Source organism: Spea bombifrons, chromosome 1 (genome assembly GCF_027358695.1).
Source record: "Spea bombifrons isolate aSpeBom1 chromosome 1, aSpeBom1.2.pri, whole genome shotgun sequence".
Lineage (NCBI taxonomy): Eukaryota > Metazoa > Chordata > Amphibia > Anura > Pelobatidae > Spea > Spea bombifrons.
The window spans coordinates 79,069,575-79,129,359 of record NC_071087.1 but is presented as its reverse complement, the minus strand read 5'-3'; the positions used below and the strand labels follow the sequence as shown (position 1 = coordinate 79,129,359).

At 40.2% G+C, this 59,785-nt stretch overlaps 4 protein-coding genes across 5 annotated transcripts in view; 1 reads left to right on the top strand and 3 right to left on the bottom strand.

Annotated features, from left to right (window-relative positions):
- Positions 1-3,592: 3,592 nt before the first annotated feature.
- Positions 3,593-9,496, top strand: GAMT (guanidinoacetate N-methyltransferase). Its single transcript, XM_053464915.1, has 6 exons — positions 3,593-3,843; positions 5,129-5,274; positions 7,935-7,998; positions 8,086-8,153; positions 8,503-8,613; positions 9,070-9,496. Exons 1-6 carry the CDS (start codon positions 3,672-3,674, stop codon positions 9,208-9,210), a joined length of 702 nt encoding a protein of 233 aa, XP_053320890.1. The 5' UTR covers positions 3,593-3,671; the 3' UTR covers positions 9,211-9,496.
- Positions 9,497-11,749: 2,253 nt separating this feature from the next.
- On the bottom strand, positions 11,750-15,281 carry NDUFS7 (NADH:ubiquinone oxidoreductase core subunit S7). The gene is made up of 8 exons (XM_053464926.1): positions 15,211-15,281; positions 14,915-14,951; positions 14,766-14,834; positions 14,351-14,468; positions 13,318-13,497; positions 12,712-12,758; positions 12,490-12,578; positions 11,750-12,133 (listed from the first exon to the last, which is right to left on the bottom strand). Exons 1-8 carry the CDS (start codon positions 15,224-15,226, stop codon positions 12,036-12,038), a joined length of 654 nt encoding a protein of 217 aa, XP_053320901.1. The 5' UTR covers positions 15,227-15,281; the 3' UTR covers positions 11,750-12,035.
- A 3,997-nt stretch (positions 15,282-19,278) lies between these two features.
- On the bottom strand, positions 19,279-49,733 carry PWWP3A (PWWP domain containing 3A, DNA repair factor). Of its 2 annotated transcripts, XM_053464792.1 has the most exons (14): positions 49,595-49,733; positions 47,588-47,702; positions 41,408-41,478; positions 39,735-39,805; positions 37,031-37,795; positions 36,011-36,130; positions 27,807-27,877; positions 27,637-27,722; positions 25,609-25,669; positions 24,425-24,500; positions 24,128-24,178; positions 23,494-23,934; positions 19,659-19,743; positions 19,279-19,567 (listed from the first exon to the last, which is right to left on the bottom strand). In XM_053464792.1, the coding sequence occupies exons 2-14, from the start codon at positions 47,642-47,644 to the stop codon at positions 19,489-19,491; spliced, it is 2,034 nt and encodes a 677-aa protein (XP_053320767.1). In that variant the 5' UTR covers positions 47,645-47,702; positions 49,595-49,733; the 3' UTR covers positions 19,279-19,488. The 2 variants fall into 2 exon arrangements, with proteins under 2 accessions (XP_053320767.1, XP_053320775.1); XM_053464800.1 differs by lacking the exon at positions 49,595-49,733 and having other exon boundaries at positions 47,557-47,650.
- A 7,383-nt stretch (positions 49,734-57,116) lies between these two features.
- Positions 57,117-59,785, bottom strand: part of LOC128492362 (calcium/calmodulin-dependent protein kinase type IV-like) — a 10,980-nt gene continuing 8,311 nt past the window's right edge. The window contains exons 9-12 of the mRNA XM_053464892.1: positions 58,595-58,670; positions 57,953-58,079; positions 57,685-57,837; positions 57,117-57,526 (exon numbers count right to left, since the gene is read on the bottom strand). Of these exons, the coding sequence (XP_053320867.1) occupies positions 57,311-57,526; positions 57,685-57,837; positions 57,953-58,079; positions 58,595-58,670 (572 nt within the window). The 3' untranslated portion in view covers positions 57,117-57,310. The remainder of the gene's footprint in view (positions 57,527-57,684; positions 57,838-57,952; positions 58,080-58,594; positions 58,671-59,785) is intronic.

Here is a 59,785-nt window from a genome sequence, read left to right as displayed (position 1 = left end):
CCTCAGATCAGCCCATGTCATAAACTGCAGAAGGACAACCTAGCAGCCTTCTACCCACCGCATCTCAAGTGTTCAAGCAAGTTTGTAGACTAGATGCGCTAAATTGCTCTTATTCAATGTCAAATTTCCATGTCAAATTCTAACCAATGGATTATTTATTTGAAGGTGATACCTTCATTGAAAAATGTATACATTTTTAGGGCTTCGGAGGTCTCTCCACCAGATACATATCTATATGTTTCAAACATGGGACGAAAGTGGATGAAGGTGTAATCACACAAAAGTTTAGGACACACAAGGACAGATAAAACTTTGCTTGAGCAAGCAACAGTCTGTAAGCCGTTGGGCACATATTTTCAGAGTGAGGCAAGAGTGGATAAACAGACACTCCACTGTCTCATACAGCATCACCAACAAATAATGGTGCATGCAGCAGATCTAAGCATTGAAGCTGGGAAGGATTTTCAAGGACGACCATATTTAAAGTGACCACTTTAAGGTTTGTTTTTTTTTGCTGATCAAACCAGGACCACAAACTAAACAATGATTTATAGTTAGTTACCAACAATTCAGCACCATGGGATTATCAGAAGCACCACAAAAATAAACACTACTTTTAAGAACCCATTCAAGGAATGTTGACCTAAGTTTGACAAACATGTACACTGGAATGCAGGTTGGTCCTGCTGGGATTGGCCATAGGTCCATCATATGCGCTAAACTTTTCATGCCATTATATGCTCCTTATCGCAAATGCTCCGTTTGCAAATACGCGGAGAGATTCTGCAGAATCCTCCCCATATGCATTTGCCTCTTTCCCCACCCCCCCAACTAGTTGCCACGCAGGAGACATGTTTATCCAAACACACCTCTCTGTATGTCATATACTCACCTCCAGTCAGCTTTAATGCTAATTTGGACAACACTGCAGACCCTTATGCTACCTGGGTAGCTGGAGCTAGAAACTTAATAGTTATGGCAGGAGGTGGCCACTTGCCTATGATCTGTTGGATGCTGGCCCTAAAGGGCCAAGGCCTATTTTACATCTCAGTCTGGTACTGTGTGTAGTACCCAATAGGTGCTATGCTTCTATCTCCAGTCTCTAATACCTTGAGTGCCTGTCAGTACATTAGACTTCTAAAATGAATCACACTTATAGTTTTACTCCTTGACCATTACATGCACAGGCAGGGCTGGTGCAAGGATTTTTGCCACCCTAGGCAAAACATAATTTTGCCGCCCCTGGCTCCACCCCCACAAGCCCCTCCCCATTTTCTGCATGCCACGGCGCTCCCATAAGGTCCTCCTAACTGGCTGACTCGCTCCCACTCCTCCCCATAGTGACCTGCACTGCCTGCGGTTCGCGGTTGCCAGCGCCCCCTCCAAGTAGGCGCCCTAAGCGGGCGCCTACTTTGCCTATAGGTGTGCACAGGCAAGGCAGAAGGGAAAACACTTGCAATTGAAAACTTGGATCTAAATCATTCCAATGTCATATAGCTAGATACATTTGTATATACGATGATTAATAAATTAGCTCTCTCACTCACGCCTTTTCTCTCATGCTTTTCTTAGAATATTATTCCAGTAGAAAGTACCACATATAGTAGGACTTTTTATGACTATATGAGGGCAATCATAGAAACATAGAAAGCGACGGCAGATAAGAACCATTCAGCCCATCCAGCCTGCCTAACAACAATCCTGTGTGGATAACAATTATACTATGAATGCATAATCTAACCTCATTAACATTGTGTTAGAGCTGACAGGGTTAATAATGGAACGTGGTAGTATGCACTGTGGTTATCTGCAGGGAACTCAAAGTCTGCCCCATTGACAAGTGTCCCTGAGCAAAGTACAGGGTAGGTACACAGAGAGGTCAGCGAAGTGGAAATGTAAAGAGAAAGTTTGCAGGTTGCAGCTTTTCAATATACTATAACACCATATGCAGCCAAGTTAAACAATTAGCCTTAAGCATTGTTTTATTAATATGCTGTTTTTATTAAAAAAAAATGTTTAATAAAGCTGTGGTAAAATCTATTAGTTTAGTCTACTTCCCAGTATGCCTGTAATGCTTACATGAAACACCAGGCCTACATTAATCACAATCTTGAAAATGTAACATTGCTGGAGAAAAAAAAGGCTTTTTCGGCTTGAGAACTGAGATGCAGATAGGGCTGTACATCCAGCTGATAAATAATAAAAGTTGACCCATGAGTTAATAATGCACCTGGGGTCATGAGAGCAAAAGGTCAACTCCTGGCATGTAAGGTGGATTCCACCAAAAAAAATAAGCCAAAGAAGCCATTTTCCCCAGGACTTTTTGCACGCTGCTGATAACCATGCCTGGGAACACTCCAGGTTTTGCCCGGGCCCTGGAGACGTTGGCTGAAGCAGGAGCAATGTGAGGCACGCCTCACCTCCTCACGCCTACTTCCCCTCCTACAACGTTCAGTCTTTCTGCGTTGGGGGCCCTGCATGCAACGTCAGCATGCCTTTCATTGACATCAGTGGACCTCCCACTGACATCAGCATGACTGTCCACCAACATCAGTGGGACCTTTCACTGAAGTCAATAGACCCACCCACATCCTGAATAGGGCACCAAGTAGCTGGAGCCAGGATGTTCCCAGGTATTCTGATCACCACTCATGGGTTTGGCAAGGTGGCCATACTTCATAGGTCATTGGTGTCTGTCATCCCGCCAGTGCCTGGCGTTGAACTTTCCACCACTGGAGGAGCAGGGCCGGTTGGGGAGACCATTGATCTCCTTCTAAGAGATCCAAAATGAAGGAAGCGTGAGGTCTGTTCCTACAGAGCTTCACTTCAATGCTCCCTCAAGGTGTGCGATGGCTATTGATGCTGCGAACCTAGATATTATATCCTTGTTCTCAGCATTAAAGCAGCATTCACCATGAAGGAAAGCTGAAGTAAAGGGAACAGACCTCGCACTCCCAGCACAGGACCACCAGTGATTCAAGCAAATGGTAAGGAAGGAAAAGAAGAGGGATAGAAAGTTTGTGCCTAGTGTACTTCAATGAGTCCAATGAATAATCCAACAAGAACCATGCCTATCGCTCTCACCACCTATAACGTGCTTACCTTTATTATGGGGATATAGGAACTACGCGTACACGTCTCACATACCGCAGGGTCCTGCTACCTTTATTTTTCAGCACTCATGTTATTTTGACATATTGTTGACCAGCACAGGTAGTGATGCCCTGCAGTATGTGGGAGGTATAACTGAGTTATACTCAGTTATACCTCCCTGCTCTCTACCTGTGCTGATCAGCAGTATGTGAAGAGTATATCCTGGAAAACAGCATGGTGGCGCTATAGTTGGTTTTCAGCAACATGTAAAAAAAATATACATGTCCTGGGAAAGAATGCCCACCGTGGTAACCCTAGCGTCTACTCACTTTTTTTTTTTTTTTTTTTTTACAAGTGTTAAACTATTACAAGTAATGCTCATTTAGCTGACCCCGCCCACCATCGTATCTTCTATGCGTTTACCTAAGTGACCAAGCCCACCCAGTCGTTCATATGACTCGTGTGGCCCCGCCCCCTGCTCAGGGCTCTATATCCCAGCTCCAGGGGTTAGTGGCCCCTTTTCTGGCTCCGGCTCCGCTCTCTACTTTTCTTCCCGCTGCTCCACTTGTCTTCCTGCAATGTCCTCCGACAAAATCTTCATAGAGGGAGAGAGCTGCAAGTCCGCCTGGCACGATGCTACCGCAGGCTACGATGAGACTGACACCCATTTAGAGATTATGGGCAAACCGGTGATGGAGAGATGGGAGACTCCGTACATGCACAGCTTGGCAGGAGTGGCAGCCAGTAAAGGTACAGATCTACATGCGTGTATATGCACACATGTTTTGTGTATGGGGCTTTATGCATGATAGCACAACATGAACATCTGGGGAAGTAGCTTGTGAAGCATTGCATGTAATTGTATGGTATTGCGAACTTGTGAGTGTGTGGAGGGGTTAGTTTTGGCTTCTGGAGAAGATCCACTCCATGCATGACCTGGAGAAGGTGAGGGTCGGGTTCCTAGGAATGTAAGTGTCTCAGAATAGCCATGAGTTCTGTATAACATTTGGTGACAGCTGTAGCAAAGGGGGAGGGGAGTGAACATAGGCTCCTTTTTAGGTCTATGTAGAGTGTATAAAGTGATATCATTATATCTGCCACTGAATGCAATGAAACCTTTGGTTCACACACAGGTTAATGATTCATTTGTGCTCTTCAAACTTTTTCTTCAGGTGTGACTGGGATTGTAGGTCACCAGCTTTGTTGCTTGCAATGTCATTTTGCTGACTTCTGGTGGGATAGTACTTCTTAAAAAAACTTCTTATAAGTCAAATAACATTGCTTAGAACGCATGGGTTTTATTTTAATTGTCATTAAGAGCATCTATCACATTAAAGAGCCACACATTCCCATTTCCCATTGCTCAGCTCAATGTGTGGACTCCTAGACTGCATTAAGGGGATATGTGACGCATTGGAGAGGACAACACACTCTCCAAGGCATCACAGGCAGTTCTTCAGGCTCTACTAGCTGAATAACTTTACCCATCAGTCTTAACCATGTAAAACATTTAGTATACCCGATTATCTGCACATCCTCCCTCCTGTCTATTCAAATTTTTAACCTAAAGAGGTTTATTTACTAAAGGGAAAGTTGGCAGGGGAGTTGTAGTTTCAACTCTTTCGCTTCATAGTTTATTATAAGGACCACTGGTAGGTTCTACCAAAAAGACCAAGTGACCCTGCATAATGAATAATTCAATGAAATTAATCTCACTGATTCATTTATATATTATCCATGACCAACTAACTCTTTACCACAGCAGAAGCTTGCCAGAGTTGAACCTTCAAGATGTATAGAGAAGTCAGGCAGTCAAAACCAACGCTCTACCTTGTGACTAGACCCAAAAGTTTTGAGTGCAGAGAGTGTGGAAATGTTTGTCCCCTGTCTGACTATGTCATTAACAAGTGGCTGGAGTTTCAATGGATGTGTGAATCTGGGATACTTGTATGTGAGGCTCAGAACAAAGGAGAGTTGTAGATAATAATCACTCTGTCTTGTGCCTGATCCTACTAACTTAGCTTTTCTCTTTCAGGTGGCCGGGTTTTGGAGATTGGTTTTGGCATGGCCATTGCAGCTAGTAAACTGGAGGAGCATAATATCGAGGAACACTGGATTGTAGAGTGCAATGATGGTGTATTCCAGAGGCTACAAGAATGGGCGAAGAAGCAGCCACATAAGGTGAGACCGGAAACCTCACTCGATGAGAGTAGAGGTTTTTGCTCTTCTGTTTCATTTTGGGTAGACATAAATGATTATCACAAAAGGTGCTTGCTTTCATAAGGGTTGGGGTCCATTAAGACTTGCATGTTGGTGTTTGACTAATTTGCCTGATTGTAGGTGATATCAGGGGCTTGCCTTCATGGATGCTACCAATCAAATGTTGCTTGGACTGCCCATTTAAATGTCTTCCTTACAACTAAGGTGGTCAGAGATTAGATTGCCAAGTGTTATGATCTGTGTAATTGGGCACTTTGATGTCATATCCTGTTGGTGGCTAGGAGGCAGTAGGGGCATGATACCTAGATGGAGTTAACAGGAGCAGTTACAGAAATGCTCCTAGGGTAGAAGGTCACAGAGGCAGTGTACACAAATGGTAGTGGTAAGATCATCAATGGGGGCTGGGTGAACAGGTTTACTAGGGAGGATGGGTAATGAGTGCTGGTTACACAGCTGACTAGCAAATGGTGTGTGTGTGTGTGTTATATATATATATATATATATATATATATATATATATATATATATATATATATATATATATAATTTATTTATTATATATATATTATATATATATATTCACCATTCAATGCAATATAGGAGCCCAAACACTTGTTCCAACTAATATATATATATATAGATATAGGTATATATATATATAGATATAGGTATATATATATATATATATATATATAGATATGTAGAATCTGGAAAGCAAAAATGACCAGTCAGCACAGTTATTGAGAAGTAGAAAGCATGAACAGCTGTTAGCTGGGGGAATCTGGTCTTTATGCACAGATGTTACAGGGGTATAGAATGCAGCATGATTGGCTAGAGAAGTGCCATTGGCATAGGATCAGGGGTGGGGAGGAATCACATACTCATGGTCTTCCTACCGTGTTTCCCCGAAAGTAAGACAGTGTCTTACTTTCTTTTTATCCCTAAAAGCCCCACTATGTCTTACTTTCGGGGTATGTCTTATATTGGGAAAAAATTGAGAGTGATGGGAGTTATGATGTACTTTTAGAGCATAATTAGATCATGAAAAAGACATTGGAAATGGTACAGCATAACACCCATCACTCTCACACACTTACCAATCAACACACCTACCAATCCACACGTATACCAATCCACACACATATACACCAATCCACACGTATACACAAATCCACACACATATACACTAATCCACACACATATACACTAATCCACACACATATACCAATCCACACACATATACACCAATCCACACACATATACACCAATCCACACACATATACACCAATCCACACACATATACACCAATCCACACACATATACACCAATCCACACACACATACACCAATCCACACACACATATACACCAATCCACTCTCACTTAATGCTTTCCTACCTTTCCTTTCTTCTTTCAGCTTCTTTTCCTCCTCTTCGCTCCTCTTCTTCAGTTCTTGTCTCCTTCCGGGTCAGAGGGCACGGACAGCGGTGGGCGCGGCTTCAGTGTTGTGCGCCGGGATCTGACAAGAAACCCCGGCGCACAACAGCTGTTGCCGCGCAGATCACAAGGGAGCGGTATCGGAGGTCATTAACAGACCTCCGGCTCCCTTGAGTGATTTTAAGCCGGGTTGAACCCGGCTTAAAATCACTCAAGGGAGCCGGAGGTCTGTTAAAGACCTCCGATACCGCTCCCTTGCGAGCCTGCTCCTCCAGCGGCGGACATTACTGTCCGTCTCTGGAGGGGTGCCGGGTGCCGCAGGTTGGCACCCCCTGGAGTGTGGCGCCCTGTGCGGTCGCACACCCCAAAGGTCGGCCCTGCTCTAAGGGGCCGGCCTTAGGGGTCTGCGGCCGCACAGGGTTTAAATAAAAACATCGGGGGTTTTTTTCAACTTTATTTAACATCCTCCATGTTAAATAAAGTTAAAAAAACTTTATTTAACATGGAGGATGTTAAATAAAGTTAAAAAAAAACCCCGATGTTTTAATTTAAATCCTGTGCGGCCGCAGACACGTAAGGCCGGCCTTGGTGGGGACTTCCCGGCCCCTTAGAGTGGCGGACCCGGCAAATCCCCCGTGTTTCCCCGAAAGTAAGACATATGTCTTACTTTCGGGGTACGGCTTATATTAGCCGACCCCTCTGAAACCCCCGATACGTCTTACAATCGGGGGTGTCTTACTATCGGGGAAACACGGTATATAGAGGTTAAAAAAAAAAAAAAGATAAGGTGTCCATCAGTCTAGTAGCCATATGTTTATGCAGGGCAAAGTCCAGAAAAAAAACACACGTCAGCTAGAATAACTAAATGGAATGTGAATTAGATATAGACATACAGTGTATGCATATCTCAATACGTTGTAATGAAGGTATTTTGTTTTCTTCACGATTATACGTATAAAGTCAAATGTTTTAAAGTATTTTGTGTTGGCATCTTGTCAACGATGTTATGATGTTCTGTGGTATTAAAAGTTGGATTATGAGAATTAGAGGTTGTAATTCTACTTTTTGTAGAAATATATAAACCATTTCAGAGCGTGCAAAGATGAAACTTAAAATAACTAGTATGCTTGTGTGCCTTGCAAGGGAGGAGGTCAATACCTTCACAGTTGTCACTGATTCTTTACAGATTGTGCCTCTTAAGGGACTATGGGAAGATGTGATTCCAACATTACCAGATGGGCACTTTGATGGTGAGATTATCATCCTTTTGTGTTGTGATTCTTTCATCTCTTTTCATCCCTGTGATTCAGTTCAGTCATTTTTCTTTTTCTTTTCAGGGATCCTATATGACACATACCCCTTATCAGAGGAAACATGGCACACACACCAGTTCAACTTCATCAAGGTAATTCTATAGCATCCACAAACACTGCATGTCCAACAGCACTTGAACTCTGAAGACTTGACACTGTGAATATTGATTATACCTTTAGTGAAAAAAATGTATTTTACATGTGGTCACCTTTTGGGGCAACGACCCGATTTAGTGAACAAGATCCTCTGGTAACGTAATAGTATGTTTAACATGATTGTGTTAGTATTCGTTGGTAAAGACTATATGGTATATACCTAAACCAAACTAGTACCCTTTTGTGTGTCTACAACATGGCATTCGGACTGTTATACAGGTGATAACAGTGGATGAAATGTTATTTCAGTGTTGTGTCGGTGACATAATAATCTGTCTTTTGCAGGGTCATGCTCACCGGCTGCTCAAACCTGGAGGAGTCCTCACGTACTGTAACCTGACATCATGGGGAGAACTGTTGAAGTCCAAATACACAGATATAGAAAAAATGTTCCAGGTAAGATATCTGAAATGCTTTATCGTAACTACATGTTCTTCAATTGCCTTAATAGAATCCACACAGCAAACGTAGCTTACCTGGTGATCTGCAGTTGTGCAGCCCTTGTAACCAACAAGCTTTCTCTACCTACTTCACATCTGTTACTTGGATGCAAGAATACCACTTCTGTCCTTTAGTGGGAGTTGTATAGAGAATGCATTGTGTGTTTAATGTTCTCAATGTGGGTGTTTAATGTTCTGCCCTGTTCTGGTACTATCCAGATACTCGGCCTTGCCTGACTAAAGTTCACAAGAATGCTTGACAGCTGCAGCACCATAGAATTATAGGTTAAGAAAAGGCAACTGAGAAACTTCAATATGTAATAATAAACACAATATTTTTGTGAAGGAAGGTAGTTCTTACATATTTATGTTTCTAATGAAATATTCTCCTCTAATGTATTTTACTTAACAGGAGACCCAAATACCTCCATTGTTGGAAGCTGGTTTCAAACAGGAGAATATTAGCACCACTGTAATGGACTTGATACCTCCTGAAGATTGTAGATATTACTCCTTCCATAAGATGATCACGCCTACTATTATCAAAGCCTAAACAGCTCAAAGAACTTGTATCCTGCACAGCATTATATGACAGAAAAACACCTACACAATTCACTACCTATGCCTTCGACCAACTTTCATTTGCAAGAGCTTCATCCAGTCCAAATGGAGGCGGCAGTGGCTTCAGTAACTCTGCTTCTCCGTTTGACTGTAAAAACTACTATTCGCAGAGGCCTGTGCTAGCACAGGGTAATGGAGTGAAAGAGATCTGCCTTATTACACCACATACGTGGTTTGGTTTGGGTCCGAAAGCCAAATAAAGAGATGCATTTGAGGGACTTTGGTTTTGTGTATTTTTGCTTCTAAATCTGGAGTTTGCCTTAGTCATAAATGAAGGTTGGCCCTCAATGACATTACCATGCATTATTATGGGCAAACGCCAGTGAGCTTTTGCTGTATAGATTGAGGCAACCCTATATTGGTTAAATCGGTGACATGACCGTTCTTTATGTAGGAGAAAGTGACGGGGGGTAAATCCTTCTTTTGTATGAAGCAACGGTATCTGAGGTAAAATCTTCTAATATAAATGTTTTTGTTGCTGGTGTAACTCTTTCCTGCAACTGTTTCTTAGAGCCCACTGATTGTGCTACCTAAAGATATGCAACCCAAAAAGTTGTCCTTTTTCTTTAAAAGTGAATGCACTGGTGTCCGTGCAAAACGGTCCTTCACGTAGATCCAAAATACCTGCATGACTAGAGACTGCAGTGTCACTTAATAGAAACATAACGAACACGGGAGCAACTCTAGTCGTACGGTTATAAATAATAATCCGTGTTTTATCCTTCTAGGAATGTCACGATTCTCACCAGACAACTATAAAAGGTGATACCTTAATGCAGATCTCTCACGCTTAACCACATCTTACATCTCTGTACCCTAAACACATGAAAAGGTGGCTGTAGATTAACCCATGATGTCCCCATAGAGATACTTTCATTCTGTGACTATACCAGTATGTCCCTTTGAAAGCGGGACTCCTCCTGTCCACAGAAGGCCGCGTTGCTGCCTTTCTACGGACAGGTCCAGCACAATGATGTGAGTGCTGGGTTTACCCTTACTATGTGACTGCCCAGTTAAGCATTCCCTTCTGGAAGCTCTCACTGCTGACTTCTGCCAGGACTCGGCAGGAGAGAGAAGAGGATCTGTCCAAACTCTGCTGAGATCTGATTGCTCCCCCCCTTGCTGGCTGATCATAAAAATGTGAATATCAACAATCGCCTCCTAAGCCCAAACGGTGTTGCTGAAACGCCTCAATATCAAGGCATTCAGTGACACTGAAACCGCACCCCAGGATGCGCTGTGTCAAAGATGTCCAGAATAGGATGTGGGCACATACTGTCCAAATGTCAGATTCCCAAAAGCGGGCACCTCCTAAACATGCCCCCTTTTAGCCCCCCAACAAGCCTATGCATCATGGTATCACTGTACCCAGGAGATGTTGCTGAATGCATATCGTGTGTTTGGCTGTGACATATACCAGGGGCTGAATCCATACCTGAATTACACTGCATGTGAAAACACACAAAAAATGCTACCATGACCTTTGAATTCGAACGCTGGGTTCCATTGACTTGCATGGTTGAATGCAGTAGCTGTATTCAACCTGCAAGGGGAGCCAGAATTCTCAAGAGGGTCTGGAGAGACCCTCTTGCGAACTTTCACAACTTGATTTTTTTTTTAAATTTAAAGGACACGCCGCCATCTTGCGAGTGGCAAAGTCTCTCATAGTGGCGGTTGTGACCGCTCTCCGGAGTGATCACAGCGCGTCCTGGGGTAGTTTTTCGTTTTTGCTAAATGCCTCACTATCGAGGTATTTCACAGACACCATTGAAGTTTAGAGTTTAAACTCTTAAAACCGGACATTGATGCCCCAGACATGGCTTGACATCGAGGCATTAAAGCAACACCGTATAAGCGTAGAAAGTCGTCTTAGATTACTTCCTAAGCTTGTTTAATGAAATGACTTGCCAGGCAAGTCAGTGGTCTTTACCTGACCATTTTTGTGTGACGTGCCTGGCCCATCATTGGACGTTAAAGGGTTAATCTGTGATCCTCAGGGAAGTGATCCATGTAGAAGGGTAGTGGTAGTATAGATGTTGTCCAGCAGGGATGGCTGAGAATGAAAGTGACATCTCCCGACGCTTAATCTAGCATGAGGAATGACATGCTCAAATTGACAGATACAAGCTTTTCAAACTGTTTCACCATTTTAAAACAGTGTGTATCTTTATGCTCTCTGGCACAAGCTGCAAGAAATCATGCCTCTGTATTAACATCTTAATACAAATTGTTTTTTATAAAACCTGAATGCACATAGTGTTTGACAGATTATATTCCCCCCATTTCTTTGGATGAGAACGAAACATCCTTAAAAACTAATCTACTTGAAATGCTGGTTCACAGTGAAAAGGTAAACATATATGTAAGCACATAGGCTACCTGTCAAAAAATGTAAGCCTTCACCAGCACAGCTTGTATACTAATCAGTAAAGAGGCCAACAATGAAAGAAACCAGCACAATGACACCCAGATTTGTGGCTTGTTCCATATTCTTTTATTAGCTGCTCACATGTACACTCCGTTATTAGAGAGCAGGTATAATTCTCTCACACCTCTTCTACTTATCACAAACAGCCTATGAACTCATTCAGGCGTGAACTTGGAAAGAAAGGTTTATTTGTACAAACTTCAGAAGACACCTGTGATCCTTACTGTGTCACATAAAGCACAGGGCTTTAAAACAGCAGTCCTGACTGTAATCCCAGGACACCCATGTGCACGGTGCTTCAGCATTTTATAAATATAATGAAAACGCATTTATTTCCTATACCAAATGCGCATTCTCTTCTCTCGCTTGATTTTTTTCTGCAGCTGCAATATTCCGTAGAGCAATGCTTCAGCAGTGGGAGGACAGCCTAAAGGTGTAAAAATTCAAACCATAAATATGACTTGTTCAGATTCTTGTATTGCAAAGAAAACACTATATACATGGACATATAAACTGGGACATAACAATAGCACAGGGACATAAGAGACACCAAGGAATGTCATAATAAAAGCAAATAAACTGTCATATATAATAAACATTTTCCTTATCGGATAAGAAGAAAATTAGGCCAAAGTTGCAAATGGTTAATGATAAAATGCAGTTTGTTCTAGTGTTTCAATTACCAGTAACTACTAACAGTATAGTGAAGCACCACCTTAACTGCCATATAGTTGATGCTCAAGGGATTGCACTTACAGATTTCTTGCAAAGGGTAAAACTTACCAGGAACATATATATCTACAGGTACGATTCTATCACATCCTCTGACCACAGAGTACGAATAATGATAGTATCCTCCTCCATTTGCACAGCTGCGAGAAATAGAAATATATGGTAAACAGGGAGGAGTAGCTCATAATGCCAAATGACAAATACATGGAGGTCAAAGCACAGCTATGGCACACATGCATACAGTGAAGTTAATGACATATTGCCAGCACTCACCTGCCCATGGATACAACATAACGCGGTTCTGGCATCTGATCATAAACCTAAAGAATGTAGAAATTCCGTCAGATACATTACCTTAGCTTACCACTGCCCAGAAACAGTGTCTACAATCCAATACACAGCTGTAATGTTGAGCATGGATCTCGTTGGACCCCCTGGAACATGAGCCAGTACCGAAGTGGTCTAGACCATCATTGTACACTGGTAGGAATCCCTCTTTGAATTTGGATGTAATAAAGAGGCATGATATAAGGTGACACTCTGCTATCATATGGATTAAAGTGCAAATGATAGCTGGAGTGTACAGTAGCAAACAGACCGAGCTATGCAAGACCCCACTATGAATGCTACTCCTAAGGAGTTTTAACACTTCACGGCCGCTGCCTGTATTCTGCATATAAGCCATTAGTATAGGGAAGCAGTTAAAATTATCTTGCAGCCACAAAATGGTAGCTCTTACAGCAAGACATTCATTCATTTTATAGTAATACTAAATGAATTAGAAATGACATGTTTGATAATTAAGATGAATGATAATCTGGTAAATTTGCTGTAATATAGAATCTGTTGTTAATTTAGAAAGGAAAAAATAATACTCACCTTCCTGAGTGCAGGGGCCATCTTATTTGTTAGGGTTCCTGCCACAATCATCACATCTGCTTGTCTAGGACTGGCACGAAAAACTACCCCAAACCTGTCCATGTCATACCTCGGAGCAGCCATATGCATCATCTCCACAGCACAACAAGCCAAGCCAAAAGTCATAGGCCATAGGGAGCTCTGTAGGTACACAGATGTAACAAAGCACAAGTGTTCTTACTCACAGAAACTGCTGAAGTTGACTGTCTTACTTTGTCTTTGGTGCTAATAAGTATAACAGATAAGGATTCTGGGAGAGCATGGTCTTTTATTCCTCCGCAGACCATAGGAAGGCAGCAGAACAATTGCCTGATTTTTCCTTTTTTTTAAAAAAAAAACTTTATTCATCAACAAAATGAATACGGTAGCATTGTGACATGGTAGGACCATGAAAAGATAAAGAATACAGACAATGAGTCTTAAACAATAGCAATCAAGACAGTATCACAAGCCGAAGATCAACAGTGGTTGCAGCGGCATGAGTCAAGGAAAAAGAACGATGCATTACATAGCAACATAGAGGTAGCAAAAGGACACCCTTCAAACAATCAATTTGTACAACAAACACAAAATAAAACCCAAAAACAAAACCCGGCCGTCCATTCGTCACATCAGATGTCAGCGCGGCAAGTCTGTATAACTGAATCAAGCATACCAATTCACCGAAGAAAGTCAGGAGCTTAGGACCCAAGACTCACATAGTCCCCAACCAGAATCAAAGCATAACTGCAACACTAGTCCCGTACACCAACACTCAAAATGTCCCAATTAGTCCCGTATAGGATCCCGTTGTCGTATTGTCGCTTCCATCTACCAGGGAGCGGTAAGAAACGTGCCTAATCTTTCCACTGCGAGTTAACATAGCTAAAATGCATATCTAACTAAACTTTCAATTGTGTTACAAATAGAATATCACATCAAGTAACACAGGTCCATTCTTCATGTTTTATTGATAAAGTTTTTAGGGAACTGGAGGAAAAAAAAAAAATCTTACCCTGCGTGCCCAGTTTACCAGCTCATCAAGCTTTGTGACAACATACTCTCCGCGGCTGCTTGGCAGAGATGGTTTTGGTGCACTTACTGCACTGCTCTTCTGTCTAATCTGTAAGTTACTGAAAGACAAGTAACAAACATAACGATGCATCAAATATGCATATAAACAGAGCAATATAACTGCGTAGCAACACAGACTGTTAAACACAATATTAATAGGAGACAGATTGTGTAATGCATATAACATTCGCTTGTGGCAACAATGCCTGTTTAACTTTCTGATCTGAAAGATACCCAACATGACACAGTTGTAATTAGATTTACTTGCTTGAGAAGACTAATATGTATGACTACTGCGATCTGTTCCAAGTTGTACAATGCTGGAAAGAAAAGAAAAATAAACTTTTAAAACTTACGTGGCAACATCTTCATTTTCTGTTGTAGGGTGCCAAGCTCTAGTGTGAAGAGCAGCCAGAGAGCTCGGTCTAAGGGAGAGATACTCATATAGTCAGAGGCAGCAGGACAACAAGAGGCAAACATTAAGCCAAATCTAATGACAACTTACCTAGTGGTGTGAATCCAGAGCCGAGATAGCCATGGAGCTGAAACACAACAAAATCTTAATACGCCTCACTGATGACTGGGAAGCTACACACTGTGCACATAATCGCCCTTCATTTTGTCTCAGACCATAACATATCGACGCACGTATGGCTAAGGTGAAGCGGTGTGGGATTTCATACTACTCTATGTGTAAATACATATATTCGTGCTGTACATTTTGTTAAGCTCAACCATTCACTCCCAGACAACTGAACGTCCGTGCCCTTGGTAATGACGAACGCATAACAACTCGCCTACCTGTCAGCGCCGCCATCTTGCCATTGGACGCCCCCTAAGAACTTCCGAGATCTAAAGGATCTAGATCCGTCAGTATAAATGTCCCGCCCAGGAACATAGAATGCAGTTCAACGTTCCTAGGGCCGGCCGTGACATCGCTTGTCGAAAAATACTGTTAGAAGAAAAGATTGTTTCTGCCAACACAATGCAGTTTATTAAATTAGACATTATATAGTTATTGGTGTCGGAAATATATTTTCGTTGGGGTGGAGGTGATAGATATCTTATAGACTTGTGTGGAATAGCCGGTAAATGCGTGTACTTTCATTTGGTACAAACATTCGTAATATTTGAAAGCACAGCATTAAAATGGAATGTTTGTTCAATAAAAGATGTTTTATCTTATATTGCAGTACTCATTTGTTTACACTATCTGTACCAGCCAAGTAATATATTTATGAGGTTATACTCAAGCCAGTTGAACATAATTTAAAAATACTACTTTAACAATGTTTATAATTTTCAAACTTAATATTCCCTAACCTAAATAATAAGTCAAAGCGACATAGACTATTATGCAAACTCGTATCTACTGATTTTAAACGCATGCTTATTTTATCCTAACTATACAATTATTCAGAATACTAGAAATGTAACCGACTAGCGCAGTCCCACAAAAAAATATGTAAAAAAAACTATAAGGATATGATGTCATATTACAACACTATCGCCCCCACTAAGGACTCTGCCTGCACTACGATGGGAACAATAGGAAAGATGGGGTTGCGCACAGCTTTGATAAGAAATTGACAGCAGAACTTACACTCAAGAAGCTCCAGCAAGAATTGATTTTCAGAAGGGTCATGCTAAGTTGACAACCGACTTAGACGTATGGATGCCTAAGTTTTGTTTAGGAATATAATGGCAAAGGTTTAGGTACAGCCAACCAGAGCTTAAGAAATGTATGACACACCATTTTTGAAAAACATGACTACCTTGGACCCGGGATTTCCCAGACATTGGCTCAATCACAACCTGTTAGATAACGAACTACTTGCTATGTTCTTTTGTATTTTGCATATAAATGCTATCTGGAATCCTGGCCAGACCCCACCATAAAGTTATTAGAACATGAAGAGCATCTTCAAAGGATGCCAGATGTCCTGTGCCGGGTACCATCAAATCCTGCAGTGGGCAAGACTCTAGGGCCTCACGGGTGATGGATCACCTAGTCTGTTCAAATTTATGAGCTGAGAAATACGGTTACATTTCCATAGTGGAACCATGACCTGAAGATGTTCTGTGTGCTGACAGTGTGACTTCCAGAATGATAGGAAACATGGCAGGAGAGGGTCATACAAGTTACCATAACAACAGAGTATGGCATATAAAAAAGGCAGGAGTTTGTTGCCAGGCTATAAGGCAGAAAGCATCACTCCATTTATTATTTTGGGACAGAAATCCAAGAAATTAGGGAAAAAGAATGTCATTATTGCTCAATTTGTCCACGGGCCATTGCTTTAAAGACCACACCCCATCCAGTAATTTTAAGCAAGTAAATACTATAAGAGGCATGAAAAAGATTTGCATGTGGCAAACTGCAAAAGGAAAGACACTCATCAATGCATCTGTTACTTATGCTTTTGCGCTAGGTTAGCCATTTTCCAGGACACGCATGTTCATGACCAACAAATGTAAAGTGTTGCACTGAAATATGTGTAAACTCACGGAACGGTTATACATTTCATACGCGTCCTGGAAAAATGTTGAATGTTGTGATGCAAAGTCGGCATGTGTGAAGGACAATATATATGGTGCCCCCCCCCAGTCTTTTTCCCAAGTCTTTAAGAGAGTGCTTCTAATCTCAACTCATTACCTGTATAAAAGGCACCTGGAAGCCAGACATCTTGCTTATTGATAGGGGATCAAATACTTATTTCACTGAGTAAAATGCAAATCAATTTATAACTTATTTGAAATGTGTAATTCTGGATTTTTTGTTGTTATTCTGTCATATCACTCCCTGAAAGCTGGTTCCACTCGACAACATATATCAACAAGAGGGGCGCATGAACATGTGGGAAAAAAATATGAATTTATTATTCATTATATATTTAGATTTTCCTACATATTTATACATTATTTATATTTATATACATTATTTATATAAATATATATACATTATTACATTAACGAATTATCCCTGATTTTCAGTGGGATTTTATGATATATATCTCCAATTCATCATTTTTATTATAGTAAATTAATCAGCCTTTTGCCTTCTTTTATTTCTCTTATATATATCTTTTTACCTTTCCTTACCTCTGATGCACGGGTTACACTTATACTATATATGGGAATAATACACATAGATGATTTTTATGTAATATGATTAATTACATTTGTCCTTGTTGGGACACTCCTTCCAAATGTCCGGGTCCGAGACATTGAAAGCCATTCAACTGGAGAGAAGAGGTTAAAGATAAATACATGGAAACGGCTTTTTTCTATCTTCTCCGCCCATTCAAACAAACTTTATTAGACACATCCCAAAGAGACAAAAGCCGATACAGAAATATAGAACGTAATCATTCGAGGACGCCACCGGAAGCCTTTTAAACGAAGCCCAAGGATTAGGACACACAGACTGCAGCTTTATCACATACATTTGTATTTTATTTTTCTCCTGAAGAAGCCGACGGTGTTTGGCGAAACGCGTTGAGATTTTTTCACCAAGGATTCTGTCACACGGACATATTTATCTCCTGGTCTCGGTTGAGACTTTTATCTTTCCATTGTGTATATGCATAACATGGTCGTTATGCCAACTTGTTTGTAAGTTGATCCGCTTTTCTTATTAAATATTTGCTTGATAATACTATACCATTTGTGGTTTCTCAGTTGCATTGCAGACCTTATGAAGAAAAGTTCTTTTTTTAATGAGCCTCCCTATCAAGTTATTTTTGTGAGTGCTAGATTATTCACTACACACATTTTTTGAATTGAACAATTATTTATTGTATATTTTTTTCCCACATGTTCATGCGCCCCTCTTGTTGATATATCGATTCTGTGGAACACTTGTGAGGAGTGTTATTTTGGGAGCTGCGGAACCTGTGGGGGTATATATATTTCTTTATTTCATCACATTCACGTGAAGGTGGTTCTTTTCTTGTTCTATATCCACTCGACAACAGCATGGTTGTTTCCGACTGCTTGTACTGAAGACAAATTTGACAAATTGGCAGCAAGCGTTTCCTAGATTTGCAAGCCAGGGGGATGTTAGCCGCCTTTCTACTGAACACATCCGATCAACTACAAGGATTGGCCTTCAGTCAACTTAAGCCTTTTTATGTTTTCTATTTTTTGTTTTATAAACCTTGCTAACAGTATATGTGATCTTTCCGGGTAATGCAACTTGATCTGGTGACAATACATTTACCAATATTGATGATATATTTATTGAGGTACACCAAGTATGTAAAGTGGGCCAAAATAACATATATAAAATAATTTACCTCATTTTTTTAATGATCATGGTCAGATTATGGTATAATTATAATGCTCAAAGAACTTTAAAAAAAGGATACATACTAAGATTAATTGCAAATGGAACAATAAGGTTCACAAAAATAGTTATATTCTTTAGAAATCATTTACATTATTTACATAACTAAAGAGATCAGTGTAGAAATACAGCCCTGGAATTGTTTTTGTATATTGATGGCACAAAACCTGTGATACATAAAGGCATTTGGTAATTTTGAGACTAATTTCTGGTCCAAAGGAAGTCAATTGTCACATATTACATTTGATTGTATTGTTCATTATTTTGGATAAAGCAGCAAGTAAGAGAAATTGCATTATGATTTCTTCCCTGGCCACTTATGCTAGAAATAGACTTTGATTAGACATTCAATTTGTCATTTTTAAATAAAAAATAAAAAGGTAGCAGTTTGTCCATATAAACCATATTGTAGTAAAGGACTCCAAGAAGGGAAAAAAGGCAGCTTGAAGGCTCACATGTATAGATAACATGATATTGTTAATTGAGCACACAGGAATGACATGGATGTATGAATGAAAAGCCACATTACAAAATATATTTTACTTATGAGCCACAATGCAGTCCATTAGCCCCAAGTCAGATTAATACAGTGTTCTAGTTTTCATTGATGAAGAAAATCTCATCACAGCGCAGTCTAGGAGATGTTTGTGTACCCCCCACCTCCAACATTTTATGTATAGATATACACCATTTGTTAAGTGCCCTTTTTCAGATCCATTCACATAATCCGATTAATTCTTGGTTCCTTGTTTCTGTAACTCCTGTAATTTCTTCTTTTCAATTATTTGTTCCTCAAATATATTTCGTTCCCTAAAAAGAAAAAAATAAACATAAAGAGATATAGCTAGCCTGTTATGTCACAAAGAAAAGCATATGGTGGTAAAGAGTTGTGTTATGTTACCTTTTACTAATTGAGGGTCCGTCCAAATATTTCTTTTCTGCTTTTTTATAATTAATTTCATCTGTGGCAGAGATGGCAAAAATAACTGCCTGAAAAAGTAGGTGTTAAAATTAATTATACTTACTATAACATCATAACTATATCCTACATATCTAGTAACGGGCAACAATGAGACTTTTGTGCAAGGTATTGTCTGACCATCTGAAATAGTAGCTTGCCTTTTCTTTGAAGGATCTGGCTGCTGGCATTAAAAAGAGCCAACAGTCCCCCGGGTGTTCTACAGTTGCCCTTTCCACCACCCCCTCTTTTTATTGTGTCCCAATAACCTCCCTCTGCCCCCCCCAACTATTGTAGGCCATAGGCTGCTCCTCCCTGTACTGTGATATACAGCTATATAAATCATGCTTATTTTGTGCTCCAACCTTGTAAAACATTGTCATTTACTAAGATCACCTAGCCATGTCGCGCTTGGCGACTTAGCTTCCTTCTACTTTGATTGGTTCTCCTCCCCCTTTCCGTATCCCTCATACTTGAATATTGATTTACCTTAAAAAGTGCCAACAGGGCTCAATTCTGAACCCATCTAGCAGCGAAGGCCCACCACAGCAGCTATTGACTTAGTTGTGTTTCTGAGCGAAACCTAGCTCATTTCAGATAATATAGGGCATCAGAAAGGCAGACACTGTAAAGAATTGCCTGTGATGGCCACCATCAGGAATTTTGCCCCCCCCCCTGTAGAAATGTACAGTATGGTGCGAAAAAATGCGGTAAAGTAAAAAAGCATTTAAAAAAGACATGTGAATAATTAATAACTTATCATTTAACAAAATACAATGTGAGCAACAGAAGAAAATGCTAAATCAAATCAATACTACTCAGCAGGTAGGTTGTTCCAAGCATCATGGAAAACTAACCAGTTCTTCTGTGGATTAAGGCAGCCCCACTTGCTTCTCTCTCTCCATCTAATCCCAGACATACTCAATCAGGGCTCTGTAGGCGCCATACCATCACTTCCAAGACTCATAGCTGAAGACAGTTGTCAAAGATGTTGGCTGTATGTTTGGGGCTATTGCCATGCTGTAGAATAAATTTGGGTCCAGATACTTCCCTGATAAGTATCTGCCTGTACTTCTCAGCATTAATGGGGGACCATTCATTTTGACCAAATCCCCAACTCCATTTGCAGAAATGCACACCCAAACTTGCAAGGAACCTCAAACATGCTTCACTGTTGCCTGCAAACACTCATTCTTGTACCGCTTTCCAGCCCTTCAGCGAACAAATTGCATTCAGCTATAGCCAAATATTTCAAATTTTGACTCATCGGTCCAAAAAAATATAAAGGACTTTTCTGCACCTCAGTGCCTGTCTTCTATAAAGACCACTTCTGACCAGATATATCTGGATTAGCTGGGTGTACTAGGGTCCCACTGTTTTCGGTCAATGCTGAGCTGATGTCACTGCTGGGCATCTTCCCATTGTGAAGAGAAGAGGATGGGTCTTTCATTTGCTGCACTAAGCATCCTTAGCCGATAATTGCGCTTACAGTGCCTTGCAAAAGTATTCACCCCCTTAGCATATTCTGTTGCATTACAACTTAAAATGGATTTTTATTTGGATTTCATGTAAAGGACATACACAAAATAGTCTGAATTGGTGAAGTAAAATAAAGAAAATAACCACCAGGCAAGCGGCACCATGAAGACCAAGAAGCTCCCCAAATACATCAGGGATAAAGTTGTAGAGTACAGATCACGATTGGGTTATAAAAAAATCTGAATCTTTAAATAACCCGCGCAGCACCATTAAATGCATTATTAATAGGTGGAAAGAATATGACACCACATCAAACCTGCCAAGATAGGGCTGTCCACTAAAACCTCCCAGTCCAGGCAAGGAGGGCATTAACCAGAGAGGCAACTGTAGGGAACAGCTCACACATGGGGCGGCAGTGACAGTATTCACACAGGCAGCAGGTTTCAAAATTTCAAGAGGGTGTTTTTTAAACGATTTAGGCACAGAGCACCTTGCAAACAAAACAAACTCTAAGCCTGTCTGGCTCTAACTAAACATCAGGATACCTCACTATCCAACTACAGGCCTAAGGTTTGGCACCAAGCAAAATAACAAGTTGTCCATAGGGAAAGGTTCATACCTGGTGGGCTGCAGCGCTGGCTGTAGCTGCTCCTTGACTTAGTCTCTCCTACACCCTGCAAACCCAACAGCCCTCTCTTTTAAGGCTTCCTCCCCAGTAATAAGCATAGGAAGCCTCACCTGAGGACCCCTGGGAGTAAGGAAAACCCGTAGTGGACTAGGGGTGTGGACTGGAGCTCTCCCACTTCCAACCTGTCCTCCAGTCCAAGAAATCCAGCCCATGTAACTTTAAACAAAAGAGCCCTAGCAGACTACGCTCTGCTAAAGCAGCATGTATTCTCCTGGATTTCTGCTACCATGCCTGGCTGAGAAAACCAGGTGAGATAAACACCCCATCCACCACTTTCCCATACACTTTACCACACAACAAAGAGACCAAAGAGATGGGCTTTTGTGGAAGTGTGGCCAGAAAAAAGCCATTACTTAAAGAAAAACAAACAAACAAAAAGGCATGTGGGAGACATATGGAAGAAGGTACCTTGGTCAGAAGAGACTAAACTCGAGCTTTTTGGCCATCAATGAAAGGCTTTGTTTGGCACACACACCCAAAACCTCTCATCACCCCGAGAACACCATCCCCAAGTATTTCATTGGCATTGATTGGGAAACTGGTCAGGATTGAAGGAATGATTGATGGCACTAAGTACAGGGAAATTCTTGAGGGAAACCTGTTTCGGTCTTCCAGAGATTTGAGACTGGGACGGAGGTTCAGCTTCCAGCAGGACAATGACCCTAAGCATACTGTGTGGTTTAAGGGAAAACATTTAAATGTCTTGGAATAGCCTAGTGAAAATCCCGACCTCAATCTACTTGAGAATCTGCTGTATAACTTAATGATTGCTTTACACCAGCAGAACCAATCCAATGTGCAAAAATCTCATTGGCTAGATGTGCCAAGCTTATAGAGACGTACCCCCAAGAGCTGTAATTGCTGCAAAAGGTGGCTCTACTTAGTATTGACTTTGCGGGTTGAATAGTTATGCAGTTTTTCCCGTTTTATTTTTGTCTTGTTTGTTTCACAATAAAAAAAATATTTTGCATCTTTAAAGTGGTAGGCAAGTTGTGTAAATCAAATGATACAAACCTCCAACAAATCAATTTTAATTCCAGGTTGTAATGCAACAAGATAGGGAAAATGCCAAGAGGGGTGAATACTTTTGCAAGGCACTGTGCAGTCCTCAAAAAGATATTAATATATCTATTTTTCAAAGCATTTTTTACTTTACAGTGTTTTTTCACAGTAGCATGTGTGCCTGTGCCTGCCCCCCCCATCACTGTTGCAAGAACTCAGCATGTTTTCCGAGAACACTTCTTTTACGCTCCATTGTTTCTATTTTCCAGTCCCTGCCTCTCCTCTCCAGTGTCAATACCCTTCGGCTGCTCTCTTTCTGTGTTTGGCAGGGATCTGTCCACAATTTATGAATGGTTTAGAATGATAGGAGGTCTTATATCCTATCATATCAAGCTCTGGGTAGTAAATATGTTCCATAATGTCTACAGGTCTACATGGCTGCGCCCATACATATAGTGCTTACTTAAACCTGTAAACCCAATTACACGTATTTACTGAAAGACGGGGGGGGGGGCAAAGTAAGTCTGCCAGTTTTGACATGTCAGAAATTAGGAGACTGTTCAGATACATTACACAAGTTCAAAATGCAATTCTGATGTATTTTGGTACTTGCCTCTGGTAGCAGCACATCCAGAACAAACCTCATTCGATCTTTGTTCACCACCTTTTGTGCGGTTTCATCCATATGTTCACACAGTGTTTGCAGGTATGCTACCACAAGCTCCACCTGATCCTCATCTTCCATGTACGTGTCTATGCATGTTGTATGTTTGTTTGAAGCTAGGAAATCTTGCAACCAGCGTGACTTTTTCTTGCCTGAAAGAATATCTAGGAGATGACTTTCTGCTTGCTTGGTCTTCACAATAAAGTCAACCAGTCTTTCATTTGCACGATCCCGGGCTGCCCGCGTACGGTCAGGAAGCGTCTTTTTGTTTTGCTCAGACTTTCTGGGAGTGACTTCGCCTCCAGTTTCTGCAACCTCTGCAGAATCCAGAGATGGGAAAAGCATATCTGTCTTGCAGTGTAAAAGTTCTCTACGCACTGGGTAACCTAAAACACAGAAAATAAAACCCATACATAACATTTCCAAGTCATACAATCCTATTCAAAAGACCAGTGACTGGAATGTGAAATGTCTCTCCTAATGGAGGACCAGATAATGTATTACAATTATGTTTATTGTCATGGATAATTTACCTCTTCTACTCTGCAGGAACACAGAAGTGACTTAAAATTGACTTACTGATATCCGCAGTGCAGTATTCGGTAAAAGAACCAGAAAAGGAACGACAACCTGAAGAAAACAAAAAAATAGTTACGTAGTTGGAGTGAGGGCATCAATGCAAATGAAAAAAGTAGGACAGTGCAGATGGTAACGTTAGTACAAAAAGCAGACAGACCCCATTTAAAAAAAAAACAACAGTGTCAGTGTTTCTAGCCATTACGTTAATATATATAGAGAGAAAAAGTGGTCTTATGTACTTGAGGGAGGGTATATCAAACTAAATAAAGAATCACAAGCACCTACTAAGAAACTCACCCACTCGGATCATGTAATCTCTTATAACTTCATCACACCAATCTATGGAATTGCCATAGCCTTTACGGGCGTTTTCCTGCATTTAAATAATAAATTGTTAAAGTCGTTATAAGAATGAAATGAAATGTAAAATTGTATCAAGAGCAACAGTCTCCAATATAAAAATGCTTGTGGGGTCCCCACTCATGAACTCATACAGCCTCCAAAATCAGTAAGTGAAGTCTGCCAACAAGAATGCAAAGCTACAGGAGTTAAAGGTCTGTTCGAGCGGGTGTTGTGTGTGATGTAAGAGCTATAGGGCGGAGGTAAGGAAGGAGCTAAGATATGGCCCCAAATGAGTTGTGGGGAAGATAGATCTGCAGGGAGAACCACGGAGCATGCTGGGGCATACTGAGGCAGCCCTGTATATACAACATTGCACTGAGCAACTTGAATCACCCCCAGAACCCGAGCATTGTAGAACTTGTCATCCCCACACAAAACTACAGGCACATACACAGGGCTGGTGCAAGGATTTTTGCCATCCTAGGCAAAACACAATTTTGTTGCCCCCTGGCTCCACACCACAAGCCCCTCCCCTTTTGCCACACCCACTCCTCCCCATAGTGACCGCGAGCCGCGGCCACGCTTACTGACAGACCGTGGCCGGCGGCTGCAGCCTGCATTGCCTGTCTCCCATCAAGTGACTGCGAGCTGCGCCAGTACAAAAACCAGTACCCAGAACAAGAAGTTTGGTGCCGATATAGGCAGTAATGAGAGATCATGTGATCACGCTTGCTGGGTAGGCCTCGACAAAGGAGGATGCAGTGAAGGCCAGGTGATATTAGCGGTCTGAGGGAGTGGATTTCACAGGACAACCTTGCGACCACCGAGTCCTCACATTTTGAAAGAGCCCCCTCCAAACAAATGCGATACAAATTATTGGCACGCACATTTTACTTTCAATTGCAGGTTATAGCTTTTTGCATGGATCCCAGTACGTTTTACTGCATACAGATTGGTGCAGCATTCGTTAGTCATTGAAGTTCAAAACGGAGATGTTTGGCTCACTTAATTCTTTCTGAGTTTTAACTACTGTAAACGCTTTAAAAATATAAAAAATACAAATTTAGAACTAGAGTGTTAAAGGAGACTATTTGTTTGTGAAAAAGACTTGTGTCATTGTAAACCTGCCACTAACTTACCAGAAGTTCCTTCTTCTCTGCACAGTCATATAGCTTCAGTGTGCGAAGCGAAACCAGAAAACTAAAATACGAACAACAACAACAACAAAAAAAAAAAGACATGAAGTAAAAATGAACAATATAGCTAAAGCATATTCCTCAACCACTTTTAAATGAGTTTTGCTTTGTCTGTTACAAGATGCAGCAGCACACTAGACAAGTACCAAATGTGTTTCCAAAACACATCTTACCTATTGGTCAATCAGAACAACAGGAAGGACTCTGGGGCATTATTTGTAAACATTGTGGGGGATTTAACCTTTAAGTATGTCATGCCCAAGTGGGCTCATTCTTTCTGTGACAAGCCTGGTACATCACCCAAAAAAATTGCCCCCACAATCATGTTGATCGCAGGGGCATTGCCCAGGCAGACCAACACAGCCACCCCGAGCCCCCCCTCAAGCCTTTGATCACTACCACAGGAGCGATTCTGTAGGCTCAACGCGCAATTGCCGGTTTGTGGGGACTAAATATCAGTTAACGTTGCATTGCAATGGAGCATCAACATTGAAAGAGTAAAAAAAAAAATAAAATAAAAAAAAAATATATAAAATATAACAGCAATATACAGCAATACCCCACATGCATGGATAAGTCATGTTTCTGAACTAGATTCCTTGAGCTGTTTAGATTTTGGATATATATTTTGGGGGGTTAAAAAAACTCCTGGGTTGCTTTCGCAATATGGTTTGGGTCATTGTTCAACTTGTGAAGGGGATTTTCTTTACCATGGAAAGGATCCTACGATCATCCACCACTGTTGCCTTCTGTGGATGTCCAGGCCTTTTTGTGTTGAGGAGCTCACAAGTGCAGCATTCTGTTTTTCTCAGAATGTACCAAACTGTTGATTTGCCCTATCCTAATGTTCCTGGCTATCTCTTTTTGTTGGATTTTGTTTGCAGCCTAAGGATGCCCTGTTTCCCTTGTATTGAGAGCTCCTTTGGCTGCATATTGTGTGTTCACAGCAACAGCTTCCAAATGCAAATGCCACACCTTGAATCAACTCCAGACCTTTTACCTGCTTAATTGAAAAAATAACGAAGGAATAGCCAACACCTGTCCATGAAATCGTTTTTGAGTCAATTGTCCAATTACTTTTGGTCCCTTGAAAAAGAGGGGGCTACATATTAAAGACATGAATACCCTCAATTTAAATCTGCGAGACTGCACTTTAAGCCCATATTCATTATTTAAACAGAACTTGAATTTATTTTGGTAAACAGCCAAAATAACAAAACTTGTGTCGGTGTCCAAATATTGCCAGACCTAACTTTATAGAAGATTGAGCCCAATAACACCATACCATCAACAAGGTAAAGCCCTACATAAATAAAATGGGAGTGGGTGGCACATTAGTTGAAAATACTTGGAAAAATGCTAAATCGTAAAAGTTAAACATTTACTAAAAATGCTACATAGATCTACATACACTATCACGAACTCAAAATATACATCTTAGAGCAAAAAGAATAAAAGAGGAAACATGTATAACAAAATAAATTACAGGAGGGATATAAACTAAAAAAAAAAAAAAAAAAAAAAAGAAGAAATGCTATAAAGGGGCATATTCTAAGAGTAGACAGAAGTTTACAATGTGTAATGGTAGAGGGTATTTCTTTAATTAGAGGGCAGTAGAATACCATCAAACAGTGGCAGTAGAAATTAATTGAAGAAGTGAATTTAAGCAAGGTTTTCTGAACCTAAGAAACAGTCAAGAAGCATTCATTAAAAAAAAAATTCCCTTTACCAAGTTGGTGACCCATGTATTGTTCCTGAAATGCAAACCCACATATTGTTTTGTAAGGTCTACATGTATGCCATCCCTCTATTATGCTGTGTGACTATCATGCAGGGGTGTTTTCTTTTCACAATTTCTCATTGACTCAAGATGTGACCAATCCTCGATATTTTATTAAAACCATATTTATATGATGGATGTAAACAGATACCATGATCTCTGAAATAACCATATTTTCGGCATGATCTTACCCTTTGGCATTGTATTTGGGATCGGACAGAGATTCTTCCACAAAAAAGACATTTGCCCTCCGAGCCTTCTGGTTCACACATTTTACCTGTAAAGTAAACATTCTGTATTGCGTAAAACGACCCTTCGACTTCACTAGCCACATATTGGTGAATAGTATGCATGTCCTTACCACTGCGGGCCAATATGGGTACTTTTGATATTTACACCAGACGAACATTCCAGGTTTAATGGCGCTAGGCCCTGCGGGAGAGAAATTCAAAATAGTCCGATAACTAAGAAGATGTTTCTGAACTACTTAACAATTACAGAGCATTTGCTAGTTATGAGTAGGGCTGAAACAACTAATCGATAAAATCGATAATAATCGATAATGAAAATCGTTGTCAACGATTTTCATTATCGATTAATCGGATCGATTTTTATTGATTATAAAAAGAGGTTTTTTTCAGAGTGTTAGAAAAAAGCTTATGTTATCGTAAATATTATTGCTGACAAAGACATAAGAAAGCAGGGAATGTCTAGTCTATGATATATGGACGAGTTCCCGCCAACACGTCTACTCTATGTTGTTCTATATATATATGTGCAAAGGGTCAAGTCTAGGCCATTCTTAATTATGCAGCTTAAAGAGGTGTAACTTGCTTGAAAAGTAACCAATCATAATAATGCATGCTATTAGAAGTAGATAAGATGCTATATAAACCATGTAATTCAAACATGTAATTAGACAACGCTTCGACTTTTTTGTGTTGTGTGCCTTGTCTCGATTATGCGCATGATCTAATTAAAGGAAACTCTTTCTGAGGAGAATTCGACCATTATTTCAACCAACATTTTGGTGCCCCGTGTGAGGAGGTCCTGACCGGAGACAGGGACGACGGTCCTGAGGAACTGAACCTCGAGAATCTGCATCTGGGGTAATATAAGTCCTCCAGCTAAGATTGCTGTTAATTAGAGGCACTTCGCGACATCGTCCCTGAAACCGGCAGCGTCCTCCCGAAGATTTATTACGGTCTTCTCTTCAGAAATGTGAGTAGGAAAAATATTTCTGGGAAATATTATAAGAGGTCAAAGTCTGTCAGGGACTACTGAAATAAATAACTGCGTATGCATTCGATAATAAGGAATAGTACTTGGAGTACTGAGGCTGATCAGAAGAAATGTGCACAGGTAGTTAGTCATTATTTTTGTGATAGCGAATTGTTGTTTGTAATTGTGACAATACTGTTGATGTTGGTTGCGGCTTGTATTATTGTGAAAGAGTATCACAAGACCTTAAAGAGAAAAGCTCTTATGGTCCAGGGACAGCTATACCAACCCATGTCACACATCTTGTCTGAATGAATCTATCTGTGTGAATGACTGTTCAGGAGTCCTTTACGGCGAACGAACAGTTAATAAGGTTGTTGTTAATACGCCCCCCGGCATTTGTGAGAAGCTCTCTGTGATCAAGTGCTGGGATTGCAAGTGAACAACTTCGCTGCGAGAGTGATTTACCTGTCTTTACTGTCTAGGAACGGTATCTTATAAATACCAAGAGCTCTTTGTTTAACCCTGTCCAGATGTGGTATCTTATAAATACCGAGGTCCTTTGTTTAACCCTGTCTAGACGTGGTATCTTATAAATACCGAAAGATTTTCCTTGTTTTCTGCTTTGCGGTGAGATTGTATCATGGGGAAATCCCACAGTAAGGGAAAGAAACAAAAGGATGAGAGTGTTTTCTTGTGGATAAAGAAGAAACCACTGAAAGAAGACAAACAGTTTATGTATAAACTTAATCAAGAAAATGTTTAGGTGTAAGTCCACATTGTATAGTGCACTTAAAAATAGAGGGTGAATCCCTCAGGTTTCGGATGGTTGGACCATCCCGGTGAACGTGTGGATTTAAAAGAAACTACGTAGTGACTAAATTATAACATTCCAAATTCTATACCATGTTTCCAGCTGGTTCCAGAATCTGTTAAATGTATGTCTTGTCTGTTATCTGTGATCGATCATAAATTATATGTAGAGTCGACATTAGAAAAGCCTTTTTATCTTTTTATTCTAATGCTTTTATTCAGATGCTTCTTTCAGAATTAATGTAAATAAGGGTTAATATTTTAAATGCTAAAATGTATAATTAGCACATATTTTGTTTTTAAGATAATAAGATATACCTGTCTTTGGTTTTTACGATATATATTCTTGTTTTATTTTTTGTTCAAATTAATATGCTTAAAGTAACATTATAAGTAATGCACCACCTTATGGAGTAATCAAGGTCAGATATATCCGTTAACCATGTAGGTGCATAGAACATGAACAGAGAAAGATATTTAAAAAGCTACTGAATGTGTAAAAAGTCCAAAAGAGGATATAGATATAGGGGGACTCAATAACAGTTATCAATTAAATGGTGATGGTGAAGAAATAGAGAGAGCGCGTCGACGAATTTTGAAATCAGATTAGAGTTTAGTAGAACTGAACTGGAATGGGTCCGATAATCTAAATCCAAGACACCCACTCTCAGGGGACAGTGCTGATTTAAATAATCGATTAAATGTCTTTATAACTGCTTGCACAAACAGATGGGCTTGTAGAACAAATTGGAGGGAGATAAATAGATATAAGCAGCAACTAAAAATACATTTGTGTCTGGGACATGTAAAGAGATAAAGGTTTACATCGGTAAATATATGGTTAATCTCTGTACTGCGCCGTTGAATGATGTGTTAAAATATGCTAAGTAGTCTGAGAAATGATTAAAGAGAAAGTGAGAAATTTCGAAGTTGTGGCAAGAGCAGACAGTCGTACCGAGGTAGAAGAGATAGTGGTGATAGATGGTCACAAGGATGTTAAAATTGTGGAAAGGAAGGTCATTAAGTAAAAGAGTGTCCCGAACCAGACAAGAGAAAGCAGAACTCCCCAGACATTAGATCTCAGTAATGTTCATGATGTGTTGTTATTGTCAAACTTGCCTGAAATTAATTTAATTGAAAATAATAGCGTGTAACATTCTTGGTAGATTCAGGGACTTCGCGAACCCTATTGAATTATCCCACCTGCACGGGCATACACAAAGGGACTGGTAAAATTCACATAAAGGGAGTAAATGGGAGGACACATACCGAAAGCTTATCTGTCCCCCTCCAAATACAACATCCAGAGTCTGGAAACATAATTACTGCCAGTGTAATATTATCTGAGGTATGTCCCGTAAATCTCATGGGAAGAGATCTAATTAAAAAGTTAGGAGTGCACATTGCACCCGTGGGAGACAAGTTTGATGTTACAGTGGAAAGAAGAAATAACTATCAAGGACGGCATGGTCGTTACTACTATGCTTTGAACATAGTTTTTACTTTTAAAATAAGGAAAATATAATACAGGCTTTAGAACTTGTACATAAGACATTTGAGACCTGTGATTATTTACAAGTTCAACATTCAAATGATTTTCATTGTACAATGTATGTTAAGAGAACAGCAGGAGGAGATGAGTATTATGAATCTAAAAGATGAAGAAAGTACAGAATACTTTTACTGGACAAAGGACAAGGGGCATTATCTGGTATATTAACACCCCGAATAATCACACTTTTTGTCTCTGTGTAAACACCACTTTGTCTCTGTGTAAACACCAAACGGATCAGTAGAAGTCTGTGGGAGATATGGTGTTGCGATGTGAGATTAATCACTCGTGGAAAAGAGATAAAGGAGATATTCAATGCAATACTGAAGTAAGAGAGGTAAATTATCTAATCGTTTATTAGCCCAGGCGGCTGAGTTAACGGCTCTCATAGAAGCCTGCAAGTGGGCAGTAGACAAACGGGTAAATATCTATACCGACAGTAAATTTGTATTTTCTACTATATATGTGTTTGCACAATAATGGAAAAATAGAGATATGACTACCTCCACAGGGAAACCGATAAATCATAAAGCCCTGATTGAAGAACTATTAACAGTTATAAATCTACCAAAAGAAGTAGCTGTAATAAAGTGTGCAGCTCATACCAACAGCAAAGATCCTATAGCATTAGGCAATAACTGTGCAGATATTGAAGCAAAAAGAATTGCTCAAGAGATCTTTGCCATAATCACTAATGAAATACAAATTGATCACCAGGTTTTGTATGATATGCAGCAGGCTGCCCCTAAATCTGAAGAACGATATTGACAGTCTAAAAAAGCGACTCTATGTAAGAAAATTTTTCACATTAACAACAAACCAATATTGCCAAAATCATTGGTTCGCTATGCAGCCTTATTGAGTCATGGGCTGAGCCATGTCTCAACAGGAGGGATGGTAATAGATAGATAAGGTGTTCCAGAATTACTCTAAAAAAAAAATTTTTGTGTGCTAATTGTCTTCATGATAAAAGAAATCATTCCTAGATTTGGAACACCAGCAAGAATAGAATATACAGTCATTTTGTCAATCAACTAATCTCCAGATTTGCACAAGTATTTGGTATACAATTAAAGAATCATTGTGCCTATCATCCTCAGTCAGCAGGGTTGGTAGAAAGAAACAATGGATAGCTGAGAGGAGTTGTTGGATATATCAGTCGCACTGTAAGAAGGTAACACCACTTGCTGGTAGTCACTCATTAAGTCTGGGTACAAAGGGGGGTCCAGATGATAGGTTGGACTCGTCTCAAGCCAGTGAAGAAATCCATTCCCCAAACCCTGAGTTGACGGCCAGGTAGGATGAAGGGGTGGTGCCTGCTTATAGTTTATTGGGTAGTGACTGATGCTTTACAATAATTCCTTATTCTAAAGCTAATGCTAAGTGGGATGAGAACAAGAAGGTGACCAGATGGGAAGATACCAAAGCACAAAATCTGACTTTTTCATTAGCAGGAGATAGTTCCATTGAAATTGATCTGTGTAAACTGATTCATTGTGAAAATATTGGGCAAGCAATAAACTATGCTAAGGCCGATGTATATATATATATGCTGGATGCCTGAAAAGCCCCCTGGAAAACGAAGTATAACATCATGTCTTGGTTGGGATTATGCTATGTGGACAACAGCTAGTCGAGATTGGGGATATGATATACCCGGGGCAAGAGCGAATCAAAACGAGATTATCTGTAAAAAGATTACAATCTGAATGTACAACATATGATAATTGTAATAAATTACTATTTACTTTAAAAGAACCTATGAAGACGGATGAAAGACTATATACCATAGGCGCGTGGGTTTCTGATAATAAAGCTGTTTGATAAGACTTATACCCCACCTGGAAAGGAAACTTGTCATATATTGGACTTGTTTCCCAAGGTTAAGAGACCTGGATTACCTCCAACAGTGCAAATATATGGGGGAAATTACACCTGTATGAAACTTCAGGGTAATAGCAGCTATTTTGATTATAAAGATTTGTCTAATTCACTGTGTGTCGAGACTTTTTCCACAGGACTGAGACAGCCAACCCAGATGAGAGCAGATATTTGGTGGTTGTGCGGAGACCAAAGCCCTTAAAGGACTAACATCCTTGCCGAGAATGCAGGAATACATAATGTGTTCACCTCTTGGTTAGAAGGATGGTTCGGGCGATGGTCGGGAATGATAATGTCTGGAATAATTACTATCACTATAGTATCCGCAGTATTGATATTCGGAGGATGCTGTTTTATTCCATGTTGCCGAGGATTTCTTTTGAATAAGACAATTGATAAAGCTGTAAATCAGACTATGTACTCCCTGGTCGACAAAGAAGAATGTGATCAATTATTAAGAGTATCTGAGACTCTACATATTAATGACGTTATTGACATGAAAGATGAATAATCAGTGCTAATGACTGATACTGAAGATGAAGAGTCTGATATTGAATAATATTTTGATAAACAGGAGGGAAATGTTAGAAAAAAGCTTATGTTATCGTAAATATTATTGCTGACAAAGACATAAGAAAGCAGGGAATGTCTAGTCTATGATATATGGACGAGTTCCCGCCAACACGTCTACTCTATGTTGTTCTATATATATATGTGCAAAGGGTCAAGTCTAGGCCATTCTTAATTATGCAGCTTAAAGAGGTGTAACTTGCTTGAAAAGTAACCAATCATAATAATGCATGCTATTAGAAGTAGATAAGATGCTATATAAACCATGTAATTCAAACATGTAATTAGACAACGCTTCGACTTTTTTGTGTTGTGTGCCTTGTCTCGATTATGCGCATGATCTAATTAAAGGAAACTCTTTCTGAGGAGAATTCGACCATTATTTCAACCAACACAGAGCAAATGCTCTGAAAAACTCCTCTCCTTATATAATCCGACCTCAAACAGAGATCGGATTATAACACCGGAATCCAGATCCCCCGCGACGCTGCAGGGGACCTGGATTCCCCTCACTGTCGGCCGGTCTCTCACTTCCGTCTCTCTCCCCCTCCCATCTGCCTCCTCCCCCCTCCCATACATCACTCTGCCTCTCTACCCGGCACCGTTACTGAAGGCACTTTCCCTGCAGCTTCATAGAAGCCTCAGTGTAAGTGAAGGTGAGTAACGGAGTCTGTCTGTGCGATGCAGACCCCCACCGGCTGACAGAGAATCATCCTCTCTGATAGCTGGTGAGGGTCTGCATCGCACAGACAGACTCCGTTACTGCCCTTCACTTACACTGTGGCTTCTATGAAGCTGCAGTGAAAGTGCCTTCTGTAACGGAGCCGGGTAGAGAGGCAGAGCGGTGTATGGGAGGGGGGGGAGGAGTCAGAGGGGTGTATGGGAGCCACCCTCCAATACACCACTCTGGCTCCTCCCCCTCTCATACGCCACTCTGCCTCTCTACCCGGCTCCCTGGTGTCTTGTCAGAAACGGAGGTTCACAGGAGGCAAAGTGGAGTATGGGAGGGGGAGGAGGCAGAGTGGAGTATGGGAGGGGGGAGGAGGCAAAGTGATGTATGGGGGGGAGGAGGCAAAGTGATGTATGGGAGGGGGAGGAGCCAATGTGATGTATGGGAGGGGGAGGAGCCAGGGTGGTGTATGGGAGGGGGAGGAGCCAAAGTGATGTATGGGAGGGGAGGAGGCCGAGTGGTATATGGGAGGGGGAGGAGGCAAAGTGATGTATGGGAGGGGAGGAGCCAAAGTGATGTATGGGCGGGGGAGGAGGCAGAGTGGTGTATGGGAGGGGGGAGGAGGCAGAGTGGAGTATGAGAGGGGGGAGGAGCCAGAGTGGTGTATGGGAGGGGGAGGAGCCAGAGTGGTGTATGGGTGAGTTATAGTGGTGGATGGGGAGTATTATGAATTTTTAGGGCATATAGGGGGTATAAGGCATATGGATATTAGGCATATCAGGGGGGCATAAACATATCTGGGGGTAAAAGGTATATCAGGGGGCTCAGTGGCATATAGGGGGTATAAGACATATCGATATTAGGCATATCAGGGGGGCATAAAACAAATCTGGGGGTAAAAGGTATATCAGGGGGCTCAGTTGCATATCACTGGCATATAAGGAGTAAAAGGCATATCAGGGGGCACAGTGGAATCTGACATATAAGAGGTATAAGGCATGTATGGGGGCAGAGTGGCAAGCTGAGGGTCAGATGTGCATAACTGGGGGCAGTTTGGTAAATAAAAAAAATTAAACAAGGCTTTTTTCTCAGTTTTTATTAAACCTAGTTTGAGAAACACTGTGTTTGGGTTCTTGTAGCTTTTATTATTATGTCAGTAAAATAAGAAGGTGAATAGAAAGAGGTCATTGCAATAAAGAGATGAAAGTGTAAATTGTACGTTTTTTATTGCAATTTTTCTTCAATTTAAAATAATGTATTTTTTTATCCGATTAATCGACAAAATAATCGGCCAACTAACCGATTATTAAAATAATCGTTAGTTGCAGCCCTAGTTATGAGTGTAACAGTATTCCACAGCGCTGTAAATCACAGTAACGAGACAACAGAGAACATGTTTATCACTTAAACTGCGGACGTAAGATACGCTATGGGTCTCTTAAATGTCCTATTTACATAAACAGCAAAAACACATTAAATGTTCAGGTAAAGCCACACACCCTAAACCAAAAACAAGCCCTCTTTGGCTATTTGAATCAACGTAAGGTATAAAAGGGGCAGCAATGGAGTTTTGCTCACAAGCATCGATGAAGACAACACGCGACTCATTTTCTTTTAGCTGCTATTTTCTTTTCACGGCAGGCAGAATTACTGAACGTACATGCACATGCATTGGCATTTTCCCAGTACATTTGCCTTTAGTGCCAGAGTTCAGGATTGAATCCTGCTTGTCCTCATCTGTGCCAGTGAAATTGAAATAGGCAAGGCCAAATGACATATAAAGCTTATTTTAAAGAAATACGCACAGATACACGACGATAAAAACACCAGCCTCTCACTGCCCAACAAAACCCCTTACCCTGGTTGAGAAGACTTGGAAGGTCTTCATCTTCGTCGGGATATTCTTCAGCCCACGTAGGATTTGACGTATAGGTTTCAGGGGAGCTCATCTCCAGAGATAGCTCTGAAGAGCTTAATCCTTACAAAAAAATTATACTTATTACATGCTAGCAAAATTTCGGAATCTTTCGATGGGTATTATATGAAACGGAGGGCTGACATCCAATTAGCAAAACCTGCACTGGGTTATCTGTGAGGCTATAATGGGGAGCAATAAATTTGACTTTGTGTCTCTCTCCTATTTTCACACTTTGCCTAAATAGCTTGGTCTTTCCTTTTTTCATGTTCAACTTGAGTGCGGGTTTTTACGTAAGCCCGATAGGTCACCTATATACCACAAATTTCATCTTCGGACTCTTCTCACTTGAGAACTGTACACTATTAGTGGAAATTAAAGACTAGGTGTCTACTGCTATTGGGAGTCTTTGACCTGTATTTTTAATTGCCTCTTTTACTGCTATTATGGTTATTCTATTATTATTATCTTTTATTTATATAGCGCCAACAATTTACGCATCGCTTACTCATTCAATGTATGTCTTAAGGAAATATGAAAAATTTTACTATGGTTTTTTTTTGTTAGACCTCAAAGTATGAAGAATTATACAAATTCATATACTGAAAATATAACACTGAATGTTTGCTTCATATTGTTTAGATCAATATAGTAAAGTGCATCTGTATAGCTTTTCTTAGCATGTACTAAAAAAAGCACGAATCTATATTTTAAGAAACCTGCATGCCTAAAGCTGTAAATGTTTATTACAGTCAAAACTAAATACTGAATAGAATACTTTTCATAATAGATGTTTTAAATGAATCTTTTACATGTAGGTAGAGTACTCTTGTGCTAGATTAATACATTGTAAGGGGGAAATAAATAAGAAAAATGATGCATGACAACGTTCCATCATGGTATCTTTCAAAACTAGTATTAAGGGATATAAGATCATCTGTTCTGTCTAATACAGTGTTTTACCTCCATCGTCCTCAAAGTCAGGCATTGCGAACAGCTTGTATCGTTTTTCCTGTTGGAGCTCTACTCTCTCTTTGCCAGTGTCACAGGACTCTGCCTTTAAATCTGAAATGGCCTTATTGACAATATGGGCTTTGCATAATTGTTCTTTGCATGAATTCTGAATGGCTAGTCTCTCCTCATGCGGCTTTATTTCGGTGTCCCCTTTTTCTGCCGGTTCATGTGCAATCTTTCTGTCACATTCTGCCTTTACAGCACATTGTATGGCAATAGAAGAGTTCTTACAGACAGAGTCCTCTGACCTCTCGTTAGCCTTCTGTGACTTCCTACCAGCTGGGGCTCCATCTTCCTCTTCATGTGCGCTTGAGTCTTGTGTTCGTTTTCTTTTTTTTTCCTGAAGCTGAACGTTATCATTAAGTAAGGGCACATCCCTGGTCCTAGATGGTTTACAGACTTCAGAGGAATCACCATTATTGTTGGCCAAACACAGACTTTTTGGTTTCTTGGAGGATTTCCCATCACATTTTCTTTTTTCTGGTGTTTTAATTTGCTCAGCTGTAGTTTTGGGGGTTTTTGGACGCCCTTTCTTCTCACTAGTGATTGTTTCCTCTATTTGAGTATCTTTACATTTTTTGTCACGTCTCCCAAGAGTTGGAGGAGTTGAAGTCCCCAAGGCAGAAGTTTGGTTTAAAATGTCTAACGCAATCCTAAGAGCTTTACGATATGTCAGCTCTTCTATTGTGGCTTCTGAGCTTTTGGTCTTGTGTGCTAGAAAACAAATAGAGTACGTAGATCAAAGTCTTTAATATCCTAAATTTGAGATTTCAAAGTAAAAAACGTGGTTAATCTTAATCTGTAGAATAAGAATTCTGATGTGTAGAAGGTAAAAGCAACCAATGAAGCTCTACCAATACCAACAGGGTTTGTCTTGTAGAGACTTCCTCAGGGCAGTTACAATTAAGATCAAGTATAAGAAAAGATGTCGGTGCGCTAAGCTCGTCTCAGGCTCAAATAATACAAATGTGTAATACGAGGCCTACCAAACAGGTGTAAGCATGCTGCAAGAAACAGTGTATTGGCTGTACAATGTGTACAAGAAACAAAAACTGTCTGCGCTTCTTACCCTAATAAAGTTGGCAACAAATATATAAACATAACATAAATGAGAGGTTTTGGTTATATGAATTGGCCAAAGCATAATTAAGCTCACCCGCCATGTCAAGGCACACTTTCTTGTATACAATTAAGATCAAGCAAGCTTAAATGGACGGGTGCAATACACGCTTTCATGAGTTACACAACTCATAAATATAATACACTCTAATCCCATTTTAAGTCTCAATTCGAAGTACAAAAGGCCATTTTAAAAATCTCCCCTTTTCCATGATGACAGGATCGTATCTATAGGTAGATTAAAGGTAGATTATGTCATCATGGAAAAGGGCATATAGGAACTAGACACTTCTACAGAAAGAAGTCTACTGGATTCATAAATTGAATACTCTATAACCCTATGATGTTTCTGTATCTTATTATTGTATCTATTAAATTATTAGTGTTTTGATTAAACAAATACTATATTTTTTATTGTTTGGGTAATACAAATACCTTTTTTTAATAGCTTTTTATATTTCAGATTGAGACTTAAAATGCGTTTAGGGTGTATTATATTTATTGAGCAAAAGCCATAAAAGGGTGTATTTCACGGTCTATTTAAACCCTCTGGACCTTAATAGTAACCACTGAAGAAGTCTCTAGAGATGAAACACGTTGGTGGTGTTGATAGAGCTTCTTTAATTGCGACTTCCTTAAACACACCAGAATTCTTCTTCTACAGATAAGATTTTTCTGTTTGGAACACCGCAATGTAAGGGGTTTACGGTGATAGTTAACTAAATTCAACATCTTTGCAAATTAACAGCTCAGTTTCCCTCGTTGGTGTAGATTTTGAAGGGATTACTCAGCTGTTCTTCTGTGAATGTACACCAAGAATAACTTATTCTTTTACCTCTTGTATTTTACTACACTGATCCTGGTGATTTCATTAAAGCATATACACGTTGCTCCACGTTTGACTAGCGACCTTTGTGAGTTTATTTCATCTACATTTCTCTCTATTTTGAGACATACAATTTTACACTATGCCTCTTAGTTATTACAGGCTGCACCCTAAAAGTTTGGTGCTATTTTAAAGAAAAAATACACGAGTGGAATAGCAAAACAGCATTTTATCTAATGAACAGGAATACATGTATTTTAACATTTTTGGTATCTATTATGCAGTTGCTCAGCATATGTTATATCCCTGATGGGGATATCCTGTCCGCTGATGGACTTCCAGGCGACGTCGGCAGTGACGGAACGCGGAAGGGAATGCCCGATCCGGCTTTCATGCCGGAAGCTGTTCCATCAGATCAGACAGCAGAAAGCCGGCGATGCTGGCTTCTGCTGTCAAGGGGGAGTCCAGGCTGTCAAACGTCAGCCTGATCTCCCGTGCAGCGGCATGGATATGTCCCTGCTGCTGCAAGAAGGGCAGGACGTACTGGTACGTCTATAAAGGATTCTTAGGATGCGTTTTTGGAACGTACCGGTACGTCCATAGGGGACTGAAGGGGTTAATGTCCTCTGCGTATTAACATCTGCAGGTACACAGACAGATCAGTTTTGCAGCACCAAAAAAAAAAAAAGTTTTTAATGATTAATTCACCGAGTTTGGCAGCAATGTTTTCTACTTCAGCTTTCTCCAACAATTTTGTGTCCTTGAACTTTACTTGTATCCTGCAGGAAAAAAACAAAATCTGAGATTAATACATTCCGATATTTGTACTTAAAACAGATGGTTCATAAAGTCTGAAGTGCTTGATAGTTGATGAAGGTCTATACACTATGCGACAGAGACCCATACTCGGACCGAGTAGCTCCACCTTGCCCCTAAAAGCTTAATTGCTCAAAGGATTGCCCCTAAAAGCTTAATTGCCCAAAGGATTAACCCTTCATATTCCCCCAAGCACTAGCCGACACTTAGTGTAGGGGTAAAACAGAACTCTCTTTATTGAGGACAACACATATATATATACCGTATTTGCTCGATTATAAGACGAGGTTTTTTCAGAGCAAATGCTCTGAAAAATACCCCTTGTCTTATAATCAGACCTCAAAGTCTGATCTGGATCCTCCTGTCTCAACCACCCCGCCCCACATACCGGTACTTCAGAGTCCCCGGTGTGCAGCTGTCATGTAGCTGGGGCAGCGTGTAGACTCACGCTGCAGCCGGAAGGAGGCGTGGCTAGCAGCGGGGGTTGTCTGCGTGCATTGCCCAGACATTCCCCGGCTGTCAAAGATCAACCCTCTAAGTGCCAGAGTGGCATTTCTGGGGCAGATGTGCATAACTGGGGGGCAGGTTGGAAAATAGAAGGAAATAAAGCCAAAATATTTTTCTCAATCATAGCTTTTATTAAAAAAATAGTTTAAATGAATTAACATTTACTGGTAAAACTTTTTTCCTATAGGGTCGTCTTTTTCTTTTTTTCCTAAATTAATATTAAGATTTGGGGGGGTCGTCTTATAATCAGGGTCGTCTTATAATCGAGCAAATACGGTATATACACAGCAAACATATAATCCGATCAACCACCAGACAGCCTGGCGCCACCATGCAGTTTTATCCCCAGCAATGCACACAAAAGTGCGGCGTGGTGGAGCAAAGAGCGTCTATAGCGACACCGTTCCAATTGTCGGCGTACATGGCCGCGGTTGCTACCCACTGCACAGTTCCATGAATTTGTAGCTAGGTCCCTGTCAGACGTAGCGAGCGTTTCCCGGCTTATAGAGCGCCCATAGCCGGATAGACAATGGGAGTCTGGTTAAGGCAGACCAGACGGACTCTCAGTCACCCTGTCACCATCCCCACCGTCAAACATGGAGGTGGAAACATTATGCTTTGGGGGTGTTTTTCTGCTAAGGGTACAGGACAACTTCACTGCATCAAAGGGACGATGGATGGGGCCATGTACCGTCAAATCTTGGGTGAGAACCTTCTTCCTCACCCAGGGCATTGAAAATGGGTCATGGTTGGGTATTCCAGCATGACAATGACCCAAAACACATGGCTAAGGCAACAAAGGAGTGGCTCAAGAACCACATTATGGTCCCGGAGTGGCCTAGCCAGTCTCCAGACCTTAATCCCATAGAAAATCTGTGGAGGGAGCTGAAAGTTCAAGTTGCCAAAAGCCAGCCTCGAAATCTTAATGACTTGGAGAGGATCAGCAAAAAGGAGTGGGACAAAATCCCTCAGCAGATGTATGCAATGTGTATTTAGTAGAAAATGAAAATCTATTCTTCTGTAACAATTCACGCTCATTGAAGTAAAATGTACTTAACTGTTCATCCAGACAAAGAATCTCCACGTCCATCAATTCATCATTAGCCACCGAGGCAGCTTTCAATAAAACCTAAATCAGAAAGAAAATTCAGTAACTGAATTTATGATTAAATGGTCATCTAAAAAGGGAAACAACCATAAAAAGGCCCACTTTCAAAAAATAAAAAATTACCTAGCTCCTAACCTTGATTTTAGCAACATACTCCCCTTGATGATCTAAAGAGAGATGAAGTCCACCTTTGCCAAAATGGACCATCATCTAAATAAAGAAGTTACATTATCTAAATGACTCTTTAAAAGGCTGTTAACTATTGCATAAACTAGCTGAATCATTCCTTTCTACAGGTTTTCTAATACAAAGCTGTTTCAGCATTATACATAGCGCTATGAACAGACTGCTTCGCTCTGTTAATGGGTTATTATGCCCAATAAGGAATTATAGGTTGTGCATAACCTCTTCAGTTCCAAAATCAACCCCTGAGTTTTGATATCTCCTTAGGAATCCATTCTTGAGTATGCTAGCAATACTAAAGCACAAGATAATTAAGCTTCAGAATAATTTATCAGGCATCTCTTAGAAAGTACTCTGGGGTGTTAAAATTGTATATATCCTTCTACAATCGGTGTGTCTAAAACCAGTAATTTTCTTTATGATCCAGGTTGCTTACCCAATGGCTGATTAAAAGGGGCCGTCGGCTTCTATGCCACACATCAAATCTGGATGTTTGGCTGCTTGCAGGTTGTCGGGGTAAGAAAATCAAAGCAAACCTCATCTGAGGTGTCCACCACAGAAAATGTTATTTTATCCATGAACAGGACAAAAACACGTGTGGATGGGCAGAGGCAGAAAGATACAATAATGCCTTACACACTTTCAGCTGCTGAACAGCTCTTAATCATATTAAGAGCTGCTAAGCAGCTTGAAACTTATAAGATGTTTTTGTTACCCGGACTACCTGGACTACCCAGAAGCAAGACATCCAGAACAGAAATAGCAATTTGTGTGTTAAAATTAATTCTGAAATTCATCCAGGTACTATCCATATACTCTACTTAATTTAATAGGTATTAAATGCAGCATTTACAGCAGGGGTTCTCAAACTGCAGCCCTCCAGCTGCTGCAGGACTACAACTCCCATAATGCTCCTTCAGCTAAGGGGCTGGCTGAGGAGTATGGGAGATGTAGTCCTGCAGCAGCTGGAGGGCCGCAGTTTGAGAACCCCTGATTTACAGCATCTCTCCTAGTACTGAATGCTGCCTGTGAAAAGAAATAAAACACTAAGGTTGTCAGCTAGCCAATAAACCTACTTTAACTCCTTAGAGACAGAGGACGTAATATTACATCCCCGCAAAACAGGAATATTACTTCCTTTGCTACCTACAACAATTGCATAGAATTCTCGCTACAATCAGATGAGGAAACTTCTGCTGCTGCTGCCCGGAAGACCATGCAGACCAGCAATTGCCAATAAATATAATTACCAACCAAGGGGTTGCTGCCAAAGCCAATTACTTGCCCGTTGACATGGGCAATGTTGACAATCTCCTCTGTCTCTCCAGGTCTAACTCCAGACAGAGAGAGGGAACTGCCATAATAGTGCTCACAGTACCTGCGTGTTAAACATTTTGTAAAATTCACATTTGTTTTCCCCAGCCTCATCGACTGCTTAACACTTAGGGGTTAATTTCTTTTTTGATCAAGTAATAAGTGCGATTACTTACGTTGGGTTTGAGGGGGAATTGTTAGTGTAAGTGCATAGGTTTAAGGTTACAAATATATTTATAAAAAAAAATGCAAGAAATGTTTCGTTTAGGTTTAATTGTGTTTAGGGTATACAATGGCTAAGATGTACTGTACTAAGACGTGGAATATGCATTTGGTATTTTGAAATCTGATTCAGATGCAATGACACTGCATCTTTCCTTGTGCGTAATCGCTGAAGCGGCTTTAAACAGAGTGCTAGGCAGCGATATGGTTCACAGTAGAGTAATTGGTGGCCCCATCAGGGCATATCCCTGAAATCCCCCAGTTTGCTGCCAACCCATGGTGGTAAATGTATCCAAATTTACCACCATGCAGTTATTTATGGGGCATGGTCTTTTTGACAAGATTTGGCTCCAGGCCAATGTGATACGTGGTTGGAAAGTGGACCTCACAAGCTGATCCATTTAAACTGTGCCCCACATGTATGGAAAGGTTTCCTTCACACTGCAGGGCATCTGAAATGTATTTTTATGCTGTAACCCTTCCAGCGTGAGATTGCATTATAGCGGCTCCAGTAACGTGATGAGACTCATTTAAAAGCTGCCCTGCATTAAGGGAAAAGCTTCCCTTGTGGTACAGTGCGGCTCACAACTGATCCCCTTACTGGCAGCTAACCCAGCAAAACACAAGAGCTTGTTGGCATCGTCATCGAAAACCCTGCTATCAAATCATACTGAATGGAAAATCCAGTGTCTTCTATACGAATTTTTAAAAAGGAACAGATATTTTAAACCTGCTCAAATGTTTTTAATTTTAACAATAACACAACGGCTTGTCGGTCCATCACTCCAATTTCAAAAAGCTATTTAAAATTCATCCCCTTATATCTTAATTTTCTTCAATGTTTTCCCAGATAAAAATATTTCAGTTAATGATTTACCTACTATATAAATTATGCAAAAGTGCCACTGGATACACCCTGGCCTTCATTTCCAGAGGCTAAGGACAGCAAATGTCTAGTTTTCAAAAATAGATACTTTTGTTCAGTAGTTTTGTTTTTTTCTAGTCACCATTAAGGCCCAATCCTCAGAACCTAGTCTGGAAATAGTCATGAACATCTTTCATATTTAGCCTTGTAAGTACCAAAATAAATTAAAATACAAGGCATGAGATGTTTCCAAAATCAGCACTAATACCGTATTGGCCCGAATATAGGCCGCACTCCCCCCCACACACTTTAAGTCCAGCGCAGGAATGCGCAATTCGTATCGCCCGACGCCTGGGACATGCAGCTCCAGGCGCCGGGCAGGCAGCAGGGTTAGGATACAGATCCCCCGCAGCGGTGCAGGGGACCTGCATCCTACTCTCTGATACGCTCAGACAGCCTCCCCTGCCAGCACTTTCCACGGGGGGAGTGCCGGCACGGGAGATTGTCTAAGCGCATCGCGCAGCCGGCTTTTTAAAGCACATCTGGCAGACGTGCTGGCAGCGGAGGTTGTTTATGCTTGCCGGTGAACGTCTGCACGAACAATCTTCCTTGCCGGTACTTCCCACGGAGGAAGTGCCGGCACCAGAAGTTGAATACACGTTATGCGTAGATGTCCCCTGCCGGCCCCGCGGAGTCTGCGCCGGTAATTCTGGTGTGTGTGTGTGTGTGGGGGGGGGGACATCTTGGGGACAGAGTGGCAGCATATCTCGGGGGGGGGGGGGGGATAGAGTGGCAGGATATCTCGGAGGGGGGATAGAGTGGCAGAAACTTTTTTCTTTAACAAAGCACCTAACTTTTAGGGTGCGGCCTATATCCGAGCAAATACGATATTTAAATATACCGTAATTTGTTTATTTTTTTTTCATTTTCCAAACAGCCTTAGGCCTTAAGGGGTTAAAGATTCTCTGTTGTTTTTACATGTGATTAAACCTTCAGGGCAAAGAACAAATGACAGATCTAATAAGGATTATTTGCTTAACATTCTAAAGAACTCATTAATTTTCTGTCTAAGTGATTTATTATAATAATTATATAGTAACTTTTCACTTATTCAATTATGTCTAAAACAATACAGTTTTTAGGCAACGGCTGAAATGGGCATAAACGGATTAAGGGAAACCACCTATTTATTCACTGTTACAGCCCTGAGTATACTCACTCAAAAGTGGTTCACATTTTTAGAGTGATAACCAAAACACTGAAAAATCCATAACTTGGCACCAAATGAGAATGAGGGTGAAAATCATTTTATTAAAAAAAAAAGATAGGGCTGCACACTGTATTCCAACAAATACTTGATTCACCGTTTCCAAAATTAATGCTTGTGTAGCTAGTAGAAACTATACAGAAAATGTTATTGTCCAAAAAACAGGACCTCTCTTCAATTTGTGTCTTATGCCATGACTGTTATAGTATAATTCAATCTACATTGTGTACCATGAATCCCTTCTGCTATACATAGGCCACATGAAATTCCAGGTACTGCTTTTAAAGAACTGATCACTTCAATCTCACTTTTGCCATGTAATGTTTCTACAGCTTAACATTCTGCGCACATGGTGTAGATTTATTCTTAAACCGAGCCACCGGCCACAAGGGAAAAATGTACTGGGAGTGCAGCTGAACAATTTCTGGGCGAGCCATTTGTGTACACAGAGAACTGGAGCACCTGAAAAACGTTCTATTAGTTCCTGAGTTCCATCAGACGCCTAATTTATTGCTGCACTTCCCTAGGTTTTGACCATGGTCACAGGTTTTAGAATCCTGGGGGGGGGGGACGGAGTGATTAGTTGAGGATTCTTAAAAACTGCAAGCTTAAAGGGCCCTGACCTGTTAGCTCACGATTTACAAATCATTAATGTAAATGTTGACCTGGGTCATATGTTAGTGTGACTTTTTAAACAGGTATACGAAAACGTTTAGACATTAAGAATAAACTGGTACGTTTGTGGTCCTTCGGCCAATTCAAGGTAGCAAGAGGTATTAATGCAAGTACATTGTGAATCTAACTAACCGTGCTCGATTCTCTCCTATACTTTTTCTAAATATTCACTCTGCTGGGGACTTCTAAACCATGACTTAAAAGAAGTGTTGTGGTTTAGAGAATTTCTGCAGGGAACATGTATCCTATGGCAGTGAAAAAGTTTCCTCTGCTCGAAACCTACATGGTCTTCCTACCCTCCACATTCCTGTTAAAAGGATATTCCAGCCATCATAGGTATGCATATGACTGCTGAATGGTCCCTTTAAATTTACCTGGTTCCCCCCCATGCAAAAGCAGAATGTCTCCATATGCATACGCTCCTTTCCCCGGTATTAGTCATGCAGATGATATGTTTCACTAGACACATCCCCTAACATGTGGTATACTTGTTGTGGTATCACTAGTAAACTCTGGCTTGGCATAGTGTACATGTGTACTTTCCTGCCCCTTATTGGCCCCTAAAATGTATTAAATGGTATGTCCTCTGGAACCAGTATAGCAATAACCCTTTCTATGTTCTCCCCCATTTGAACATTTAGTAGAAACAAGCTGAACCTATTTTTGGAAGTTTGGGTGACCTGGGAAATCCTACTGAATCAAGGGCAAAAACTGAGACTACAGTTTGCAGGGAGATGATTAAATCATCAATTAAACATGCAGCAAAATGAAAATTGGGGACCGAAACCGAAATTTCTATTATTATTTTCAGCTGTTTTTTATTTATTTATTTTTTCGGCATTTTGCCGATGATGCCCTTTTCGGTCGATATATTTCGGCCACCGATATATCGGTGCATCGCTACCATCAATACAATAATACAATAATCTGGTAAGAACACACCGTAGAGATAGGGAGTCTTACATATGCCACAAACGTGGAACGAGGATTTGGAGGCCAGTCTGCATGTTGGATAAGTATGGTCCTGGCAAAAACTCAGGGCAGTGCCGACTATGTGTCAGACAGGGGTATGATATAGGATTCAACCATTTAAATGTTTGGAGCTTGTGTATTCCTCATACAGTACAGTGTAGAATGATCAATATATAAGGTCATGGTGAGAAACAAATGAAAGGCACATATCATTATTAATAAAGTGTTTGGGAGAATTTTTAAAGATATATCTATATATATATATATTTTTTTTTTTTAACTGTGACTTCTATTATCAAAGTAAATACACAGCAAATTACACCCAAAATATACCATTTTGCCCAATTATAAGATGATCCACTAAACTTTGGATCTTAAAGAAAGAGTGACCGCGTACGAGAGAGTGACCTGCGTGCGAGAGAGAGAGTGTCACAGCACAGCAAGTATGTAATACAAAGTACCAGACAGCATTTTTTCCAGAGACCTTTCTCTGCCCAGTCTCCTTGCTAACCCAACTGGCTGACAATAAAAGTTGCAAAGGTCTTTCTTACTCAGCCTGATTCCAAAAAATAAATGGTACAACACTCAAGGTTACTCATACCATAAATGGGTCACATAAGTGCGTTGCCCACCTTTGCAGGCCAGAAGCGTCTCTTCCATTTGCAGAGGACGTAATCTGGAGAGCTCATGGTTTGGCTTCATAGGCAGATTTTTCACCTGGCTTCAATTTTTGCTTTCATATTTATCCTATAATATACAATAAACAAATAGTGATTATGTAAGTAAGTAATAAACTAATTTTGGAAAGCATGCAATAATTTACAGGGATCAAGTATCACCATTAACCAGCTATGCTCATGAAAAATACACACTGCAGCTGTTTGTGCCATTGACCTTCTGTATTTGGTTGTCGACACGCACAAAGCATATTGTACAATACCTGTCTTGAAAAGGAGTGTAAAAAAAAACAAGGGAGTTGGGGGACACATGTATTCGGCTAATCTTAAAGGAAGGCTCCAGCATTACAGGGGGAAAAAAAAAAAGTTTACTGCTAACCGGAGCACAATTATCTTTTTTAAAAAAAAAACCTAATCTACAACCCTCTTAACCTATTCTTGGTCCTCGACAAAAGAGGGATCCGTAAAGGCTCATGCACTCTATAAAGTTTCTGCTCAGTGCACAACTCTTTCCTATACCTTTGCATTGCTACAATGAGAAGTCCCAGGAAACATTTTTATAGCATCCCTCAAAAACATCAGTTTTTATAGTGAATTCTCAACTATGCAAAATAGTGCAAGTTTCAAGGCTCTCTTCACATGATCAATAGGATCACGGTATAAAGTGGTTTCATTTTACGGAGAGCAATGCCAAATGCAGTGCATATTGTCACGAGTGTGTCGGGCTCCATCTAACGACCTACCCCTCAACAATCTGTAGAATTTTTGAGATCACTTTCTACTTTCCATTTAAGCTGCAATAATTCTTTTACAAATATAAAAGTCAAAAAGTACTTACAGTTAGCTCTGTGTTGGCTATGGGAACTTACCTACTGCATTACTTTATGAGGAATACTTGGAGACTACAAAATATACTTTAAGATCTAGAAGTAAGCGAACGACCAGAGCTTTTCCAGATCTACAGACTCGTGAGTTTGCGAATGCCGGTATAACTCATTATTTGCTATACAAAAAAAGCTTTGGGTTTTGATGGCGAACACTGCTGTAAATTGATACGATCAGTGTTTGTCTAGTAGATTGGGCTAAAGTAACAGAGCCAGAATGGCTAATACACAGCAACCTGAAAAAAAATACGCAAAATCCAGAATTGCTTTTCAAAAGAAAAGAGCACTATATAAAAAAAAAAAAAATAATAATAATAATTAAAACAAATTATATATATATATATACACACACACACACACACATACATACATACACATGCATATATACATACATATATGCGCACACACAAATACATCTAACTCCAATACAATCACATAATGTACAATTTCCATAGGCGCTTCCAGGGAAAATGCAAGTGTAACCTCCATGCTAGGAGCTGTGCGTTAGTAGCGGAGCTCAGGAACCTTGAACATGAAACAATTGCTGAAGCCTTAATGAAAAATATAACGTGACTTCTTTAAACAAGTATTTATTGAGGAGTTAAAGACTTTTTCCCGGGGCATAAGCATGTTTATTACAAGTGTATCAAAATTATGTAAAACACAACGTTAGTTGGTAACTTCCACTTTTATAAACAAAACTCGATTCCAGTTAAGTTACTCAGGCCAACGAATGACGCCGGGCAACCAAAAATAGGTAAACTACGCCTCAAAGGGAAAGTAAGAACTCTACAAGTGATTCACGCCGGTCACGACAGGGTTAAGCGAGACACCTACTTTCTCCCCCCCGTCTAGAGCAGGGTGGAAGTTGTAGTCCAACGCAACGGCTGAAACGCCAAAGGTTGTCCCTATCAGAGTACTTCCTGTTTAGACAAAATAGCGAAAAGGGGGGATGCGTGTTTATTTTTGTTTTTAAATAGAAACAGCGCTCGAAGGATGTGAAAGTCCCCCAAAAACCCCGCTCAGTGTCGTCGGCTCCAACACGGCGACTCACAGCCTACCGAGAGGATTAACTCACAATTCACTCCCTGGTCCGAAGACAGAGGCACACCAATTCCGGGTCAAGCTTCAGGCACTCCTGCACCGCCCCGAGCCAGATTGACAGAAGATAACTCCACCCCAATAGCGGCACCGCGCGCACTCCCAAACTCCGCCGAAATTCCGTTTGGACAAAAAGAAGGGAGGGGGATCTAGGCGGCGATTACGATTACCATTGGCGGGACATACGAGCTCATCTGTCACGTGACATCTGTATTCGCCCGTCTACCGCTTTCTGTCGTCCCGTTGATTTGGGACGTCAGGAGGAAATTATGCATAGACTAGAGTGGTTAGCTCTCCGGTCGGTCTTTATGACCTTAATGTCAGGTGAAATCGGTGAAAAAGGATTTGATAACAGTAGAGTAAAGAAGATGACATTTTTGGTTATAAATACGTGTGTGTATATGTATATATATATATATATATATATATATATATATATATATATATATATATATATATATATATATATATATATATATATATATATATATATATATATATATATATATATATATATATATATATATATATATATACACAGACGACCCTGATTATAAGACGACCCCCCAAAATCTAAATATTAATTTAGGAAAAAAACAAAAAGCCTGAATATAAGACTACCCTATAGGAAAAAAAGTTTTACTAGTAAATATTAATTCATGTAACCAATATTTTCATATTTAATACAAGCTATGATTGAGAAAAATATATATTTTTTTATTTCCTGCCCCCCCAGTTATGCACATCTGCCGCCAGGGTTGCCACTCTGCCCCCAGAAATGCCTTATACCCCCTATTTGCCACTCTGCCCCATGATGTGCATTTTAACCCTCTATATGCCACTCTGCCTCCAGAAATGTCTTATACCCTCCTATATGCCACTCTGCCCCATGATATGCCTTTTAATCCCCTATATGCCAGAGTGGCATATAGGGGGTTAAAAGGCATATCATGGGGCAGAGTGGCATATAGGGGGTTAAAAGGCATTTCTGGAGGTGTATATATATATATATATATATAAACTGCTAACAGCAATCACACTCCTATCAAGCCAAGGCAGCCAAGTACATGCTGGAACCTGAGGATGATAGGAGTGTGAGTACAGCCTCCCTATGCCATGCTACCACCACTCTTACACATCCATACTAACACACACTCATTCACAAACCTTTAAATACTCATTCATTCCATTAATCACACACACAAACCCCCCACCCCCTTACCTGAACTGCAGATCTCTCACTCGAAGACTTCTGCAGGGGCCCGGCTGTGAGTGCAACTTCTCTGGCCCCGCCCCCAGAGGAAGGAGGGGGGAGGCAGAGTTATATGACACTCTTCTAGCTTCCTATTCTCCTGCTGCTCGCGACCAAAGCCCGGTAAGTTGCATGGCCCCAGCGGACATTTTGAGGTCTGATTAGAAGACGACCTCGATTATAAGACGAGGGGTATTTTTCAGAGCATTTGCTCTGAAAAAAACCTCGTCTTATAATCGAACAAATACGGTATATACCCATGAGGCTCAGTCAGACATACTACTTCCATGATGCTGGCTGATTCTCAGCCAGCCAGGTGTCCACCATAATGCTGGCTGAGCATCATTGGAAGCGTAGTCCACAGCAGCAGTAGTCCTCCCTCCCAGGACCCCTACACCTGCCTATAAACACACATATATACATACACTGCCTTTACACACACGTATACACATACACTGCCTTTACACACACATATACACTGCCCTTACACACACCTGCCCATAAACACACATAGACACATACACTGCCCTTACACACACACATATACATGTATATTGCCCTTACACGCACATATACATGTACACTGCCCTTACACACACACATACACTGCCCTTACACACACACATACACTGCCCTTACACACACATATACACTGTCCTTACACACACATATACACTGCCCTTACACACACACATATACACTGCCTTTACACACACACACACATATACATGTACACTGCCCTTACACACCAGCTAACAAATAACTATACTGCTCTTACACACACCTGCCCACACACATACACTGCCCTTACACCCCTTTCTCCCCATCTCTTACCTCTTCCTTCTGCCTCCATTCTGTATCCTGCATCCTGTGGTGGGAGCGCAAGGTCACTTTACTGCTCCCTCTTCACTACATGCCGGCTATTGCTGTAGAGCGCAGGGATGACGTCATGTCCCAAAATTATTTGGGGGCAGTAAAGCGAGGCCTGAAGTGACAGACCTCGCACTCCCTAATATTGAGCCGACTAGAGGGAGATCGTGATCTCCCAACTAGTCTGCAGGCTGCAGCTGCTGATCAGGCATCTGTGCGCCCCCCCCTGCAGCTGCACCTGTATCGCTCTCGCCTCACCCTGCAAAGCAGAGCAAGTATTTTAACTCTTTCCATGCACTTATTTTTTCCCCACATATTTTACTAAAGATGTGAATTTACAGCTCCTGGAATATGTCACTGTTAATACCCCGATATGTGTCCAGCAACATCTCCTGAGTACAGTGATAACACCCATGCATGGGCTTGTCTGGTTATTTGGGTGGTAAAAAACCACATGCGAGGTGTGCATTTCTGGGGGGAATTTTGACATCTGGTCAGTCTATGCCCATGTGCTATTTTAGGGACATCTTTTAACCCGGCCTATATGATTTATCCCAACAATACATTTAATAATAAAAAAATAGACATACCCCAAGTAGAGCCCCTGCTGCAGATCTCTGTGTTGCTGAATGCCTCTACATCGAGGAAATACAGCAACATCATTTGGGAGAAGAAAGCGATCATAGACACCCCTGACACGTCATTTGTCGCCAACTGGATGTTTTTCAGTGACGTGCCTGGCATGCCAATTGTCGTCAAGGGGTTAAAGAAGCCAGTAAAGAGATATATATTAAATTAGATTTTTAGGTTTCCTAAGTTAAGCAATTAAAATGTCAGTACTTGGACATAACATTAAACACAGAATTACACCGCATTTCTGATGGAAACACCATTATACATAACCACCAGTTATTTCAGACAGAATGCAGACTAAAGGTATACTTTGAACAATGAACGCATATTACCTAACCACAAGCTTTTCATTATACCGTATAATGGCAATGTATGGGAACACGATTAGACATTTTTACATTTAACGGGAAGTTAATAAAGCAGTTCAATGGAAGAATATTAATACTTTCTCCCTGGTGGAGAGCTGTTATCAAGTAACTGGGGCTGCAACCCAATAATTTGTGCCACAAACAGAATATATTTTTTATATATATATATATGTTTCTTACAATTTCAAGAAGGCTTTGAGGGTGCTCAGTGCTTCCCAACTTAGAGGAGTGTGGTGTCTTCAGGGGAGGGCATGAGTACTTAAGGCAAATTATCTGGATATTCTTTATTTTTTCATAGGCAGGCTTACAAACAAAAATGGGAGCTAAGTAGGGAAAAGGAAAGAACAGAATCGCCTGATTGATAAAGGGTATCGAACACCAAGTGGGGTTGTGAGCAATGTTCCATCTAATTTTTCTTAGTTGGCGGGCGCAGAAAATTTCTCTTGTGCAAAAATTTTCACAGAGCAAAAATGTTGTGCGCACAATATCCGCGCCGCATAAAGTTTCAAAGAAATTATTATTTTTTCTTTTTTGGGGAAAAACTGTTGTGCGCACAATTTTTGGACGTGTGCGCTCTCTTAAAAAGTCATGTGCGCGCGCACAAGCGCACAGCTTAGAGGGAACACTGGTTGTGAGATATTGATGAGAATTTAAAGAAGGGAGTGATTTCAAATGGTTGGTAGCCCCTGTAGTAAAATTTGTTTCTGAATGTTTTTAATCTTTTTCATTTTTATCATTGCAAAAACTCCCACAATGATTCCCAAATAATTACCATTATATAGGGTGCCAGAATAAATCTTTGGATCACCCTCTCCCGTGCCTGCCCCCGAATATTTTTGATTTCTTCTTTTGTGCCTGGTAATCATATGTATATTTTATAGATTTTGTTTTCACTTTAGTAATTGTTGTTTACCCTATGCAAATGAATCTCTTCTTTACCGAGGGTGTTGTGTGGCTAAAAACCTGAGACTTTTTCAAAATTTTTACGCTGTTTGAATTTTCTCCTTCTGTGCCTTTTAAAAGCTCAGAGACACACCAATCCTTTGCCCTCTGATGGTCATAAATGTTCTTGTCAGAGTGTATCATATACTAGTTTGTTCTGTGTTGTAGATCCTGTGTTTCACTTAGCTTGACCCCCACTATTATGTTCTCTGGCTTCTTCATCTCTGCTTTGTTATACCACAACCCTGAATTCTGGCTACCGGAACAGAACTCTGATACTGATTACCCTGAACTCCAGCTTCATGGCCATGGCTTGTCTCAAAGGTACGTGTGTACCATCAGAGTTTGTCCACGGTCTTGGAGGATCAACAGAAAGTTCAATGGCGGCCTGAACCCAAAAGGCTCAACCTGAGGGGGAACCGGTTGGTGGGTGAAGAACTCTTCTGAGACTGATGAGCTTTCTCTCCCTGCACCAGGGTCTCCTCTGATGTGTTGAGCGTGACAGCTGTTGGATAGCTTTAATTTTTTACTTTTTTATTGTTATTCTAATTTTTTTTTAAACTTTACTGTGGCTGTGAGGCTATGGTAATAATGACAATTATAATGACAGTTGCTAAACAGAACTGTTGGTAACTGTGCCAATGTGGAACAATTCAAACAAGGAAAAACATTACTTGTTACCCCTCTAGTAATTATTTGGAAGTTGTATGTTCTCATACAGCATACCAAGACATTTTAGACAATGCTATACCTTCAACTTTGTGGGAACAGTTTGGGGAAGGCCTTTTTCTATTCCAGCATGACTGTACCCCAGTGCACAAAGCAAGGTCCAAAAAAACATAGTTGGATGAGTTTGTGTGGAAGAACTTGACTGGCCCACACAGAGCCCTGACCTCAGCCTCATCAAACACCTTTCGGATGAACTGGAAAAGACATTGTGACCCAGGCCTTCTAGTCCAACATCAGTGTCTGACCTCATAAATGCTCTACTGGACGAATGGGCACAAATTCCCACAGAAACACTCCAAAATCTTGTGGAAATCCTCTCCAGTGCTAGTCTCATCCGGTGCTGAAGGGGTTAACCGCAAAGTCTCACGAAGGAAGCAGAATTTGGCCGTTGTACCCAGTCGGGGTGCAGGTCGTCCCGTCACAGTAAACACCATTGCATGTGTTTAATTAGTGTATAGCATTGTACAATGCTGAAGTTGGCACAACCTGCTTTGAGAAATGTGTAAACGTGCCATGTGCTTCAGTTCACTGGTTATAAAGGTTGCATGCCAGTTCTGAATGTCTAAATACATTTAATAATTCATAAATGCCCTTTTTTGCTAAAATTTATAAACATAAAAAGTAGTTCGGAATAGCAGGATATTTTAAAATTCACAATAGCAAGGAAGAGCAGGATATTTTAAATAAATGTAAAGGAGGGCACTTTTTTCTCATTTAACCCACAGGGGTTTATTTACAAGGCTGCGATTCCCTGTCATATAAAAACATTTCATCTTGCTGACAACCTGTTATATTGTGAAGGGTAAATCCTGGTGGCCATCTCCTGCAATAAATGCTTAGTTGGCTCTTAATGCATAATTAATGAAGATAGGGGGGGAATGTTTCCTGCTCATTTTAGCTTCCAGTTTAGTAAATAAAACATCGAAGACCAATCGATTTAGAAGGAATAAAAATAAAACTTGAGCCCTACGCGAGACCATAATGCATATCTTTCAGTTGTCACCCAAATACATGTGTCCTTTTTTCCACTGATGTCCATCTTATCCAGAGGCTCAGGATATTTGCATGGTATAAGTGTGGCACAAAGTTCTACAGTGTTCTAAAAATCATGTCTAAACAGCAGAAACGAAATTGTTACTTAAATACATGATTCTTCTTCTACATACCCTACTCAGGTATGTAATTACCTATGAATAGTTCACAAAGTCACAAAAAAGTCTCAGTTAAGCCCTCCCTTTACCCATGCCTCTAACCACACACCCTAAACAAAAGTGTCCTGCTGGCAAAGTGTTGGTAGATATGGTAGTAGAGACTGCAGATGTTTTCATATTGTCTTGTAGGATGGTGTAGGAGAAATGACAAGATGTTAGGAGGTATGATAATGGTGACTGCCAATTTTTCCATGCTGTCTTGTAGGCAATGTGGCAAAATGTTGGATGATCTAGCAATGGGCGCTGGAGATGTTTTGATGATGTCTACTATGAGAATGTAGGAAATAATGCATAATGGTGGGTGGTATGGTAATGGGACTGCATGGTGCCCAGTAGGAGGGTTTATAGTGAAATGGTTTATGGTGAAATGTTGAAGGTATGGTGATGGGGACTTCAGATGTTTCCATAGTGTCTAATAAGAGGGTATAAGAGATATGGCAAAATGTTGGAAGGCATGGTAATGGGGACTTCCAAAATGGATGTTTCCACACTGTCTGGTAGTAGGATGTAGAAGGTGTGGCACAGATATACCGGTAATTCCGTTTCTTCCATGGAGGCTGCTATAATCTATGACCCAATGCCTAGCATAATGGAACAGCACCTTCAAAGTGGAGATATTTCTTGACTGTAATCTTAATGAATTAAATAATCATTATGCAGAGCCACCTCAGCCTTTCTTGCCAATTTTTGATGCTTATTAAAGTTGTGAGATTTTTCTTAATACATTTTGAATGTTTTTTTTTTATTTTAATATAAATGTATCTAACAACTGTTGTATGAAATTCATTTTTTTATTTTTAAAACTCAAAAATCAGCCACTCTGTAGAAGTAGTCTAATCTAGTAGATGTTAATGTTTACAGGTTCTGCAAAATATTTATCATGTGAAAGCAATACAGTACCAATGACAAATATAATAGAACGGTTGTGTTTATATTAGGCTTTTAATGTAATTGTTCTGGTGTTCTACCACATACTCACGACACAAAAACATGTTCTTTAATGTACAGTAAACAAGCAATGAATGAACTTGTTTGTAAACCTAACTGTAAAATATTGTTAAAAATGTGTAAACTGTTAACTTTTATCTCAGGGGATGTGCACTGAAAATATTAAAATAGCACCAGGCCAATATCTTATTGCAGATACATATCATGTAAAGGGTGGCATAATAAAAAAAAAAACATAATAGAAAACATATATATGAGGAATGGTAACATAAAAGAGTTTTAACCCCTTAATGGTACGGGCTCAAAATGCAATGTTTTCAGTGGGTTTAGGGACCGCCCACTGTCCTTAAGGGGTTAAAAGTTTGTTTATAAGGAGTAATTCTGGTGCAATATTTGAAAAATGGTTTTATCACCCTAGAAATTAATACATTGGTCCAATTCAATATGTTTGCACTAGGCTTCAATAATAACCCACTGCAAGCCTTTGCTTTTGTTAAGGTTGTGTTTAGTTTGGATACAGATTGCATTTTTTTTAATGCGCTTTAAAACGCAATAACATTTGCTGGGTAAAGCTTGCTAAAAAGAAACATCTAAAAATCCTCACAGTAAATCCCTGATATTTGGTCCCAAGAAACATTTTCCACAGTTCCTTGCAGAAATAGTTCCCTACTTACACCTAAGCTTATATGACATACAAAGGTAAAGAAATGGACATTTTGGTAGAGGTTGATAGATCTGCCTCATGTGCTATTACAAATCATATGTGAACTATGAGGAGCTGCTTGCTCAGAGTTGGATGATAGGATGCTTTGGTGTTCTGTTGAAAAACAGCCTTCACCCTCCAGTCCAGCACTCTCTGACCTTTGAATGTGTCCTGGGATTTGTACATTTCTTGAATGTTCATGGTGATTATGGTTTCCTAAGCGACTTGAAGCTACCACAGCTTTCATGGCAGCCTATTGAGTCAACACAACAACCGAAAAATTGTCATTCAGTACCAACCATTACAATGTAAATGGATAACAATTGATGCATATCGTGGCTATAACGTTTTGTATTTCAGAAATCAATGCTTGTGTTATAAGGATATATAAAACGTAGAAGTAACACGCACCTTCAGCTTGCGTTTGGCATTAAATTCTAGGAGTTTCTTTTGCGTACAATCCATATGGGAAAACTTGGCTGCTTTTCCAGTTACCCATGGATGCTGCAGAGCTTGAGAGACCGTCAGTCTTTTTTTGGGATCCAATACAATCAACTTCTGAACCTGTGGTACAAGGGTACTTGTAAAACCTACACATTACATTACATTTATTTATATATAAACACGCCTCTAGCAAGAGATGTTTGCACAAAACACAAATGACAATTTGATTCCATACCAAGTCCTTGGCATTGAGGGAGATTTCATCCCACCACGGAGATATGAACTCATAATCGCAGTTTAGAATCTTGCTGTACATGTACTGATCCCCTCTCGGATCAAAGAATGGCTCAAAGCCGCAGAGTCTATTAAAAGTAGATTTTTTTCCATTAGTTCAGTTAGCGATATTACTACTGCTCTGGTATGACAATATAGAGATACAATTTTTAGAAAGCTTTACATACATAATTTATTGACAGATACTATGCATGGGACATTGAAATGAATGGATTTTTCATTGTTGCTAGCCTCTTAGTGAACAAAAAAATCACATATTTTCATCCAGTATCATTTTTACAACGTTGAGTAACTTACACATAACCCTGAATGCCCTTAAAGCAAAATTGGCAATATTATCTCAAATTTATCCTAATAGCACACAATTTAAATGTACATATGTCCTCAAGATTGTAAGCTTGCGAGCAGGGCTCTCTCCACCTAATATATTGGTTTGTCTTAGTCTGTCAATTCTAGTCTTGTCATACCCCTTGAATATACTGAATGTATTGTATGAAGCATTGCGTAACTTGTTGGCGCTCTATAAATAAAACATAACAATAATAATGTTCTGCAGAAAATTTGTAGGAATAAAAGTACTTACAGAATGTATGCAATGACACCAACAGACCACAAGTCAACCTCTGGTCCATAAGGGGAACCATAAAGAATTTCAGGGGCTGAAAGTACAGTTAGTATATTTTCTAAGATCCATAAAGCTTTTTTTTTAATTTTTAAATTAACTTTATTACAGGTTAAATTAAAGGAAGTGCAACCATCACGTAGGTAAATTAGTGTGATATTACATGCAATAATGGGTATATCAACAACATTTCGATGATCATTAATCGTTAAATCGTTAACTGAGAATTAATTGACGCTATAAAAAGCAATAGCATATTGATGACTAGGTAGCCCACAGAGGTGGGTTAATCTAAAATATGTGTGGTGTGTTAGTTCTTCAACAATATGTGTATGGTATAAATAATCAAATAACTGCACGATATGCCGAATTGAAAATTATATGACCATGGGAGAGCCCTACACTCAACAGGAAGAGCTGGCACTAAAAAAGCTGGAATTAAACCTTTGGAGCATAAAATCATGTGTGTGTTTTTGTTTTTTACTTAGTAGTATTTTGACCCACTGCGACGGGTTAGGAAAGGAAGCCAAGGGTGTCAGTTGGCCATGTCAACAATTATCTTTATCCGGGTGCTTACTCAGACCTTACACACACACAGCGACTAGCGTTTCTAAGAACCCCTACAAGAAGTAGTCAGATTCCATTAAACCCAATGGGTAGTTGGCAATTAGCCCAGGCACAAAAAGTATATTTACTGGTTCGTTTCCCCTCAATGTGCGGGTATTATTTTATAACCAATACCCACCAAAGTTTAGAACAATTTTTATTGTATCCGGACACATGTGGTTGTAAGAGATACAGAAACTATAATAAATACTTTTCTGAATAAAAATACACGTTTTGGAAAAAAACAGGCCGTGGACTATTATTTAGCTTTAAACATGACAATTATTAACAAACTAATAACTTATCACCAAAATTCTTGGCCCAAACCCAAAGTGTTCAACAGCCTTATAAATAAAACAGTAAACAAAGCCAATCACCCTATCTCATTTTTTTGAAAAATCTTTTACTCATCTGCAAAAACTAATGAAAAAACCTGCTAAATAGATTCTACTATTTGTCCTGAGTTTAGAAATACCCAATGTTTTTATGTTTTTTTTGCTTTTTTCTGCACGTTATGGGGCAATAAGTACCAGCAGCGTTTTGCTA

What these genes read in the sequence shown, in the direction of transcription:
- GAMT (XM_053464915.1), top strand. Translation starts at nt 3,672, where the DNA reads ATGTCCTCCGACAAAATCTTCATAGAGGGAGAGAGCTGCAAGTCCGCC. An exon ending in AGGAGTGGCAGCCAGTAAAG is followed by an intron (nt 3,844 to 5,128) that starts GTACAGATCTAC and finishes TTTCTCTTTCAG; the next exon opens with GTGGCCGGGTTTTGGAGATT. An exon ending in ACCAGATGGGCACTTTGATG is followed by an intron (nt 7,999 to 8,085) that starts GTGAGATTATCA and finishes TTTTCTTTTCAG; the next exon opens with GGATCCTATATGACACATAC.
- NDUFS7 (XM_053464926.1), bottom strand. An exon ending in TATGTTGTATCCATGGGCAG is followed by an intron (nt 12,579 to 12,711) that starts GTGAGTGCTGGC and finishes TATTTCTCGCAG; the next exon opens with CTGTGCAAATGGAGGAGGAT. An exon ending in TGTAGATATATATGTTCCTG is followed by an intron (nt 12,134 to 12,489) that starts GTAAGTTTTACC and finishes TTACACCTTTAG; the next exon opens with GCTGTCCTCCCACTGCTGAA.
- PWWP3A (XM_053464792.1), bottom strand. Translation starts at nt 47,644, where the DNA reads ATGAGCTCTCCAGATTACGTCCTCTGCAAATGGAAGAGACGCTTCTGG. An exon ending in AAACATTGCTGCCAAACTCG is followed by an intron (nt 37,796 to 39,734) that starts GTGAATTAATCA and finishes TTTGTTTTCTAG; the next exon opens with CACACAAGACCAAAAGCTCA. An exon ending in TCCAAGTCTTCTCAACCAGG is followed by an intron (nt 27,878 to 36,010) that starts GTAAGGGGTTTT and finishes TCTCTCCCGCAG; the next exon opens with GGCCTAGCGCCATTAAACCT.